The sequence below is a fragment of the Phacochoerus africanus genome, chromosome 2, assembly GCF_016906955.1.
Source record: "Phacochoerus africanus isolate WHEZ1 chromosome 2, ROS_Pafr_v1, whole genome shotgun sequence".
In the NCBI taxonomy this organism is placed as follows: domain Eukaryota; kingdom Metazoa; phylum Chordata; class Mammalia; order Artiodactyla; family Suidae; genus Phacochoerus; species Phacochoerus africanus.
Genome location: NC_062545.1, coordinates 221,585,282 through 221,657,370, shown reverse-complemented (window position 1 = coordinate 221,657,370; position 72,089 = coordinate 221,585,282). Strand labels below are relative to the sequence as shown.

General features: G+C 41.1%; 1 long non-coding RNA gene across 1 annotated transcript; it reads left to right on the top strand.

Annotated features, from left to right (window-relative positions):
* The first annotated feature begins 41,748 nt into the window (after positions 1-41,748).
* LOC125121283 (uncharacterized) lies at positions 41,749-61,288 on the top strand. The gene is made up of 3 exons (XR_007133425.1): positions 41,749-41,885; positions 55,069-55,289; positions 60,957-61,288. It is a non-coding gene; the product is annotated as an uncharacterized LOC125121283 (long non-coding RNA).
* Positions 61,289-72,089: the final 10,801 nt, after the last annotated feature.

Sequence of the window (72,089 nt, the reverse complement as noted above, 5' to 3'; positions counted from 1 at the left end):
CCTCCTTGGTCTGGGTTGGTACCAAGCTCAGTGATGCCCTGAACATCATAGGCATCCTCTTGCAGAGCAGAGCAGCCTCTCTAAGCAGCTCTATGCTGTGCTTGGTTGCTCACAGTTCAGACGCCTCTCCACCAGAGAGTGTGCTCCCATAGCTGCTGCACGAACTTATGCCTCAGCCTGAGCATCCACTGGTTAGGCTTCCCTTTTATTTATGTAAAACTGTTGATGATACAAATAACACATGGCTACCTTTTGGTTGTAAAATTTTAAATCCAAGCATAAAGCTAAAGTCTGCCTTGGCCATATGCTCCACCCTCTTCCTCACAAGTCGTATCCCCCTCCCCAGAGGTAACTTGTTAACTTTTCTTATTCATTTAGGCTCATACATAAAAATACAGAAAAAGAGGTTGTGTTTCACATTTTAAAGATGTAAACATTATCATATTATGTATAGCACTGAGTAAAGTTCTTTTTTTCTCTCCCCCTAATATTTCTGTCTGGGTTATTATATACAAATTACTTCATTCTTTCTAATTGCTGCATATAGAATGGCTATGGGTGTCATAGTGTTTATTTAATCCATCACTTATTAGTGTTTGGGCTGTTTGTAATTTTTGCCACTAGAGATGACACATCTATGAACTTCCTTGTGTCCTGTAGTTTGTGCCCGAGTGTGAGTGCTTCTCTGATGCAGGCAGATGAAGAGAGACCCACACTGGTAGGCATGTATTAAAATGTGTCCACACCAGCAAAGTGTCTTTTAAAACAGCCAAAGCAATTTGGAGTCCCCTGGTGGCACACTGGGTTAAGGATCTGGCAATGTCACTGCTATGGCTCAGGTCACTGCTGTGGTATGGGTTTGATCCCCAGCTGGGGAACTTCTGCGTGCTGTGGGCGGGGCAAAAAAAAAAAGAGCTAACACAATTTACATCCCATTAGCAAGATCTTTGAATACCACTTACTATATCCAAAACAATACTTGATGATTTCATATATTAAAATGTTTATATTTGATGTAACTTTGTTATTGTTATACACTTATTCATTCCTATCGGAAAAATGTATACTGTCTCAGCCATCATCACCTACCAGGCAATAGGATCCACAGGCAGAAAAATGTGTAAGGCTGGCAACTTTGCAGGCAGCAACTCATATGGGTGATGTTGGTGTCAGGAACAGCTCCTGACACCACAGCATCTTCTGTCTGCCCACCAGGGACTCCAGGAATACCTTTAATGGGGACTTCAGCCCCCAGTGTCTAGGGGGCTGTCAGGCTGTCAGTGCAAAACTGCTCAGGGAAGGGTCATAGTCACTGGAGTGACTCATGCAACCCAAGTTTCCCATGGCATCATTCCCAAGATAGGGCTTGGCTGGAGGACCTGGGGAGAGAGAACAGCAGTGGGGAAGAGACAGAGCTATCATTTGTAGGCAAGGATGAGAATGGGGAGGTTTTATCTACTTTAAGATCTCCCCTAGAATCAGCCAGATGCTACTAGGTTTGGAGAGACTTTGGTGTGTTTTCCCTCATATATTTTGAAAATCATATACATGGACTGTTACAAAGGACCTAGTATAACAAGACTGCTGCTTCTGCTAATAAAATATTAATAGTAATAATAATAATAATATTAATAATAAATGTTTCATTGACTCTTTACCCTCCATTGATGGTTACATGAACTATTATTTTCTGAGCTCCTATGGAAATATACAGCCAAATATAATTGTAAGATGCTACTGATTGTAAGTCACATCCTGGTTTCACAAATGTAAAAATGTAAACCAAAACCTATGAAATCTGGTTAAAATCCACAATTCTTAAGCACCTACTATGTGCAAGACACTGTGGAGCCCTTTAACATGAATTATTTATTCCTCACAAAATGTTTTATAGCTGACCCTCCAAAAAGAACACTCTTTTTGTAGACTTTGCCATTTTCCATGGTGTAAATATTCCCACCAGTCAATCTCAACTTAGCAATATGAAGTCACTGAACTTGGACTTGGGAAGAGAAGCATAAAATCAACCCTTGCAGTCTAGTGAATGCTGACCCCAACCCATCACTGGAGAGATACTATGACTTTTTCCATTTTACAGATGAGGTAACTGAGGCTTAGAGGTGTTAGACTGTTTGCTTGGGGCTGTGCAGCCAGCAGATTGTCAAGCTAGCCACTTCACCACCACATCCTTACAACTACTCCTCACTAAGAAAGGTTTGAGCCTTGTGGGTAAAGGACCTGGAATCATTCTTATAACAATCACTCAGAGGAGCAGGCAGCTTTCGCTGACACCTTATTCCCGCCGGGTGGGGCTGATGGGAACTGAGTCCTGTTCCTACACAATCCCTGCCTTATTCCCTCTTGAATATGTCTGCACTTTTGTTTAGATCCAATTCAGCAAGTGCTTATCGAGCGTTAACATAAGCAGGGCATTGACCAAGATGCCATCTCCTTGGCACCGAAAGGGAACAGGAAGGGACCTGACTCCCCTTTCCCCTCAGCTTCCCAGTAGGGCAAGGGACACACCGCCTGATAAATATTGGAACAGTCAAAAGTATAGGAAATCACCTACGAGAAACATGAAGCATAAATCAGGGCTCTGTTTGTGTTGAGACAGAATAATGTCATTTTTAGCCACAAAATAAAATAAAAACCTACTTTCATCACATGCCCTCCTTTCTCCCAACCATTTTAATTAAGCTATCTGGTAGAGGTCACCAGATATATATATATTGACTTTTCTCATTATTCATCTTCCAGAGACTAACATGTGATTAGATTGGTTGGCTTTTTCGAGCCCAGGAAAACGTAGTGGTGTTCTTGGATATTGAAGAGATATTTTTATTAGCCAGGTGAATATCCTAAATGTGGACCTCTACAGAGAAACCAAATTTTGCACTTTCATGGACATGGGATAAAAATTTCTACATCTGTGCATCTGCCGCTTCTTGGATCTCTGACTCTGCTTCCAAGGAATAGATTACATCCAGATGGGCTTCTGTCACCTGGCTATGCCAACAGGATGCAACATATTTTTTCTTTGCAGTCCTGCCATGTGACCTTTTGCTTTGCCTGGCTATGCGCCGCACAGCCCACAGGCAGGTGTCATGTTCTCAGTGGCCTGATCCCCTTGTAAGGACACCACCAAGCACACCAGGGCATGACTGCTTGGGCAGCTGCCAGATGGAGAAATCTTCAATGTAAATATTCACATGCTGAAGCAGTGCCAAGTGGCAGGCAGTCTTGTGAAACCAGCATGGCTTTGGAGACACAATGCCACTGATGGGTAAGAGGGACCTGGTATTTATGGAAACCCAGCTGTTGCAGATGGTGGCATTATCTTGCCTGGCTCCAGCGACAGTTGTCTGAGATTGGAATCACTGAACCTTAATACTGTATAGGATTTTTTTTGGGGGGGGGGTCCTTACTATTCTCTGCTGATAAACCACTAGTCTTGAGTTACAGTTGTGTATTTCTAAAGAAAGACTTTCCCAGTTCTACTACGAAGAATGTATCAAATCACGTAGCCCTGGGTTCACTTCCAAACTGGAAATTCAACTTTACTTGGGAACTGGCCAAGCCAGGAAACAAAGGCCATATAAAAGTTTCAAGGAAGAGGAAATGGTTCTCTTACATAGCTATGAGGGATGGTAAAACCATTCAGTAATGAAAGGGATTCAGCAGGGAGGTTGAATGAAAACAGAAACCTCAGGCTGCACTTGTGGTCACCTGGAACAGGGAGCCAGAAACCATGGATAGGAGGAAGGACTGTAGGTCAAGTTTTGATCTTTCAGAACACTGTGATACCTACTCTTACACCCATACACCCAAATCAGCTAAGGCTGTTCATGTTAGCTCTCTCCCCTTCCCATCCTCCATCCACCTTCTTCCTGGAGAAGAAGCTATATGCCTTTACAAATGATTTATTGAATGCCTCTACTTATGCCCAGCAATGTGCCAGGGATCCTGAGTGATAGATCTGCAGGATGTCATTTAGAGGAGAACTGAAACAATGAAAAATGCAGGTAATCCCAGGACCTGTAAGAAAGGAGAGGGGGAGGGGAACATATTTGAGGTGGAGTTTTCACCCTAAAAGAGGTGGCCTGCATCCTTTTCTTCTTTTGCCTGTCTTCCTCTGCTCCTTCTCTCTTCAGGAGAGGAGCAACAACTGGATGGGTGACAGTAGGTAGGATCTCCAGGAAACTGAATTCTCTGAGCTGTAATTGTTTGACTGGCTGTGGTCATTCGCCTTCCAAACTGGCCCTGGGATCATAAACCAGGCATTGGAGACTATGCCAATCAGCTTGAAGTTTTCACTGGCTTCTCAGTTCATTCAGAGGGTCCACCTACCTCCCAATTCCCAGTGTTTTCTCCCCAGCATTCCCCAGTGTCCACATATTGCTCCCCAGCTCTCTAACATTGCTGCTTGGTGGCTGTTTTCTGAGTTCCAGGATGCCTAGGTGCTGTATGGGTGCTCTGTGATTTTCCAGAGAGACAGTGTCATACCCCCTTTCAAAAGAGGGGGTAATTCTCTGTCTGAGAATAGGTAGAAGGATCTCAATGCAAATTTGAGGTTGTCTGTTCTCAAAACATGTCCTCTTCTTCCTCTGGAGTTCATACAATGGGGGTTTTGTGATAGTCGTGAGGAATGATGGATGTTAAAATGTCCACATGGCACATCTGGATCTTTGTCTGGTAATTGATTAGAATCATAAGGACTTATTAGGATGCATTTGTCTCTATAGATCTCAGATTCCCAGTTTATGAAACAAGCGGGTTTGGTCTGGATGATCCCACTCCTGCCCCCCCATTTTTCTTTCTTTTTTTTTTTTTGCTCTTTTTGCCTTTTCTAGGGCTGCTTCCCGCAGCATATGAAGGTTCCCAGGCTAGGGGTCTAATCGGAGCTGTAGCTGCGGGTTTACGCCACAGCCACAGCAACGCGGGATCTGAGCCGCCTCTGCGACCTACACCACAACTCACGGCAATGCCGGATCCTTAACCCACTGAGTGAGGCCAGGGGTCAAACCCGAAACCTCACGGTTCCTAGTCGGATTTGTTAACCACTGAGCCACGACGGGCGGGAACTCCCACCACTCCTGCCTCTTTTGGGTCTGCAAGGAGTCAGGCCGTAGCAGCCTTATCTCCAGCTATCCTGGGAACTCTGCCTGGGGATTTAACCACTGGGGAGTAACCCAGGCCAGACGATGAGTCCTATAAATGAGATCTTCTAGCCTAGATCACGGTATTTCTGCCCTTTGTCCACATGAGTATATACATTCTTGGAGGTCCAGAGCACCTGATCTTTGCCTCAGAAAAATATAATATCCCTTACTCATGTAAGCAATTCTGGCATTTGGAAAGATAAAAAGACCAAATTTAGGGTATATCCCCAGGGAAAATGTATTCGCAGAGGTGAGTTTATCATAAAGCTTTATGGAGAGAATGAAATGTAAGCAGGACATGTAGATGAGTTCTTAGATATTGCTGGAATATAAGCCTAGGAAAGAAAAAGCGATTTTTATCTGATCATATGGAACAGAGGTAAAAGCAGCAGCACTTTTACTACCAAGATAGATGACGGGGATGATGAGAAAAAAGCCGAGGGCATATTATAGCAGGCTGGATGAATGTCATCCTGAAATCTAACTCAATATTTGAATGCTATAAATTGTGTTAAGAAATATAAGGCCAAATAAACCTTTGGGACTGTTTGTGACTGATTCAAGGCGACTGAGCTTAAACTGCTGATGATGAAATGGATGGGATAGAGTAATGGTATTAGCAATTTGAGAAAACTCCTAATAAATCAGAGATGAAACCTGACTTAAGTTGCAGGGAAGGTCTGGCCAGACAACATGGGCTCAGTTTGCCTGAAGTCTGTGGTTAAGGATGGCGCTGAAGTTGGGGATAGGATCCCTGCTGTTCCAGACTCATTTCCAAGACCCAAGAAGGTTCTGTCAAGTGATATGGGAAGGGAATCCACGCTGATTATGCACCCCTCATTGGCAAGGCTTGAATCTGCACAGCAAGTTCATCTCACCTGTGTATGCCATTCTATCAAACCTCTTGGTTTAGCATAATCTCATCCATCTCTCAGTCACTACCTCAGGTTCAGGATTTCACTCCAAATTCAGAAGAAACAAGGACATCTGTGTACATTCAGTCTTCAGAACACTCATGGAATTAAACGGTTTTTAGAAATTTAATCCCAAGGCATATACCCAATAAAGAAGCATAGACACAGCCACCAAAGGTACATACAAAAATAGCAACATAAAGAGCATTACCTCAAGTTGCCAAAAATGGAAACAAATAACTTATCATCCACAATAGAATGGATCAGTTCTAAATTTCAAATGAATGGTGACCTATTCATATGATGGAATGCTATGCAGCAATGAAAATGAGAAAACTATAGTTTTTCAGGGTGAAAAAATGGATGATTCTTATAAGACTAATTTTGACCAAAAAAGTAAGACACAAGCAAAAACATATCATAAAATCCCATTTTTTTTATAAAATCAGGAAAAATGAATCTATTGTGCTATAAACAGGAGAGTAGGAAATTTTAGGGGGCTGGGAAGGATAGCATTGGGAGGAACACAAAGGGGTCTTCTGGAAACAGGGTGCTGTTCTATTTCTTAACCTGGAAGTAGCCACAAAAGTGTGCTCATTGTGAGACAGTTCACTGAATGATACAATTATGATACAATTATGCACTTTTCTGTCTATACCTTTTATTCACATTAAAAGTTTAAAAATAATGTCAAAGGCATCATGCCTCCATGTCATGTGGGTCCTATCTAGGCATGTCTAGTTTTATGAGGGAACCAACCAGTATCTCCCCAGCTTTCAGGACCCAGCTTAGACGCCACCTCATCTCTAAGCTTTCCTTGTTGAAACAAAATTCTCTCAATTTCTCTCTCTTCTGTGCTCCTGTCACCCTTTGCTTATATTCCCACTTTCGAATCTGTCATAATTTGTTTGGACTAGCTAACTTTGCAAATTGGCCTTTCCCCCCCACTGAATTTAACTTTCTGATACAGAAATCATGATTTATTTATCTGTATATCTCTTAGAACCCTTGAAACACTGACTAGTACAAGTTCAGTAAGCATTTGTGGACTCAGATCGACTCCTCTGCCACAATATGTTAAAGCCAGACATTATCCTAATTAAGACAGCTGAAATTCTATTAATATGGCCTGTGACCTTAAAAGGAGAGATCATTAAGAGGCACAGAAAACCTGTCATGCTTCTGTGTTGTTACTAAGATGATCTCTTAGAAAATCCTTTATTCCCACAAATAAAGCATGTGCTACATACCAGGCCCCATTTCAATCCCACAGCTGCTTAGATGTCACCTCCAGAAAACATATATCCTCAAGAAGCCCCCAGTTAGGAGACTGAAAAATAGTGTAAAAAAAAAAAAAAGATAGTGTGCTTCAAATTTTCTTAGAAAAAAAAAACACAAAAAGGAGGGATTGCAAGAAAAAAGAATGAAGGATAAGAGTCTAGCTCAGTACAAAAAAAGCACCAAATCCCTGGAGTCAAGGTCTTATGTGGAGCCAGAAGCAGCTGCCAAAGAGGTTGAGTGTGGAGGTGGGAGCTACAGGGCTGAGGCAGGACCTCTCTTTGTCTTTTAGACCACTCCCAGCCCCCCCACCCCCAGGACATTGGCGCCTGCATCCTTCTCCCTTACTCACTCCCTACCCTGGGACTTGGGTGCTATCCACCCAACACCCCTGCTTCACATGCTCTGTGGTGTGTGCTCATCCTACTTGGCTTCAGCGTGGGCCCATGGCATTGACACTCTTGCTGGAAACCAGCTGCCTCCACATTGGCTAGGCCATTTCCTTTCTGAGAATAAGGAACACTTTTTCCTCTTGTTCAAGAAACAAATATAAAATCGGGGGTGGCCTCAATATCATTTGGCCCTGGAGGCAAATAAACCAGGTGATTCGTCCATCTGAAGGTGTCAGGAATGATCTCACAACTAGTATAGAAAGCAACAACCTCTGTGCTTTGATATGAGCAGGCTTACACAACCTCAGTGAATTGACATTTGGGGCCAGGTAATTCCTCACAGTGGGAGGCTCTCTCATGCATTGCGGGTAATGAGCAGCAACCTTGAATTCTACACATTAGATGCCAGTAGCAGGCCCTCAAAATGTGACAGCTGAAAGTGTCTCCAAATAGTGCCAAATGTACCCTTAGTTTGGTATGTGGCCACTTAATTGTTGAGAAGAGGGAATGCTATAACAAAGCAGTTAGGGAAGAAGACTAAGAATTAGAAAGACCTGGATTCAAATCTTAGCTCTGCCTCTTATTAAATGTGTGCATTTGGTGAGTTATTTCATTCTTCTGCATAATAAACTTTAATGTTTTACATGAAGGGAATTATGGGGTCTAAAATAAGGTCCATTAACCAAGTCTGGGAGCCAAGGAAGGTGTTGGGGAGGAAAAATTCTTAAGATTTCCAGGTGACCAGGAGTTGCATTTGAAAGAACAACTAGATGCTAGATGGTCAAGGGGTCAAGGCAGGGACTGTATGAGTCAAGTGTAACCATGAACAGTTCATGTCAGTTAGTAGGCAGATGTCTGCTGAGACCACCAACTCCCTCACTTTATAGATGAAGAAACTGAAGTCCAGAAAGGTGAACTGGACACTCTTAACCCAAGAGCTGATTATTTGCATATCTAGGACTGGAATGTAGACATTTTCTACTGAACTATGCTGTCCTGAAAGGAAGAAAATAGGTGCTTAGTATTTCAGTTACTTCACCTAGAAATACACAGTAAAGCACCTCGAAACAATGCAGCAAGCCCACAATAAAAATAATCATTTGTATGATGACAATATACTCTTTCTTTACAAGAGTGTTAAAAATTCCACATGTTGGGAAGATGGACCTGGAAGAAGGTTATAGGAAGTAAATCTTTAAAAGCATCAGAAAGAGAAGCTTTAACCCCATTTCTTAACTCCTGTGAGCCCTGTAATGCCAGTCTTTGTAAAAATGTGAAAACTGTGTTTACAACATATATATTTATGGGGGAATAATAATTTAAAATATATTTTCTATAGTATTTCCATCTTCTAGAATGATTCTTGCTCTGGGCCTCTCCACTCATTGAAGCAAAGGATTTAGGAGCTTTTAGGAAAAGGTGGAGACCAACTATAACAATAAAGTTAATTCTCATCTCTGACTAGCAAATAGGATTTTTGAGTCACTAGCAAGGTAATAGTCTTTGAAGTCAGGCTTTGGGGAAGAGAAATGAATTTCTAAATTCCTTGAATTTCCATCAACATATCAGGAGCTACAGCTGGTGGGCTATCCTCTAATAAGTTCCTATAAACCTTGAGGAGAAAAAACTCAAAATATAATGTAAAGCAAATCTTGGTTGCAAGGGATGAGTAGAGAGAATGTGGCCTCTAGGCTTGGGGGTTTAGGGTAAAGAGGACAGTAGGGGCAGAAGAAAAGACAAAGGCTCAAATGAATGTGTTTACAGTTTCCCTCTCTTGGGGGAATCTTGAGTGACTTCACTATGGAAGTTGGTGGCTTGCTTCCTGTGGTAGAACTTCTGTGCTTTACAACATCAGGGGCACCCATTACATTATATTCTTTGGGAGTGGCCCTTCCTGATGTTGTGCAATGTTGTGGCCCTGTTCCTAGGTATGGTGAACATTTCAGAATTCCATGTAGAAGGAGACAGTTTAGTATTAGGAGAGGAAGGTAGGTAGAGACATGAGCCTGAGGAAGCTCTCTTGGCTCTGCTGAACCTTGGTGTGTTGGGTGGAGGGTCTGAAACCTGCCACACGACCTGGTCAGAGGCAATAGAGGTACAAAGAGAGGTGATAAGCAGCAGCCTGGGGGCAAAATTAGGCAATGGCCAGTGGCCTGCAATTCAATGACCAGTGCAGGTCATGAACATGGAGGGGGCAGTATTTCATACCATAAGGCCAGAGAGTACCATTCTTAGTGGATGGCAATTCTGAGATTCAGTCAACACAGCCACCCTGTGCCAGGTCTGCAGAGAGCAACAATATTGACAGTACCAAGGGCAGTTGCCTTTCACTACCTTGGCCCCACTTCTGCATCCCTATTCTCCAGTGACCCAAAACACTCTCTCCAGCTTCTACTTTCACTCAGAAACTATCCTGAAAAAGTGGAAGGAGAGAACAGCAATGGCTATCTTTGAAGAACAATTTAAATTAAATTTTGTCCAAAAGAGTTATTTCAGTATATCTTCTCTTGGATTGGAAGAATCAATAGTTAAAATGACTATACTACCAAAGGCAATCTACAGATTCATTGCAATCCCTATAAAGCTACCAAGGACATTCGTCACTGAACTAGAACAGAATATTTTAAATTTGTGAGGAAACACAGAAGACCCTGAATAGCCAAAGCGATACGGAAAAAGAAACACAGAAATGGAAGAATCAGGCTCCCTGACTTCAGGTGATACTACAAAGCTACAGTTATCAAAACAATATTGTACTGGCACAAAAGCAGAAATATAGATCAATGGCACATGATAGAAAGGCAATAAATAAACCCAAGCGCCTATGGTCAACAAAGGATGCAAGAACATAGAGTGGAAGAAAGATAGTCTCTTTAATAAATGGTTCTGGGAAAACAGGACAGCTGCATGTAAAAGAATGAAATTAGAACACTCTCCAACATCATACACAAAAATAAACTCAAAATGGATTAAAGACCTAAATATAAGGCCAGATACTATAAATCTCCTAGAGTAAAACACAGGCAGAACACTCTTTGACATTAATCACAGCAACATCATGTTTGATCCACCTCGTAGAATAAGGTCAGTAAAAACAAAAATAAACCAGTGGAACCTAATTAAACTCAAAAACTTTTGCACAGCAGAGGAAACCATTAAAAAAATAAAAAGATAACCCACAGAATGGGAGAAAATCTTTGCAAACAATGCAACAGAGAAGGGCCTAATCTCCAAAATATATAAACAACTCAGGCAACTCAACAGAAAAACCAAACCAAACCAAACTAAATCAAATCAAACAACCCAGTTGAAAAATAGGCAGAAGACTTAAATAGATATTTCTCCAAAGAAGACGTATGGATGGCCAACAAGAACATGAAAAAATGCTCAACATCACTAATTATTAGAGAATTGCAAGTCAAAACTGCAATGAGGTACAACCTCATACCAATCAGAATGTCTATCATTAACAAGTCAACAAATAACAAATGCTGGAGAGAGTGTGGAGAAAAGGGTACCTTCCTTCACTGTTGGTGGGAATGTAAATTCATACAACCACTATGGAAAACAGTATGGAGGTACCTCAGAAAACTAAATATAGAACTACCATATGACCCAGCAATCCCACACCTGGGCGTATACCTAGACAAAACACTCATTTAAGAATATACATGCACCCTATGTTCATTGTAGCACTATTCACAATAGCCAAGACACAGAAACAACATAAATGTCCATGGACAGAAGAATAGATTAAGAAGATGTGGTACATATATACAATGGAATACTACTCCGCCATAAAAAAGATAAAATAATACCATTTGTGCAACATAGGCAGAAGTAGAGATTCTCACATTAAATGAAGTATATCAGAAAGAGAAAGACAAATATAAGGATATCACATATGTGGAATCTAAAATATGGCAGAAATGATCCTATTTACAAAAGAGAAACAGATCACAGACCTGCAGAGCAGACTTATGGTTGCCAGTGGGGGAGGGGGGAAGATGTGGGTTGGACAGGAAGTTTGGGGTTGGTGGATGCAAACTGTTAAATCTGGAATAGATAGGCAATGGGGACATACTGGGAACTGTGTGTGATTGGGCCACTTTGCTTGCTGTATAACAGAAATTGAAGAAACATTGTAAATCAACTATATTTAATTTTTAAAAAGTTATTTTAAAATAAAGACTATGATTAAGTTAATTTCTGCCCCATATTCCCACTATTTAGCAGGATTTGAAGAGAAGCTGTGGTGAGGATAAGTGAAAAAATGTAAAGGGGCTTCTCTTATTTTTGTTCTTCACCAGCAGAGTGAAGTATGTATGCACTTATAATCCTGTTCTACCAGGATGGCTCATCACTCTAAGCCCTTCTGACAAACTCTTAAAATATTCTACTGTGTCATGTCTGGTGTTCTGAGACGTCCTCTATTTTCTGAGTAAAGAAGGCATTCATTGCTGAGGACATGAGCTTTGAGACAGAGTCAAGTGTGAGACTTGGGGTTGGAAGCAATCTAGGAGACCTTCTCATCAATGCAAATGCAGCCCCTAAAGCTTTCACTTTGTGTTTCCCAGAACACTCTTCTGGGAGCTTTGAGTTGCTACCCAATGAGTCCCCCTATCCACCTGCACCTGCTGGAAGCCATATGTGTGGTCTAGAGACAGCTCCCACTAAGTGCGACCTTCTACCAGTCCCACAAAGGTGGTAAACATTGAGGGAGCCCTCTCTTACCAGACTGACTCATCCACTAGATGAATTCACCTAATGACTTTTTTGTGTGTCAAGTGGAGCAGAAAAACCACCAAGCTGAGCCTTGTCAGATTTCTGATCCACAAAATCACAAGGTAAAATAAAATGTTGGTGGCTTCAGGATGACTATTTCAGGGTGGTCTGTTACATAGCAACAGGCAATAGGTAAAGTAGAAAGTATGACAGGATGTCAGGGAATAAGAGGATCTCTGGTATGGGGGTGGTGGGATTTAGTATGACCTTGGGAAAGGGCAGGCCACTGGCGAATGGAGATGAGGACCTTGGGAAGGGCATTCCTGGTTCAGGGAGGGATGTAATGACATAGTGCAGTGGCATTAGGTGGAGAATAAGCTGAGCTTGTCCAGAGTAGCTGGAGAGGCTGGTGTGCATGGAAAGAGCAGCAGGAAGAGATGTTTGAAAAACAAATCATTACATAATGTCAGGGCAAGGCCTGAAATTGGAAATTCTTGTTGCTACCGAAAAGGAAGTTTTAAGGTGAAGAAGGCTGCACCTGTGGTTATTGCTTTGGTGTCAGATGCTGTTTATTGAACTATGTCACGATGATAAATAAAAAGTTCACTGGTCTGGGCTCAACCCTAAGGTGTGTTTTCTTTCTCCAGGGAGAATATGAAAGGTGTTACTTGCATCAAATCCATCTCAGCTTTGGGTGGTTTCCTGGTCCTAGATTAAACCTGAAACCTACCTCCCAAGGCTTTCAGAGGGAGAATGTGATTGACCCTGGGGCTGGGCTCCCACATGGCTGTGTATGCAGTTCTGAAATTCCTCTATTAAAGGGGATTACTTTTCAGCTTTCAGATTTTCCCAATTAAGGCATAATCATTCTGTTCATTTATTTGTACAACAAATAATTCTTGGGAGCCTGGTCCATGCCAGGCGCTATTCTAAACACTTTTCATCACTAAATAGTACAAAAAAAGTTTTGGTCCGGGGCAGCATACACTCTAATGGGGGAACTCAAGAGTAAACAGGAAAACCAACACAATGATGCAAGAGTTATTTTCTAAAAAAGAAAAAAAAAAACACAAGCATGTAACTAACAGTGACTGAAGGTGAGGGACAATATTTGATAAGTGGTCACAGAAGGCCTCTCTGGGGAGACAATGTTTGAGGTGAGCTTCACAAGCTAAGAAAGGCCCAGCGATGTAAGATCCAAGAGAAGTTGCTCCCAGGAAGAGAGAAGAGCAAGTGTAAAGGCCCTGTGGTTGAAGCACAGAAAGAAAGTGAGGGTGGCACAGTGAGGAAAGGCTGAGGGCAAGGGAAGACATCAGGGAGTCAGGTTTCCGTGTTGATGGTCTAAAACCTCGTAGGGCCTCACAAGATTGGATTTCACTTTAAGTTTCATGGGGAGGAAGAGGGGAGAGTGTGAGTTGGTCTATTTATTTATTCATTTTGTTCTTTCCTTTTTTTTAGGTTTTTATTTTTTCTGTTATAGTTGATTTACAGTGTTCTGTCAGTTTCTGCTACATAGCAAAGTAATCCAGTCTCACACACACACACACGTATACATACATTCTTTTTCTCACATCAGTGCTTTGGCTAATGAAATGAATTCTCAGGATCAGTTATGAAGTTAACTGGGATGAGTTAGGCATTGCCAAACTTTTTCTCCAAAGGGCCAGAAAAGTCAATATTTTAGGCTTTGGGGAGATTTGATCTCTGTTGCAATTACTCAATTCTACCTCACACCATAAACAACACATGAATGCAATATGTGTTACTGTATTCTACCAGAAAGAATTTTACGGAAATGGGAGGCAGGCTGGATTGGACCTCCAGGCAGTAGTTTGCAGATGGCTGGATTAGACAATGGGGACAGAGGCAGCTGAAGGCACCCAGGAGGAAAGTGGCACAGGTTTAGTGGGGGCACTGAGGATTCTAAGGTTCAAGGCTACAGGATCTGAAACCAGAGGGGTGGAAGCATGTCAGCCACAGAGCTCTCCCTTTTCCTCATTTTACAAGGGCTGGTCCTCTGAGAGCACATCTGTATTCAGGCAATGTATTGGGGTTGTTGGTTTTGTGGGACAAGAAACTTAACAACTGTGGAGACTTTGGTAAGGAAATGGATATAAAATTACAAATGCAAAATTAGGGACAAGGCCCTAGAAAGAAACCTGCACGAGTGACAGACCCTGAAGCCTGAGCTTTATTAGCTTCAGGCTAAATCCGCCTGGGTTGTGTTTATGTTTTTTCCCCCCTGAGCTCATAGCAACAATCTGAGCCTCATTATTTTCAGTCAGATTATTTCAAAAAAGCCTCCTTTAGTGACATCTGGTGCATGACTGATAATTTGAAACACTCAGGATCCTAAAAAATGGAAAAGGCGCCTGCTCTGGGTGTCTGTTCAGGACCGTGGCTTCCAGCTGTGACCGATTTGTCATCACAGGATGCAGGCGCCCAGACCCACCCCACCGCACCTCACCATCTTAACACAAATAGCCCTGCTGGCTCGTGTCCTCAGGCCTGTCTTACCCAGAATGACATCCAGGAAGCATGGATGCTAAGGTTTCAGGTAATGAATAGAAGCATTTGTACGGGCTGGATCCATTATGTTGGATCCTGAAAGATTCTGCTTGTGAAGCTCAGCCCCATCTCTCGATTCCACAAATCTTTATTGAGAAAATACTCGGCTAAGCACCTGTACTAAGAGATAACTCTCCAAAGCATCTGGGTAGAAATCAGAGGGGGAAGGTTGGCTTGATGGCTTTTAGGAGAGAGAGAGGAGGGAGAGCAGGGAGGAGGGGAGAGAGGGGGTTGGAAGGACAGCCCTCTGCAACGTGCTCTCTCTTTGAATCCACTCTCTGTCCTTTGCATGCCCTACGGATTGTCAGTTCTATCAACCTAAGGAAGGAATGAATGGGGGGGGAGGGAGGGAGGGAAGGAGGAAAGGAAGAAAAAAGGAAGGAAGGACGCAAAATGCTTGATGTGCATGGATTTCTTAGGAAACAGTGGAAGGAGCTGAGTTCTGCAGTAGGAATGTGGAGAAGGGTGTTGCAGGTGGGTGACTGATAAACAAGGCAGGTGAGGAAGATGGAAACCATGGAAATGGACAGAAATTATGGGAAAGGTGTAGGTAGCCACAGCCCTGGAATGAAAGTCGGCCTGACGTTTAACCACATCCAGGACACACAAAAGAGCCTGCCTGTTGGCTGTGATGCCAGCAGGTACAGAGCCTGCTTGGTGGCATCCCTGTAGGGAGTGGCAGCAGCCAGGGGTCCTAGAATGGTGGTGAGCACTGGTGCGATAAACCCCAGAAGCCTTAGAAATATTGCACGATTTAGCAAAGGGCTGAATTTCATCGTGAGTAGGTGCACCCCTGGAAATCAAGGAGATGTCATGTGACTTCACCCCAGGAGGGGTTAGCGAGAGGTATCTGGGCTGCTGTGGGTTGCATGTTTGTCTCCCGTATTTGATTGTATAGCTGTGGAGGTCATTAGCTTGTCTTATTCATTTTCATAACTCTCCCCTGTCCCTCGATTACTCTTATCCCATCCTACTTGGGGCCTAGCATAGCCCTTGGCATATATTATATTCATGCAGTGATTAGGTGTGTAATAAATAAATGAATAAAGAATTCATGTATAAAACACTCTTACTCAGAAGTCTGTACACTGGCCCACACCATCCTTCATTCTTGATCAACTCTAGCTTCTTCCTTGGGCTTTTGGTCCTATCTATCTGCCAGGAAAGAATTAATGGTGCTATCACAGTCATTCAGGCTGACATTTAGAATTATAGAGTGACAGAGCAGGAAGGGGCCTTACAGATGGAGTCTAAAGCTTTCAATGAAATCTGAGCTCCTTAAAAAGAATACCTCTGACAGATTCAGTTAACTCCTATTTATCTGAAATGCAAACAAACAGGATATGCAAATAATTGGAATCTTTCATATGTCCTATGCTATATATATGTGTGTGTGTATATATATATATATATATATATATATATATATATATTTTTTTTTTTTTTACAAGCACCTGTGGCATGTAGAAGTTCCCAGGCTAGATGTTGAATCAGAGCTACATCTGCCTGCCTACAGCACAGCCACAGCAATGCAGGATCCGAGCCACATCTACAACCTATACCACAGCTCAGGGCAATGATAGATCTTTAATCCACTGAGTGTGGCCAGGGATGGAACACATAACATCATGGATACTAGCCAGGTTTGTTTCTTCTGAGCAACAGTGGTAATCCATATATATATTTTGATTGTACCTGTGCATACAGAAGCTTCTAGACCAGGGATTGAATCCAAGTCACATCTGAGACCTATACCACAGCTATGGCAATACCAGATGCTTAATCCCCTGCACCACACTGGGAACTCCCTAAGCCATATTTTTATCTGTGGGAGTATCGTATACCCTTTGTAAAGGTATTTGTGGGATATCAAATCCTTTCACTTCATCATCAATCACACTGAATTCCCATAATATATTTTTTGATAGCTAATGGGCTCCCCCATTTTACACAGGTTAAATTCCTTGCCCTGAATCATTCAGCTAGAAAATGGCAACCAGGGTTGGAAATGATTTACCAACTTTCAGTTCAGTGTGTCCCTCAAGCGGTGGGAGACTTACCACTCCACATATGACCAATAGGCAGGCAGATTCCAAGCATCTTGATATGACACACCAGTTCCAGGTTTTCTCAGTTGACTACCACTTCTACAGCTCCAGGGTTATGAAGAAAATTTCAGATACAAATTAATGCTACTTTTGCATTTGTTCTCCAGAATCGTGACAGGGTCTGAATTTGATGTTACCTCATGTAAGGAGGCTATAATAGTTAGGCATTTATGCTAGAACCAACTCCCACACACTTAGTATTTTGGAAGTCTTACAGTTCTAGAAGTCAGAAGTCAGAAATGAGTCTTACAGAGCCAAAATCAAGGTATCAGCAAGGCTGATTTCTTCTGGAGGCTCCAAGGGGAACCCCTGCCTTTCTCTTCCAGCTTCTGGAAGCTATTGACATTCCTTGACTTATGGCTCCATCACATTCCTCTGCTGCCATCCTCATGTGGCTTTGTTCTCTGACGCTGAGTCTTCTTGTGTCCTTTTATAGTCTTGTGATTCTATCAGACCCACCTAATAACCCAGGATCAGCCCCTAACTTCAGAGTCTTAATTTATTCACACGTGCAAAGTCTCTTTTGTCACATTCACAGGTTCCAGGAATTAGGGTATGGCCATGTTGGGGGACCATTCAGCCTACCAATGAGGACATTTTTTATTTTCCTAATATATCATGATAAGTAGCTTTTAAAGACATTTATAATGTTTTACTTGCCCAGGGATTCATCTGTGGAGCGAATGGGCGGGTACAGCACAAAAAGCCATTGCACCTCCGTGAAGAGGGGAGAACTATTCAACTTTTTGTGAGGCCTGCTCTGTCCTCACAGGTGTGCCCCTTAGTCTCTGAGATCAGAGCAGAGGGAGAGGCAACTAGACTGGTGTCCATGAACAGAGACACACCTTAGTCCCGGCAATCCAGTCTGTAAGTGGAAAGGATGCCAAACGCCAGTATGTGTAGGTACGTCGACCAGTCTGGTATCAATTTGTGTTGATGGGGGAGGTGTGGGGCCCAGCTCGAGAACCTTGGCTGTTTCTGTCCTAGGGTTTAAATCTATCTGGGCAGGTCCAGGGTACCTGGGGAGCTGACCACTCAAAGGCCTCTTTGCCTGCAGGATCCAAGAGCCTACTAGACAGGACTCCCCTGTGCCAAAGGAAAATGTGGAGGCTTCATGTTCTCATGCTGGTGGAAGCTTCATGCTCGGAGCACAAGCCATGTCTGTCACTCAGATTACCCCCTACCCCAGCCCTGTGGGCTCACGGCCAAGGAAGTTAAACAGTGAGTGGAAGCTAAAAGAGCTGGTTTTCTAAAGTCCCTGAGAGCACAGAAAAGCCTTCACTGACTTGGCAGGCTGAGGCCTCGGGTTTGGGCAGGAAGTGGCACCATCTCGGGGTGGTGGTGGGGGGCTTTTCTAGTGGCCTCCAGGGCATCCTGAAACAGCAGTTAGCAGAGGAATGGAACCCTGTGAAAACACATTTTAGGATCCCCTCTAGGAATATTGAAGAGTTGAAGAATTTTGTAGGTGGGTTGAAGCTCTTGAAATTGCAGCTTGCAACAAAATCAGAGAATACTTGTGGTAAAATAATATTTTAAAATATTAAGAGCAGCCTTAATTTCCTGTTATTTTCTGCTAGTCTCTACAACCCTCTGACCCTCTGTCTTTCAAGCCCAGACTTTGAGGTGTTCATGGCCTTGGAGAATTGATGTTATTGCACAAACAGAAAAAAAGACTTTGCATTTCAAAAGCCTAGCCTTGAGGGTACTTAAGGCATAAACAATAATTTTGGACCAATACCTGGTGAGTAAGCAGAAGGCATCTTATCTCTAGACTAACTCTGGATTCCCAGAATTTGCGTAAGGGCTGGAGAAAAAAATAGAAGGGAGGCCAAGAATGGATGTATGTGGTGGGTTGGTGGGGGGATGGGGCATTTTCTCAACCTGTCACTCATCTGAGGGTGAAAGCACTTCCCGCTGTTTCAACTGGGGAAATCTGAGAGCAAAGATGCCCTGAGTCTTCTGCCCTAAAGAGCATCCTAGTAAAGAGGCTAATGAGCAGGGAAATGGCTACTTGTACAGTAAGTTGAGGCACATGGGGTCCTAGGCAGCCAGATCTTAGCATGGTTCAGTGGTGCTGAAACTCCAGAATTACCCTTTAGTCCTCAGTAGAGCTTGGACACAGCTGAGAGAGCAGCACCTGGAGGCCTTCAGTGGGGATGTGGGACCACCCATGTGGGAAGTGAGATGTCTCAGCAGATGACGGCCTGAAGAAAGGATGATACCAAGAGCCAATTTCTCCTGTTTTACAATGATAGCACGTGGGCCCTCCACTCAAATTTACGCACAATCCCAGAGAAGGGAGGGGGGTCCCCATATACGCTGTGATTCAGTTTATGCTATTTCTGGAATAAAGGGGATTTGAAATAGAAATCAAATTAAATTGTAGAAAAATAAAGAGAATCCCATTCTGGGTACCATCTGAGTTAGGGGACTTCACTTTGCATTTTCTACCTATTATAGAGGCATTTGCAGGTGGCCTGATGTCTCAGCCTTCTAGCCAGGTGTCATTTTGATAAGGCAAACATTTACATCTTCCATGTAAGTAGATGGTGGTGGCCTGCATTGTGATCTACCTGATCACATGTTTCTCCTATGTATGAAATTACTCTCACTGAGGGTCTGGAAAAAAAACAGATAACTTTATATGTACCCACTGTTTTGTTCAGGATGTGAGGGTGTAGGGGTGTTCAGAGAAAATTGTATGTTACTGTGATTTCTGTGATTCTGAAGAACTGGAACTGCCTTGGAGTATGTAGATCATTAGTGATCATCAGTGCTGTATTTGACATCCTAGAAAACTAGTTTAAGCAGAAGAGGATATTTAAAGAAAGCACTGATTTTTTTTTTTTGAACCACAGGTAAAATTTTGAACCTAAACCAAATAAGAGAATAGGATAGCATGCCCCTGTGTTCCCATCCCTTAGCTTTAATTATTAATATTCTGCTAGTCTCAAACTATCGAATTTTGCAACAGGCAAGCCTTCATTTTAAAAGTAAGGAAGTGCAGGGCTGGGGGATAGAGAGATCTCCTCACTCACATAGCAGTGATCTGCCCAGTTCTCCAAAGTATTTGGTGCACCAATCAATAATCAGTATTGGAGAGCCATAACATTCCATATCCCAGCCTTTTCTGGATAAGGGAGAGGTCACCCAACAATGGTGACTTAGTCTGATTCCTCTGAGAACTCCCAGGGTGAGGAGGGGCTGCCTGGGGCTGCCCTGGATAGGCCCTATGCTGAGACAGTGAGGCGTGTAGGATGCAGAATTTGAGGGACACTCAACCTCAGGGTCAACCTGCATGGGTCAGCACTTGACTGGATTCACCCTGTCCCATCCTGGAGGCCACCATTTGTTTGTTTGGTTTCTGACTCATGTAAGAACCAGAAGCCCCAGACTTGCTCTGCATCTCCCTTCTGGGATCACATCCTTTCCTGGGTGAAGAGGTGATGGTGGTGGCCTGCCTTTCAGATTCCTTCGTGGCCTGCCTTTCAGATTCCTTCCATGCTCTTGTCCACTTAATATAAAAGGTCACCTGTATGCCAGAAACAGCACTAGGATGCTGAGATATGAAGTAAGTCAAGGGCCTTGACCTTAAGAGCACTTCCGTCAGGCTGGGATTTTCTCTGAATGATTCATCTCTCTATTTACATGTGAAGTAGTGTCCTTCAAACCAGAATTAGTTAATTCCAGGGAGCACCTGGGCTATGGCTAAACGACTAAGGCCCTCTTTACTCTGCAATATTGGAAGATGCTGGAGAGGGCAGTAGGAGTTTTATAATTAACAAGTTTGTCACATAGGTGTTTTCATTTTCACTTGATTCTCACAGCTGTTCTATGAGACAGGTATTACCCTTTTAGAATTGAAGTAGTGCCTGCATGGTACTAAGGAGTTTGCAAGATAGGCAGTAAAATAGGTACCTTGTCATGTGATTTGAACCCTAGTTAAATATAGTAAAATGAAGAAATGTCAAAAGAAGGTAATAAAACTGCAGTAGGGAGTTCCAGTCGTGGCTCAGTGGTGACAAACCAGACTGGTATCCATTAGAATGCGGGTTCAATTCCTGGCCTCGCTCAGTGGGTTAAGTATCCAGCACTGCTGTGGGTTACAGATGCGGCTTGGATCCTGTGTTGCTATGGCTGTGGTGTAGGGCAGCCTCTATGGCTTCGACTGGACCCTTAGCCTGGGAAAGTCCATTTGCCACAGGTGTGTGCCATCCCCCCTAAAAAATAAAAAAAAATTAAAAATTGCAATAAATATTGCCGTTTAAAAACAATAAATCGACTTCACATGTGTGTGCTATTTTTTAGATAAGTGCAGAATGCCTGTGTGTTTTCAATTCAGAGGGCACCAAGGGCAAGCGTGGTCAGAACAGGATGCAGGTTAGCTCTGTGTAGTGATCATCCTCCAGGCAAGCCAGCTGCCCCTGTGACTTTAGACCTAAAGTCTCATTTTGCTTTTATGTTCTGAAGCATCAACATCTGAAGTTGGCCTTTTGCACCTTCGGAAGTTCTTGCCTAACCTTTCTTTGTAGGAAACCTAGTCCTAAGAATAAGACATTGTTTCATTAGCCATGAATTTCTTCAGGTTCTATATTTTATTTTACTTCTCCAAGCCAAATCAAGAAATTAGTGAATAGGTAAATAGTCATGTAGCGATATATTCAAGGTCCCCATACCTAGGTAAGTGTGGTGGTCCTTGGTGCCATTCCAGCCCCCCGCTTCTGTCACTTCCTATCTTTCTGTGATGGGAAGGTTCATATGACTCACTCTGGCCAGGGAGGGAAAAACAGAAGCAGGCACTTTTGGGCCAGAGCATTTCACTCCCGAAGCAAGGTTCTGGGTCTTTCTCTCCCTTTACCAGGGCAACCAGGAAGATTTCGGATTATGGCTGCTCCAACATCATGGATCCTGAAGTCTGGAAGACCCAGAGCTGTGATGGATATAAAAGAGAGAAATGAACCTCCACTGGAGTCTCCCCCACCCCGCTATGGTATAGTTGAGTCAGTCTTGACCAATAGATTATACCGTATTTCTTAAGGAAATCATATTCAATTAATTAGGGTGCTTTCCAGTCTGATGTGGTTATGCTATATTGTGTTTTTCACATATTTTGATCTCTCTTGCAATCAAGAGGCCATATAAAATCATACTGATGCTAACAGGAGGCTTTTGCTCATGGGTAAAAATAATCATATTTCTTTTTTTTATGATTTTTTTTCCATTATAGTTGATTTACAGTATTCTGTCAATTTCTACTGTACAGCAAAGTGACCCAGTCATACATATATATGTGTGTATGTATGTGTGTGTGTGTTTGTGTATATATATATATATATACACACATATATATACATACATATATATACATATATATATATACATATATATATACATATATATACATATATATTCTTTTTCTCACTTTATCCTCCATCATGTTCCTTCACAAGTGACTGGATATAGTTCCTTCTACATTTGAATGCATCTCATCAATAGTTACACGGTGCCCGTGTTTTATTAGCATTCCACTTGTTTTAAACTGCATGTGACTAGGATCCATGAGGATGCAGGTTTGATCCCTGGCCTTGCTCAGTGGGTTAAGGATCCGGCATTGCCATGAGCTGTGGTGTAGTTCGCAGATGCAGCTGAGATCTGGCATTGCTGTGGCTGTGGTGTAGGTCGTCAGCTGTAGCTCTGGTTAGATCCCTAGCCTGGGAACTTCTATATATCCTGGGTGTGGCCTTAAAAAGCATAAAAAGAAAAAAGAAAAACAAAATAAAACCCTGCATGTCCCATCAGAGGTAAGGAGAAGACGAGGTTGGATAGGAGAAAGTAGGTCATTTTGAATCTGAGTCCTTCCACGTAACCAGAGAACCAAGTCAACCATCTCTGTATCAACTTTGAAGAGAAGATTTTAATGTGTGAACTATCTCCTAGTCTGAAATGAAGTTGAAGTCTTTCTTGCTATTAACCTCAATAGTCATAATTCCTAATCTTTTGCTTATGGAATATTCTAAAATGCACATCACCAAAGGGGAAGAGAGTATACGGAATTATACAAACCTGGGATCAAATTCCAGCTGCTGAACCTCTTGGCTGCATGATCCTGAGCAAGGGGCTTAATTTTGTATCCTTATTCTGACAGCTGTAAAAATGGTGATAATAAGATGCTGTTATGGTGATTAAATGAGGTAATGCGTGTAAAGTGCTTAGCACACAGAGTGGTGGTGGCAGTTGTTTTTGTTATTACTATTATTTGGTAGATTTGTGAAATGAAGGCAACTCTAAGGTAGACAAATCCTTTTAAGAGAAGAAAGAAATTGAACCTGGGTTGAATCTAAGCTTTCTTGCTATGGAGTGATTGAGATCTCCAATATCCGCACTGGGGTGGGTAACAATATCCACTGGGGTGGGTAATACAATTTTACACGATGAAATTGCTTTTTCAGTTAGAGAGAGGGGGAAAAAAATAGAATGAACCTGTGTTTGCTCTTTTACTGCCTCCAGTGCAACATGTCTTTGTTGAGCACTAAGGAGGAAGGGGCTGTGCATTTGAGAGAGGAAAGTGTGCAGAATTCAGAAACAGGGGAGGGTCAGTTTGAGTTCTATCCCTCCCCCTCCTGACTCTAGAAAGGGGAAGAAGAGAGTTGTTCTCTCTTTACCTCAATAGCCATCATCTGTTGGAGGTATTGGCCATCAGATTGAATATGCATCCTCTCAGTATAACTAACATGGGGCCATTGTGAGTGACAAGAATAATCAACACAGGGAAAGTACTTAGGAATGACTTATGTGTATTGATGGATGTCACTGTGGAATCACATGGGTGGTTACTATGATGCCTCAATTAGATGAGATGATGGAGGCACATGAGGGTTGAAGTCCCATATCTAGTTAGTGGTGGAACTACAATTTGAAACTGGGGTATTTCCAGAAGCTGCACTCTTAGCCATGTCACGATAGAGGATAGAGAATGGCTGGGCCAAGCATCATGTACACAGAAGCTCTTCCAAAATTATTACATCTCATCTCTCTCATGGGAGATGCACTTTGCCTCCTCTGGACAAATTCTACACATCAACATTAAAGGCTGTTTTCTTTAAGAGGTCATTTCATATCACCTCATTCTACTCAATTCTCTTTTTTTCTTGAACCCCTGAGGTACTATCTAAAGCGCTAAAGAGAACTATGAGTCAGATTTATTTCCTGTTGCAAGAAGGCCTCAGGGTCTTAGAGTCAGAACCATTCTAAATGTTCAATACAGAACACAAGTTTGGTTTATGTTATAAATTACCCCACCCCATCACATATGAAGAAAGATAATCTTATCCCAACAATTGAGGGTGCACTTCCAGTTCGACAGGACACCTGTTGGAAAGTTCTGTGACCTCTCAAATAAATGCCTGTTCATGAAGGCTGTAATGAGGTATTTTTTTTTGTATTGAGTTATTTTTTAACATTTTTATACATTTTGAAGGAGCTCTAAGGTATTAGTGTCTATGGGATACATCAATTCCTTTTGCTTTTGTTGGGAATTATAGCCAGTTACTGTCCTGCATCAGGATCTCTGATGGACTCTTGACAACTGGATTTGTGAAACACAAATGATTAGTCGTGTTGACAGAGTTCTCTGAGCCAGGATTAAGGAGTGACCGTGTCTGAGCCATATACTCCCAGGACAGAACAAACTTGCACTATGGTTCCAATGAAGGGAAAGGGCAGTGGCTACTGTCCAGAGCTTGTTTGCTAACTTGACTCACTGCTTGTCAGCCTCATAGCCTGGGCAGGGTTTGACTGATTTCATCGCTTCCTTGGTATCTTAGTTGGCTGAAGCTGCTATAAGAAAATGTCATTGACTGAGAGCTTAAACAACAGAAATTTATTTCTCATAGTTCTGGAGGCTGAGAAGTCCTGAACCAATGTGCTGGCAAATCCAGCTTCTGGTAAGAGCTCTGCTCCTGGCTTGCACTCTAGCAATCTTCTTGCAACATCCTCACTTGGGAGAGTTAGAAAGAGGGAAATATGAGAGGGGCCGTGGGGGTGACAGGGGGCAGGTAGGAATCTTGTCTCTTCCTCTTCTTAGGCAATAATCCCACTATGGTGCTCAATCCTCACGACCTCATCAAAACCTAATTACTGGGCAAAGTCCCATCTCCTCATAGCATCATACTGGGAGGGGGGTTTCAACATATGAATCGTGGGGGATCACAAACCCTCAGTGCCTAACACTTAGTAATTGTGGATTCTTATAGAAACTTGGAATCATGAATTGCATCTTGCTGGTTTTCTCTGTCTGCTCCCATTTCCCAACCCCTGAGTTCCAGTCCTCTCCCTTTTCTGCCTTGCTCTTGCCCTGAAAGACCAATCCCTGCAGACTGCTTCCTCTCTGGCTTCTGCTTGATTTGGTAAATGAGGCAAACCAGAAGAAGACTGGTGCACTGGAGGGGAAAAACAGTTTTATTTGTTCCTTCTCACTCCCTGCCTACCTGGTGCTGTCCTGGAGATGGCTGCTTCCCTCTTGACCACAACGTTTATTAGACAGCTGCCTATTCCATGGCCTCAGATCTCATGTGGGCTCCTGCACCACTTATCTGTCCTCTCTGCCTGGCCCAAGAGTGTTAATGCCTTCCTGCTGTGGTCAAGCCCTGGGCATTTCACTATCCCTTGTGTCCTACCTCAAACCAGGATTTTTCAACCTCGACAGTGTTGATATTTTGAGCAGGAGGATTCTTTGTTGTCAAGGAGCTTGCCTGACTGTTGTAGGATGTTTAGCAGCATTCCTGGCCTCAACCCATAAGATACCAGTAGCAAGTATCCTAGTGGTAACAACCAAAATTGTCTCCAGATATTTCCAAAAATTTCCTGGGATGCAGAGTCATCCCAAAATTGAGAATCACTGACCAGACCAATCCACATTTCAGAAAATGGTCCTCTCATTAAAAACATGTCTTTAAATATTACAGTTGTGTTTCTATTTCCTGCCAGAATGCTGATAAAAACATGGATAAATAATTGTGGAATAATGGAATTTATTTCTCATTTATTACATATGGATTGGAGGAAGAATCTTTTAAAACATGGGATTTAAAGAAAATAACAAATGAGTAAAAGGTCTTGGTGGTGGAAAGCTTAGAAATCTTCATCTCAATAGCACAAAAGCCATTGACAGGTCCACATGGTTGCCACATTGGAGCTGTGGTTTCAAACTGGGGCTGTAGTGCAGGGAAGAAGCCCTTGGTGTAAACTCCTTGTCATTCTTCTAGGCTTAGACTGCTCAGGTTCAAATCCCAGATCCATTGCATGCTAGTGACACCAGGCATATTCATCTCTAAAACGGAACCCTGACAGAGTCATTTATATCAGAAACTTCTTTCTTTATCTGGAAAATAGCTCTAGTACCTTTTCAGATTATTGTGAAGATTAAGTGATATAATGCAGGTAAAGTTCTTAGGACAGTCCTGGCACAATGTAATCTTTGCAATAGTGATCATGATAGAATTATTTCTGAACTACACACACACACACACACACACACACACATATATCAGGGCCACACATACTAATCATGTAGACATATCACAAGGTGCATGCTTCTCAATCATAGCAGGTATGTTAAACCTGTCTTTCATTTTAAAAATTAAAAATGTTAATTAACAATATACAAATGCATACTCACTGTAAAGATTTAAATAACATTAGAATTCCTCCCCTTAAATATACTTTCCATATCCTACTTCACTCCTCAGACATAATCATTATTAATAGTAGCTTGAACCATATAATATTGTCATTGTTGTAGGTCAAAAATGATAAAATATCGTAATGTTATGCCATTCCATCTAATAGTCATGCATGTTCTTCTTATTTTGTTCTGTACATTTATGCACAATTACATACACATGTGCTATGTATCATTTTAAAACATAAATGGGCACAACGACTACTTTTTTTTTTTTCTAACCAGCAATGTACCCTGAAGGTCTTTCCATGTCCATCTCATTCTTTTTAAGCTCAGCATAGTATTCTGTTTCATGAGTGGACCACAATTATTTTAGAGTCAGCTTTGTCAATATGAATTTTCCAGTTTTATTGCTGTACACAAACTATGGTGCAATCATTTCCTGTTACATAAATATTTGCACATATGGGTGGATATTTCTCTAGAACAGAATCCTAAAGAAGAATTGCAGGGTCAAGGGGTAGATCCATTTAAAACATGACAGATTTACAGATCTTTACCTTGACAGTGTACAAGAGCTTCCCCAGTCAGTACTATATATTGCCAAGCTTTTAAAGTTTTGCAAATTTGATAGATATAGAAAAGATAGCTCATTGTGGTTTTAATTTGCATCTCTCTCATTGCTGGGAAGGTTGAACATCTCTTCATCTGTTTATTGGATTTTTGTTTTTCTTCTATGATTGCTTATTCATATCCTGAGCTCATTTCTCTACATTTATCTTTCATATCAATTTGTAGGAGCTCTTTATACATTCTGGATATAAATCCTTTGTTATACATGCTAGAAATATCCCTGTTTGCCACTGGTCTTTTTAAGTTAGTTTATGATGTCTTCTGTCACTCAGAAGTCATGATTTTGTACATGATCAAATCTGTCAGCTCTTTGTTGTTGTTATTCTTGCTGGGGTTTTGTTTTATTTTTATTTTTTGGTCTTCTTAGGGCCACAACTGAGGCATATGGGGGTTCCCAGGCCAGGGGTTGAATTGGAGCTGTAGTTGCTGGCCTACACTGCAGCCACAGCAATGTGGAATCTGAGCTGCATCTGTGACCACAGCTCACAGCAACACTGGATCCTTAACCCACTTAGTGAGGCCAGGGATCAAACCTGCGTCTTCATGGATGCTAGTCAGATTGGTTTCCTATGAGCCATGATAGGAAATCCCTATAGTTTATTTTTTACCTTTCTATCAAAGGTGGTTTATTTTTGCCTGGGGGAAAAATTTTTTTTACACACATACAAACCTAAACCTGGGTCACTAATACTTGCTAATGACAACTCAAAAATAGAAAAAACAAAAGTAGGCAGTTCCTGTTGTAGCACAGTGGAAATGAATCTGACTAGGAACCATGAGTTTGTAGGTTTGATCCCTAGCCTTGCTCAGTGGGTTAAGGATCTGTGTTGCCATGAGATGTGGTATAGACTGCAGACTTGGCTTGGATCCTGCATTACTGTGGCTGTGGTATAGGCTGGCAACTGTAGCTCTGATTTGACCCCTAACCTGGGAACCTCCTTATGCCGTGGGTGAGGCCCTAAAAAGAAAGAAAGAAAGAAAAAGTAGGATGTTATTTTTTATTGTACTTACTGTCATGAAACTGTAGATCAATAATAGATAGCTTCTTAAATGTCCTAGAGCTGGTAAGTGCCAAACCAGAATAGAAACACGGGTGTTGTGGCACCAAGCATAGAGTTCTCCTTATTATTCTGGAGACTGCTTTTCACACACAGAGTTAAGGGGGGTTGTCTATGTAGGTGCATTTTTTCCATTTCCTTGTTTGTCTGTACATGTGGTATGAGTATATGTGTTTCTCTGTGTTTGTCTAGATGCATGCATGTGTGTGTTTGTGTGGAGAGAGAAAGACATTTATTTTAAGGAATTGGCTTTTATGTTAATGAAGGCTGGCAAGTCTAAAATCTGCAGAGGAGGCTGGCAGTCTAGAGACCCCGGGAAGAGCTGCTGCTGCAGTTCAAGTACAAAGGCTGTTCGCTGCCAGAAGGCCCTCTTCCTTAGGGGAAGGCAGACTTTCTTCTCTTAAGGACAGCAACTGATTAGGTGATACACACTCACAGTGAGAACGGTCGTATGCATCACTCAAAGACTGAGTTAAATATCAATCTCATCTAAAAAAATACCTTCACACAACTTACAGAATGGGAGAAAACAGTTTCAAATGATGCAACTGACAAGGGCTTAATCTCTAGAATATATAAACAACTTATACAACCCAACAGCAAAAAAGCCAATCAATCAATGGAAAAATGGGCAAAAGACCTGAATAGACATTTCTCCAAAGAAGATATACAGATGGCCAGCAAACACATGAAAAAATGCTCAACATCGCTGGTTATAAGAGAAATGCAAATCAAAACTACCATGAGATATCACCTCACACCAGTCAGAATGGCCATCATTAATAAATCCACAACTAACAAGTGCTGGAGGGGCTGTGGAGAAAAGGGAACCCTCCTGCACTGCTGGTGGGAATGTAAACTGGTACAGCCACTATGGAGAACAGTTTGGAGATACCTTAGAAATCTATCCATAGAACTTCCATATGACCCCGCAATCCCACTCTTGGGCATCTATCCGGACAAAACTCTACTTAAAAGAGACACATGCACCCGCATGTTCATTGTAGCACTATTCACAATAGCCAGGACATGGAAACAACCCAAATGTCCATAGACAGATGATTGGATTTGGAAGATGTGGTGTATATATACACAATGGAATACTCCTCAGCCATAAAAAAGAATGACATAATGCCATTTGCTGCAACATGGATGGAACCAGAGAATCTCACACTGAGTGAAATGAGCCAGAAAGACAAAGACAAATACCATATGATATCACTTATAACTGGAATCTAATATCCAGCACAAATGAACATCTCCTTAGAAAAGAAAATCATGGACTTGGAGAAGAGACTTGTGGCTGCCTGATGGGAGGAGGAGGGAGTGGGAGGGATCGGGAGCTTGGGCTTATCAGACACAACTTAGAATAGATTTACAAGGAGATCCTGCTGAATAGCATTGAGATCTTTGTCTAAATACTCATGTTGCAACAGAACAAAGGGTGGGGGAAAAAATGTAATTGTAATGTATACATGTAAGGATAACCTGACCCCCTTCCTGTACAGTGGGGAAAAAAAAAATACCTTCACAGAAACATCTAGAATAATGTTTGACTAGATATCTGGTTACCATGGCCTAAAGTTGACACATGAACTTAACCATCACAGAGAAGGAACTGGATTTTATCAAATGCATTTTTAGCATATAATGTATGATTTTTCTATTGCTATAGGTAATTTTATTAATAGATTTTTGAATATTAGACTTTCCTTATATTCCAAATAGAACTCACACCAATTTTTACCCACTTGATTTCCAGTCTTTTAAAATATTCAAAATAAAAGTTTTGGCATGGATATTGGAACATGGATATATTGTGTTAAAGTCTTTTTGGAGAGCAATTTGATAGGATCTGTAATTTTTTTAAAATACGTCTCTTATGACCTATCAGTTCTATTTTTTTCCTTTGAAACTTTTGAAATACTTTTGTGTGATATACAAGGTTGTTTACTATCGCACTACATGTAGAGTCAAAAATTGGAAACAGGAGTTCCCGTCGTGGCGCAGTGGTTAACGAATCCGACTAGGAACCATGAGGTTGCGGGTTCGGTCCCTGCCCTTGCTCAGTGGGTTAACGATCCGACGTTGCCGTGAGCTGTGGTGTAGGTTGCAGACGCGGCTCGGATCCCGTGTTGCTGTGGCTCTGGGGTAGGCTGGTGGCTACATCTCCGATTCGACCCCTATCCTGGGAACCTCCATATGCCGCGGGAGCGGCCCAAGAAATAGCAACAACAACAACAAAAGACAAAAAAAAAAATTGGAAATAATCAAAATGTTATTAGGAAGGGGATAAATGAACCACAGAAATCTAAGAAATACTGGCAACAGTTAAGAAGAGTATGTTAGATCTATGTATATACATATATACTTGCTTGGAATTCTCTCACATAGGGAGTTCCCGTCGTGGCGCAGTGGTTAACGAATCCGACTAGGAACCATGAGGTTGTGGGTTCGGTCCCTGCCCTTGCTCAGTGGGTTAAGTATCCAGTGTTGCTGTGAGCTGCGGTGTAGGTTGCAGACGTGGCTCGGATCCCGTGTTGCTGTGGCTCTGGCGTAGGCCGGTGGCTACAGCTCCGATTCGACCCCTAGCCTGGGAACCTCCATATGCCGCGGGAGCGGCCCAAGAAATAGCAACAACAACAACAAAAGACAAAAAAAAAAATTGGAAATAATCAAAATGTTATTAGGAAGGGGATAAATGAACCACAGAAATCTAAGAAATACTGGCAACAGTTAAGAAGAGTATGTTAGATCTATGTATATACATATATACTTGCTTGGAATTCTCTCACATAGGGAGTTCCCGTCGTGGCGCAGTGGTTAACGAATCCGACTAGGAACCATGAGGTTGTGGGTTCGGTCCCTGCCCTTGCTCAGTGGGTTAAGTATCCAGTGTTGCTGTGAGCTGCGGTGTAGGTTGCAGACGTGGCTCGGATCCCGTGTTGCTGTGGCTCTGGCGTAGGCCGGTGGCTACAGCTCCGATTCGACCCCTAGCCTGGGAACCTCCATATGCCACGGGAGTGGCCCAAGAAATGGCAAAAAAAAAAAAAAAGAACTCTCTGACATTGATAGCTTAAAATTAAATCAAATTTCAGAACATTAAGAACACATATTAAAAATAGATTTCCACGTGCACATTATGATACAAATGCAAAGTAATAAATTATTCCTATAACACTGATAGTAACTGTCACCTCTGTAGGGGTACCATCAGGGAGGACCACTATTTATCTGCATTGTTTGCATTTTTTACAATGAGTAAGGACTAATAAATTCCTCGTATAAGGAATTTAATATTAAATTTAATATTAAAAGGTATAAATTTTAAAAATATGCTTTCATCTCAAGTATTAGAATTTGGCTTTGAACCCTAACATGTCAACTTTGTATATTAAAAGATACATTAGAAAGTAGTTGACATAACATGTTAAGTTTATATAGAAAAATTAAATACTGGAGTCTTAGTTTAATCTACAATGTCTTATCTCTAGACAAAAAGTGAATGTTGTATAAAGTCTGATAATGGCACTTAATTAGAATTTTCTCCTATTTTGGATAACACAAGTAGAAATGAGGCCTAATTTTAGCTCACATGGTAGTAATTTGAAAAGCAAAGATAGATTACTCTTTAACAAAATATTAGCTATGTTACAAAACTATCCCCAACACTCTGGGCATTGTGCCTCAGCATCTCACAGTAATAACCAAGGGTAGAGAGAGTAATAACAATATGGTTTAATAAACATGGCTTCATATGAAAACCCAACAAACAAATGGAAATATTTCTCCATAATTTCATTGAAGAAATTAAAATTCATCTAGACAATCAAAAGCTAAAAACTATCTTCTGATACTTTTACTACACTGATCAATAATATATACAGCTTTCATGAGAAGGGTTCTTGCTTTTGAGAGAAAATATAACATATAAAAAGAAGTCTCACACATATTATTCTTATTTATAAATTTAAGCTTAGTTTTCATAGAATAAAGAAAAAGGCAAACAACTGCCTTGCCTTTTTCAAGAGAGGTTATTTCCACATAGCTAGATCCCTGGGCCATGGGCAGTGACACCGTCCAACGGGAAGGAAGTCTCTCTTGAGGACTGTGGTCCCTTATATTTTTATGGTACGTGGTACTGAGTGTGTGAGCCTCCCCCTGCTTGGTCCATCCCACCTGAGTCTCTCAGACTGGAATTCCCTTCATGTTAGGACAGTGGAGTCAAGAGAAACCAAGCCTAGAGCAGTGAGTTTGCAAGCAGGTTTATCAACGGAGAGAGGGTTTGGGATCACTGAGTGGAGAGAACTTAGGCTCCCAGCTATTGGGGCAAGGTCTTTTTTATTGTTAGGGTTTCGTGTGATAGGTCATGTGGTCTCAAGGAGAAAGGGGAAGGGGGCTTGGGAAGCAGGGAAGGAGGATTTAGGTCATTAAGTGTGAATTTTAATGGCCTTTTGCCTCTGCTTATTTTGAGGTTTAACAGTTCCTTAAATTATCTTAGTCCTGAGTTCTTCATCAGTGTTGGGGGCTGTTTCCTGTCGGTTTGGTCAGCTGAAATTGCATCTGGAGCCTAGGTGGAATTTTGTTGATATGGCTGATTTTATATCTTCCATTTTGGACTTTCCGTATTACAGATACCACCTAACACTTCATATCTTCCCATTTTATGCCTCATCATTCAAATACCCAAATCAGAGCCGGCTTTGTAGTAACTTGGACAGTCACTCAGGTTACCATGCTCAGAAGAACCCCATGTTGGTTTGATGCTCTGCTGTTGCTGTCTTGAGTGAAATGATGCCATTTATAGCAACATGGATAAACCTAGAATTTATCACACTAGGTGAAATAAGCCAGAGAGAGAAAGACAAATATCACATGATATTGCTTATATGTGGAATCTAAAAAAAATGATAAAAATGAACTTATATACAAAACAGAAATAGACCCAGTGACATAGAAAACGTAGACATAGAAAACAAACCATAAGGTTACCAAAGGGTAAAGGGCAGGAGGGATAAATTAAGAGTTTGAGATTAATAGATATTCACATACTATATATAAAATAGAGAACCAACTAGGACCTACTGTATAGCACAGGAAACTATACTAAATATATATATATATATATATATATATATATATTTTTTTTTTTTGGCTTTTGGCTTTTTAGGGCTGCACCCGTGGCATATGGAGGTTCCCAGGCTAGGAGTCTAATTGGAGCTGTAGCCGCTGATCTGCACCAGAGCCACATCAACACCAGATCCCAGCTGCGTCTGTGACCTACACCATAGCTCATGGCAATGCTGGATCCTCAACCCACTGAGCAAGGCCAGGGATCGAACCCACAACCTCATGGTTCCTAGTCAGGTTTGTTTACACTGTGCCACGACGGGAACTCCCTCAATATTTTTTAATAACCTATAGGGGGAAAAACCTGAAAAAGAATATGTGTATATGTATCTGAATCACTTTCTGTATACCTGAAACTAACACAATGTTGTAAATCAACCATACTTCAATAAAGAAAATCTAGGTGTAGAACAACAACAAGAAATAGTTAATAATTGTATCTTTGGACTTGGGTTTTGCAAGTGAAGCCTGATAGAATTGTGGAATATGTACATAAGCAGAAGTATGAGTGTCTCTGTTTTCATCCCTCTGTCTCCTGCCCCCTCATTTGCACGTAGTGTTCAAGATGTCTTCTGAGCACAGAACTCTGGTGGGCTCACCATGCAGGAAAGTACCAGGTGAATGAGTACAAGGTAAGCATTTTACCTTGACAACTAAGTGGGATGTTGATAGCCTGGAGAAGCCAGGCTTTCTGCTATAACCAGAACTGCTTCCAACACAGAAAAAAGGCACAGGGGTTCTTAGAAACGAACAACAAAGGAATCCTACTACCCTTTCTTACCCATGTTATCTCCAAAACAAAACAAAACAAAAAAAGGCATAATAGGGCAATTTGTCATTCCTTTTCCTTTAGTTCTTTCTTCCTTGTTTGTCCGCTGAAACTATGTTGGTAAAATATGCTTATATCAAGAAGTAAAATTAAAAGAGTTTAGTTCATTTTGTGCAGTGTTTTCACTGTTCTGGTAAGAATGAAATACATATATATATATACAATAACCGAAATATGAACTGTATAAAGTTACTGATTCTGCATAGTGATTAAATGCTCTTAAATTATTTGCATCTAAAACTATCATTGCATAATATAAAGATGAATAGTAAAATGTATGTAAATAATTTAAATTTTTTTCTTTACTCCATTAAAGAGCAAAAAAATGCCTTGACAAGTAGAAACACTGAGAAAGGAAAAAGCTTTATTATCTTAGTAGCATTTATGACATGCTTTTCCCGCTCTTTGAACAAAGGGCCTCAGATTTCTTTTGTACTGGACCCTGTAAAAACATGCTGCTAGTTCTGGTTCAAATCCCTCCTTCCCACTAAAGTCATCTTGATTTCTATTGCCCATGAAAAATTTGTTGTTCCCTGCCTCTTGTGTCTATTTATTTATTTAGTCCTTTTGCCTTTTCTAGGTCCACTCCTGCGGCATATGGAAGTTCCCAGGCTAGGGGTCGAATCGGAGCTGCAGCTGCCAGCCTATGCCAGAGCCACAACAACGTGGGATCCAAGCTGTGTCTGCGACCTACACCAGAGCTCATGGCAACGCTGGATCCTTAACCCATTGAGCAAGGCCAGGGATCAAACCCACAACCTCATGGTTCCTAGTTGGATTCATTAACCACTGAGCCATGACGGGAACTCCGTGTCTAATTATTTTTAAACTTATGTTTAGCACTCCATTTTGCCCATGCTGTTTGGAATTTTAATTACTGTGGACTTTCCTATAGCCACTGCTAGCAAGATGTCATTTTCCCCATTGGTCAACTGTGGGTCATCTACACCAGAATAGCCCTGAAGTAGTGCTTGGGGCTTTCACCTTATGCTCTGCTTCAGGTTGGGGGACCACTGATAAAGGGCAGTGGGTCTCCAAGTGTGGGTCTGAGGACCAGCAGTACCAGCATCTCCTGGGAATCTTATTAGAAATGCAAATCTGTGGGCATCACTCCTGCCCTCTGCGGCTGGGGCACAGCCCTCTAGGGAATTCTGAAGGATCTGCAGTTCAGGAGCACTTAAGGCAGCGTGACTTTGATGGAATCCTGGCTGAATGGCTAACTTTGACTCTTGAGCAAGTTCTCTCTCCCCAAGGATAGGTTAGGACCCTGAAACCTGACAAGAAAACTTTACAATACCTGCAAATGGCCTATTAAAAAGTCTCTCTTCATTTAGAAATTGTACTTTTTTTTTTGTCTTTTTGTCCTTTTTTAGGGCCGCACCTGCAGCAGATGGAGTTTCCCAGGCTAGGGGTCCAATTGGAGCTGTAGCTGCCGGCCTACGACAGAGCCACAGCAATGCCAGATCTGAGCTGTGTCTGTGACCTACACCACAGCTCACGGCAATGCCAGATCCTTAACCCACCGAGCAAGGCCAGGGAACCAACCTGCAACCTCATTGTTCCTACTCGGATTCGTTTCTGCTGAGCCACAACAGGAACTCCACTTTTTTTGGCTTTTATGTTATGTTGAAGAATAGGGGGAAATAAAGTTGAAATGGGTTGAAAGAATTCTCAGTAGATATTCTTGGGCCCGTGAGGAGCCTCTGGGAAAGTCAGAGAAAAGATCAGAAGCTGTGCCTTTCTCAGAATGGGGACTGAATTGGCTGGAGGGAAACCTCTCAGAGGTCTGCACCAGTAAATCATCAAGGAATTTGGTCCAGCTCAAAGGCACTGCACTGATGATGGAAGGATCCCACTCAGCTGGAGATGGAGAGGAAAGCCATGCTGCCTGATTACTGCTTGTACTGCCTTTACTAAGAGACAAAACAAACAGGGCAACTCTATTGGCCAGCTTGGTGTCTGGCAAATTCCATGTCACTGTAACACAAGGGAAACTGAAATATAGGTTTACCCAGGTTGGAGCAATCGCTCTATTTTTTTTTTTTTTAGGGCCGCACCCACAGTTTATGGTTGGTTCTGAGGCTAGGGATTGAATTGGAGCGTGCTGCCGGCCTACACCACAAACACAGCAAGGGAGGATCCGAGTCACATCTTTGATCTACACCACAGCTCACGGCAATGCCAAATCCTTAACCCACTGATCTAGGCCAGGGATCAAACCCTCATCCTTATGGATGCTAGTCAGATTTGTTTCCATTGAACCACAATGGGAACTCCTTGCTTGCTCTAATTTGGGTAAGCTATAAGAACTTTTTTCAGCATGCAATGTAATCAAATGGTTGAAGCTGGAATATCAGGGACAGAGATACAGAAATCCTAAGCTCAAAGGGTTCCTCTATGATTGTTTATTTGTGTGTGTGTGTGATTATGAAGTTTTATTTTTTTATCGTTTGGTGCTTACCATACCAAAGCCAAATGCCAGTATCAGTAATGTGGTATTTATTATGTATGACATTGAAATACTAATACTGATCCTAGCATTTTATGTTTTTTAATGTATTTAGAATTCATGAAATAGAAAATTAAACTAAATATCTCATATGTAATAACTGAAAAATTAATTATATTTTAAAGCAACTATAAATGGACATTTTAAAAAGTATGCCTATTAAATATACATGGTTATTCTAAAATCACCTATTAACAATTAATGGTATAAAGTGATACTTGAAAACACTGTATTAAAGGAAAGAATTTATCAACCACGGGAAATTGAAGATTAAATATTATTCAAAAGTTAAGTTTGCATTAAAAAAACTATGGTGTCAGGATGAGAGTCTGCTTTGGTGCAGTTTTCCAGCTATAGATAAATCTTTGAGTCTTTATAGGAGGGACAATGGTGAAATTATAAACTGATGCCAAACATTTTTCTTTAACTTAACAATTTCAAATAATTTCATCTCTTGTTTGACAATTCTGAGGAGGTGTTTTTTCTCCTGCATGAATCACCATCTCCTCCTGGACAGTAAACTATGGCTTTGTTTCAAAGAGCACCGCCAGCTTGCATGTGACTCTTTCAATTTTATCCCGTATAGATGGAGTATGTGAGGCAGAGTCCCGTGCATCAATTTCAATTCCGTCATGTTTATATTCCATGCTTTCAAAAAGTCTTTGAATGAGAATAAGAAATATTCCTTGTACTAGAAGCTTGACTTCATTGAATGTCACTTTTCTTCTCCTCTTGAAGATTACTGAGGCATAGATGAATGCTTTCTAAATGAGTGCATTTTTGCTGGATTTGAAATTTTAGTGCAGCATATAACTCTCTGGGTATATCTCAAGGTGTGAAAAAGTCAGACTTCAGAATTTTAAAGTATGATACTGGAGTTCCCGTTGTGGTTCAGCAGGTTAAGAACCCGACTAGTTGGAGTTTCTGTCATGGCTCAGTGACTAGTATCCATGAGGACATGATATTGATCCCTGGCCTGCCTCAGTGGATTAAGGATCCCGAGTTGCTGTGGCTCTGGTGTAGGCCGGAAGCGACAGCTCTGATTTGACCCCTTGCCTGGGAACTTCCACATGCTGCAGGTAAGGCCCTAAAAAGACAAAAAACAAAACAAAAGCCCAACTAGTATCCATGAGGATGCAGGTTCAATACCTGGCCTCACTCAGTGGGTTAAATATCTAGTGTTGCCTCAAGCTTTGGTGTAGGTCACAGATGAGGCTTGGATCTGGCGTTGCTGTGGCTGTGGCATAGGCTGGCAGCTACAGCTCTAATTAGACCCCTAAGGAAGGAACTTCCTTATGCTGCAGGTGTAAAAAGGAAAAAAAAAAAAAAAGTATGGGGACTTATATAAAGAATTGCTCTAGAAAAAAATACAAGCACTTACATATTTATTTATTTATTTATTTAGTCTTTTTGCCATTTCTTTAGCTTCCCCCATGGCATATGGAGGTTCCCAGGCTAGGGGTCAAATAGGAGCTGTAGCCACTGGCCTATGCCAGAGCCACAGCAACGCCAGATTTGAGCCGCGTCTGCGACCTACACCACAGCTCATGGCAATGCCAGATCCTTAACCCACTGAGGGAGGCCAGGGATAGAACCCGCAACCTCATGGTTCCTAGTTGGATTCGTTAACCACTGAGCCACGACGGGAACTCCAAGTACTTACATATTTAAAAAGCATGCATTGAAATTTTTTACATAAAGGACATAAAAATCATAACATTCTTGCTCAAACACAAACACATGCAACTAAGTTTTAGCAGAAATCTTGTCCATCTCATGGAATCATATTATGATGATGCGAGCTCAGCATGAGGTACGGGGAGAAGGTGAGTCTTCTTCTGAGAGTAGAACAATCCCTATGATGTCTCACCACAAGGCAGAGCTGATTAGAGCATCAGAAAGTTTGAAAACTCCCAGAGTTCCCGTTGTTGCTCAGGAGTGATGAACCTGACTAATATCTGTGAGGAAGCCGGTTCGATCCTTGAACTTGCTTGGTGGGTTAAGGATCCGGTGTTGCCATGAGCTGTGGTATAGGTCACAGATGCAGCTCAGATCCCATGTTGCTGTGGCTGTCGCAAAGGCTGGCAGCTGCAGCTCTGATTCTATCCCTATCCTGGGAACTTCCATATGGCAAAAAGAAAAAAGAAAAGAGAAAGAAAGTTTGAAAACTTCAAAGTACCCAAATTTGAACTCAGGCACATGCGGAAACTCCTAGATGCCTGCCCTGGCCTTGGGGGCAGCTGTGGGGTGTATAGAAGACCCCTTGTGAGTGAAACACTGGGCCATCCCCACACCCACTGGCCCACCTGGGGACCCTGAGCCAGCTCCCCCCACAGTCAGCAGGTTTAAAGTCAGGTCTGAGTTCTCAGGATACTCAGTTCTGCTCACAGCATGGCTCTGAACAGTTGCACTCCATGCATTAAGGAACAAGATACCCCCGTGCAGTGGGCAATGGAGATGGAACAAACCAAAGTGGGTATTTTTCAAGTGCTCCCAACAGAGCATGCATCAGTTGCTCTGCTCCATAAAGCAAACGTGAAGTTTTAAATGAAAACCATCCAGTTTTCCAGGCTCCTTTCCCTTTATTCAAATCTCCCAGGTGCAGAGGCCTCATGGCTACCCATTCCAGCTTGGCCTCATCTTCAGTGGCTATGTGGCCAGCAGGGGACAGGTCCAGCATTTCCTCCTTCCAGATAGTCAAATCATCTGTACTGATCTCTGGCAGCTGAAGAGGCTAGAGAAGTTGATTTATTGGCAGATCAAGTCAAAAGCAGATGGAAAGAGGAAGGCCATGGCTAAGAAGTGTGGTGATTCTCCATGACCCATTTCCCCTGGAAGATTGGAGCGTGTCCAGGAGTGTATACTGCCCCCCACCCCCCAGGGCCAGGGCCTACCTCCTGGAGGTCATGTCTCTGCCCATGACTCTGGATTGAATTATTAACATCTTATGAATCTCAACCCGCAGTAGGTAATAAACTGAGTTTAAACATTGGAGCCCATTTGAAATGGAATTTAGTAAACATTTGTGTACCTTTGTATGTCAGACATTAGCAGCTGATATATAAAGACAAAATAAAAATCCAAGCATTCAAGAAGCTCACACTGCAGAGCATAAGTGATTCACATGGCAGCGAATGGACAGAGCCATGGCCAAGACACTTCAGAACATAGAGGAATTGAGGCTAGGCTTTAGGCTTCACTGGGGAGGTAATGTGAGCTGGGTTTTGAGAGGCAGGCAGACTTCATCAGGGATTAATGGAGAAAAGCCATCTACATAGAGGAATTGATATGAACACAGGCAGGGAGCCAGAAAAACCATGACTGTGTTTAGAAATCATCAGGAAGCATCATGTGCTTTGTTGGGTGTGTGATTTGAACAGGTATGGAATGGCTTGAAATAAGGTTGGTATGTGGGGCAGAGACTCAGCTACAAAGGACAACATCTGTCTCAATTTCTGCCTAGAATTAATGGAAGAAGACCTAGATTTCAAGCAGGGAAGTGAAGTCATAGTGTATGTTTTAGAAAGTCCACGTAGGTGGCAGTGCAAAAGAAAGAGAGAAATGGAGGCAGAGAATAAAGTGAGGGGCACCAAAAGAAAGAAAGAAGATGGGGTGATATGCTTCAGGAAGAATAGTATAGAAGGAAGTTGGGCTTTTTTTAAGATGGAGGAGATTTGAACATGCTTTAGGCTGAAGGTCAGATGCCACTGGAGATGGAGAGGTTGACAATGCAGGAGAGTGCAGAAATAATTGATGAAACAAGATTCTTACCCCTGTGCCTTGCCTTGCTTGTGGAATTGTTTTCAAGTAACTCTAGGCAGTGTGTCACAGCAGTTCCTTTGCAAAAGAACACACTAAATATGCAAGGCTGTTGTATACAGTAACATCATATAAAGGAAAGAGCAGAAGCCAGTAGGGAAATGCCTTCATCTCAAGGTAGATGGGATGACATGGACTAAAACTGTCTACTGGAAAAGGGAAAATGATAAATTAAACAAGATCATATCAAAGGATAGTCAAATTACCCATCAGCCAAAGCGAGGTGAAGCGTGGTGACGCAAGAGGGACAGCAGGGAGGACAGGAGAGATGGATCGTGACCATTGGACAGATGGCACTCAGAAAAGAACAATGGTCTGATGAGAAGACAAACAATGGGCAGGAGAATGATGACCTGGGAGGCTTTAACCAGCTCATGAATCCTCTCTCATCCTCCTCCTCAGCTCAGGTGAAGGCTATGAATGAGATGCTGGCTGTATCTTGTAGTAGAAGAGGCTAAAAGCCTCTGGAGCCTTTGGAAATGGCTCTGCAGCAGCTCTGGGTTTCTTGGGTCACTCCTTGGTCTGTTATCTGTCCACCTTCTCAAACAAGTGACTCCACCATGACTTTCTCCCTCTCAGCCCCTCCTGCCTCCTACACAGTGAATAACGGCAGTGCTGAGCTTCATGGCTCAGAGAGTGTTTACCTCTCCCAGGAGACAGATCTAGGTGTGATGGGCACTGCTGTTCCCATATCTATCAGGATCCTCCAGAAAGTGTGTTTACAGCCTGGCCCAGTGCTTCTCCAATGTTAAAGTACATGAGAGTCACCTGGGAATCTTGCTGCAAAGGCAGGTTCTGATTCAGCAGCTGTGCTGAGATTAGCTGAGATTCAGAATTGTTAATGAGGCCCCAGGTGTTACGGGTGCTATGGCCTATGAACCATACCTTATAAAAAGGGCCTCAGCCCACTGCCTTGGGTGTCACAGAGTTTGCATAGAGCTGTGAGGGGGAGGAGGTCATTTCTGCTCCACTGCTAGCCACCTGTCCCCACAGAGCTGCCCTTGGCTCTGTTCAGACCCACAGTGGACTTGGCCTATGTTTCTGGGACCACCAACAAATGAACCCGGGCTTGAGGAAATTTGTAAGTGCAATTTCTCCTTTTTTCTTATTGGCACGGAGAAGACAGGGAGAGTGCTCGTGGGATTCACCCACTTAGCAGAGTAGAGTAGATGAACCCACAGAGAAATCAGATTTCCAAATGACTTTTGCTTATGACCTGATTCTTGTCTTTGCAAAAAGTGAGGGAAGTGAAATCCTTTCCCCATCCAGGCACTACCTCCTTGCTGAACTCTGCTTATGAAAAGAAAAAAGAAAACAAAAAACAAAAAACAAAAATAACCCTCAAACTTGAGGATTTGGACAAGGTACATTTGACTAGCAAAAGAAATGATAACAAAGGTTTTCTAGGAGGTTTACATTTAGGTTCTGCCCGAGGGGAGTTCTTTTTTATCACCTGAATGTATCACTTTAATTTGATAAACAGCAGGAGAGGAGAGACTGATATGGAAAAATACTTAAAACTCTGTGCAATGCTTTACTTAGTTCTGGCACAGTGGTTTCTTTCAAGAAGGAGTTTTTATTTTCAGTTCTGTCGTGTCAAGTTTGTTCAGTGCAGCAAATGTATTGAGTGTCTGTTATACTTAGTAGGCATTCTGCTGGGTGCTGGGCACACAGAGGTAAGTGTCCTTGGGGGGAACCTGGCACCATGTGTGGGACAGACAAGCAGAGAGAGGTTCTTTGCGGTGCTGTCGGTGTAATGAGGTAAGTGCATAGAGTCTGAAGCACAGGTGAGATCTCCTTAAGTAGCCTGGAGGTAGGGAAGATGGAGCAGGCAGGCCTCTGAATGAATGACACCTGCTGAATCTAGAGGCTTGGGTATGAATTCGGCTGGTGAAGAAGTTTTAGTAATCTGAGTCCTGAATACTAGTCCCTAGAACAGCACGTCCTCATTCTCTTGAACTTGGGTGTGGCCATCTGCTGTGCGTGAGCCGATGAGATGTGAGGGAAAGTGAGGTGTATCAGTTCTCGATAGAAGATCTAAATGCCAGGTGCTACAGAAACTGCGGAAACATCTTTAAGATAAAGTTGCCATCAGTCTAAGTTCTTGAGTGATGACAGTGAACACAAGCAAATCTTTGTTGTTGAAAGCCATGAAATTTCAGTGGTTGGTATGGTAGCACAAGGTAGCCTGTCCTGACCAACCCAGAAGGGCATTCTGGGCAAGGGATTTTATTTGCAAAGGCTAAGAGAAGGGCAGTGTCTTTGATCTGGGAAGAGCAAATGGTTGATAACATCAGAATATGTCGTGCAAACTGGTAGATGGGGGTGGAGGTGCTGCTTAACTTGGGTCTCAGGATAAAGAAGACTTGGGTGATGCAAGTAAATGGTTGGTCAGATGAGCTTATTCCTTTTCCCTTCTAACCAAAGGCTTTGATTTTTACCTAATGGAATGCAGTTAATGAATTTCTCTAGGAACAACTTTCCCCAAATTTTTAGACATCGTTGAATATCCTCTAGAAAGCTATGTCATTTTTTAAAACCTGTTTTATAGTACTAAACAGCATTCAAGGTGTTTATCTTCACTAGACAAAGTTTTTTTGGCAGTAAACATTTGTTTTCCTAAGATCCTTTACAGTGCCTAGGAGTGGAATAATGTTTCTCGAATAAGTGAAAAAAACAAAGCTGCTTTGAGGGTATTCACACCTCTTCTGATTCTTTGCCCTCACCTGTCTCCCTGTCCATAGGCTGCATTGCTTGTCCTAAGGCACCCCACGTGACTCCCTGTGACCCAGTTCACTCTGCTGCCAACCTTAGAACTTTAGGCTTTTACTGCTACTGGACTATATTCTGCAGTTCCCAAGTACCTACTGAAAAGGCTAAAAAGACAACCTAAGCAAATCTAATTGGCCTGTGGCTTACATGGTAGTTCAATTCTCAAAGCATATGCTTGTGGGACGTGTGCTTCAAGGTTACAACTTGAGTGAACCTGGGGTTTGTATCAATTCATATATGGAATTGGAAGGCCCCTTTCTTCCCCTTCTGTCCTCTTCAGTATTCTTAAATTCTTCGTTCCCTGAGTCCTCTTTTCTTACTCATCTACTTGGAAATACAGGGTTTCTCTTAGAGTTGTAGCCACCATCACTATTATACTTGGAGAGCACCGAAGAGGAAAACAGAAAAATAAGAATTATCTGCAAACTCTTTGCACAACAGGGACCTATTTTCCTAATTCCTCTGTTTAGAGAGATGGGCTTTACCTCAGGATTTTTAGCTGTTCCTGCTACAGTGGTGATTGTGTGATTGGCTTTGGGGAAGGCTGGTAGAGGAAAAAGAGGAAAACAGTAAATATTTTCACCACACTCTACAGCTTTTAATGAGCCCCTATTGCCAATATTTTCATCAGAAAGATATATCTATCTACACACATATATTTTTGCCTTTTTAGGGCCACAGTCACAGCATATGGAAGTTCTCAGGCTAGGAGTCAAATCAGACCTATAGCTGCCGGCTTACACCACAGTTACAGCAATGCAGGATCTGAGCCGTGTCTGCAGTCTACACCACAGCTCATGGCAATGCCGGATCCTTAACCCACTGAGCAAGGCCAGGGATCAAACCTGAGTCCTCATGGATGCTAGTCACATTCATTATCCACTGAGTCACTACGGGAACTCTCAAAGGTAGTTTGAGTTTTGCTGTTGATGTCCATTGTGCACTTTGCCTATTTGGTTTTCCTTTGGATCGAAGCCAGAAGACACAGAAAGGAAAAACAAAAACGTAAAGCCAGGAAACTCATTGTGCCATTTGTTCTTTCAGTTTTCACTGCCTCTCCAATTCACCTACCTGCCTCTGTTTAGAGAAGCTTTACTTCTATTTTTCTTGCCAGGTCCTCTTGTGGTTGTTTACTTTTGGTGGAGAGATCACACAGTTTATGGGAGGATGCATAGGAAGTCTGCAAAATGGAACATAGATGGGAATGGATGAAATGGTCTGGTTTTAAGGAGATCAACCTGGAAATTCCAAGCTGCCCTGGGATTTCTAAAATGATGAATATCTAAATGAGGGGAGGGAAGGGGAAGAGAGATTTTTGGGAGGGGAGCTCCAGAAGTACATGGTATGGATAGTGTCCAGAGGGAATGTGGAGGAGGAGGTCCTAAACTGTAAAAATACCCCATAGCTGAGTGCTCTCTTTCAAAAGCCTGAAATGTAGTTTTCTTCCCCTCAATCACCAGCATCTCAAAGGGCTTGGACTCAAAAGTCAAAGGCCTATTTTTTCAGTTCCCTGCACAAAGCAGGTCAAGGCAAGGAGCTGGGTAACTCTGGCCACTCGCCAATGTTCTGTGCCATGGTCATGGGCATGCCTAGCCTTGGCCTTCTATCTCCCAAAAGACTATAGAGCAAGGGGAACTAGACATTGGGGTGAAGAGGACAAAGGACACATATCCTGAAGCCAGCAGATGTGAGGTGCGGCTGTTTACTGTCTAGGGAGGCTTGGCCTGGCCTCTCTCTAGCCAAGCCTCTGCTGCACTCTCTGCAAAGTGGGAACAGTGATGCCCACATTGAAGGGCTGTGGGAGTAAATGAGATTGTGTGGAATTACTCCTGACTGCTGACTCCCCTCTACCCTCTGGCTCCAAATGAGACTTACCTTAGAGATGACATTATTGGAAAGAGATTTTTATCTTCAAGTGTTAAACCCTGCCTATAAAGTATTGCGTAGTAAACACCTAAACGCGCTCTTATGGAATAGTAAAGAATGATTCAAAATCAACACGTATCATTTACATAAAACTGGTGTTTGAAAAATGTTGAAGCTACCTAAGGTAGAAGAAGCGAAGGCATTCCCTGTCTCTATTTTATATACGTTGTTAATACAATTTCTCCTCTTTAAAAAATTGAAGTGAATAGGACTGAAATTACTGATAGTTTATTTTCCTATTATAAAGGACTGACTGACTTTGTGTTATTCAACATTTAAAACAAAGTCATAACTCTTTGCTTTATTTATTCAGCAGGTACTGAATAAATATTTGTTAATTAGTGACCAGTATCTCAGTTTTGATTGCTTTGTAAATGAAATTCAGAGGATCCATTCGACTCAAAACATTAACATGAAGACAACAAAAGAGGCTAACAGGCATGAGTTCATTAAATTTTCTATTTCTTCTCAGTTTTGGTCACTTGACAATTCAAAATTTCTCAGCATAATTTTTAATTTGCATCATGATTAAATCCCTGATATTTAATCCCTCAGTTGTTTTTATAATTCCACTTCCAGCCAAGCAGTCAAGACCAGGTCTGGCAGTTTACAAATTTTAGACAAGTTCACTATAAGAAGGGTGGATGGCCTCCAAAACAAGTAATTTATCCCTATTTCCAGTCTTTACCTTTTTTTCTTTTTTGATGACATGTCGTCTAGAAAGATGACACTAGAACTTTGAGCAGACAGGAAGCATGGGCCAGCAGTGAAGCCTAACAGGAGGTGGGCTACAGGGGAATTGGAAGAGAGAAGGAAGGGCATGAATTGTCACTGAGTTCCTGCACCTGTAGCTTTTGGTACTTTATCTCCTGGACTTTTCTCCACAACAACCTTGTGAGGAAACAATTGGTATTTCTTGAGGGCTTACTCTGCGCCCAATCCCTTACAGTCTTTATGACGAATCCTCGAAACAACCTATTCTGTGGTATTACATGCATGTTAGAAGAAAACCTTGGGGGGTGACTATCATCACACAGCTGCTTAGAAGTGGAATCAGAATTTAGAGGCACTTAATCTAACTTCAAAATTTGAACTTAATTTTTTCCTCAAAATAAAAATACATTTTTCTTAATGTCTGCTGATGACAAAAAATCAACCCAGGAAAACTCTCAAATATAGGTTTGAATAGGTAATGACGTCACATGCTAAGAAAAGCAAAAACTCTTTAAAAGAGAAGCCCTGTCAATCTACCCACTATTTCTGGTGGCTGTTACAGGTGCATGATGTATTTATCCCTTTGAGTACTCACAGCTGCAGAGACACACTATCCCATATTATGATTCTCTCCCATCACCTCACTTAACTACATCTTAGTGATGTTTACAAATCAGAGCATGTGGAGTTTTAAGTTCTTTTAAAATAGTGGCGTTATGCTCCACCTTACTAATTTAGAAAAATTATTTCCATAATTGAACAAGTTCTTGCCAGGCACTAAGGTGGTTCTCAAATGTTTTTGGCCCCTACAGACAATTGTGAAGTAAATAACCCATCACATGGGTCATGTGTCCTTCCCTACAGGTGCTGGTGTCTCTTTAAAATACATTGCTGAATCAAAGGTGAAGGGGAGCGCTCCCATTCTGGCTCAGCTGTTAACGAAACTGACTAGCATCCATGAGGATGCAGGTTCGATCCTGGGACTTGCTCACTGGGTTAAGGATCCAGCATTGCAGTGACCTGTGTTGTAGGTCACAGATGAGGCTCGGACCCTGTGTGGCTGTGGTGTAGGCCAGCAGCTGTAGCTCTGATTGGACCCCTAGCCTGGAATGTCCCTATACTGCAGGTGCAGCACTAAAACAAAACAAAACAACAACAACAACAACAAAACGGAGGAAGTTAATTCTGGTACATACTGACCACTTTTCCTCTCACCCACAAAGTTTAAGATGCCTGCTTCCCTATAGCCTTGCCAATAGCTTTCATCAAAACTGTTGGAATTTTGCCAGTCTGATAAGTAAAAACTGTTAAGTCAGGGTAGTTCAGACGACTTCTCTTTGAAGAGGAAAAGTTGATCATCTGGACATTTGAAAGACATTTGTATTTCCTTTTCCATGCATTACTTATTTATACTCTTTATCCATTTTTCTACTGGGCATTCTTTACATATTAGGGAGTTAGCCTTCTTTGATAAAAGACTTCTTAGTTTCTCTTGTTTGTCCCTATGGAGAAATAACTACTTTGAGTCAAGTTTACCAGTCTTCTTTTTTATGACTTCTAAATTTGAGTCCTAACTAGAGAGATCATCTTCACTCCAAGGTTACAACACTTGCATGTTTTTGGCTTTTGTGGTTTCAGGGTCTTTAAATCTTTCATCCATTTGGCAACCATGCCACTGCTTCTGTTGATGCATGCATCCAATTTTACATATTTCTGGATAGTTCTCCAGTTATCCCCATACCATTTATTGGATCATATCATGACTAATTTGAGATGTTGTCTTCAACATACCGACTTCAATTCTCTCTATAGCTATGTCTGTATATATCTTCTACTTCCTCTTCCCTTCCATCAGTCTATTTATTACTACCATATTGTTCTAATATTTGAAGGTTTTAAGCATGTTTTAACATCTAGTATGACTACTTGTACCTCCTCTGCTCACCACAACTTTTCTTTTTCAGAGTTTTCATGGTTATTCCAACTGATGTTTTCATATGAGCTTTAGAATAACTTTATCTGGGTGACTTTTTCTCTAACCTTTGGGGTGTTTTAGTTGGGTTATATTAAACTTAAAAATTAGGTTATGGAAAATTCATGTCATTATCAGGGTGCATGTTTCCATTTTCTTGAAGTCGTCTTCGGTCTTCAGGAGGATTGTAAATGTTATGATCCCTAAAAATTCTCATTAATTCCTGTCTTGGTGGCTATATTCATGTAATCTTTTTCTTAAATTATACCATCTATATAGTTGGTATGTGTGAGTGAAAACTAATGTTTTTATTTTTTATTTCATTTTATTTTTGCCTTTTTGCCTTTTCTTGAGCCACTTCTGCAGCATATGGAGGTTCCAAGGCTACGGGTCTAATCGGAGCTGTAGCCACCGGCCTACACCAGAGCCACAGCAACTCAGGATCCAAGCCGCATCTGTGACCTACACCACAGCTCATGGCAACGCCAGATCCTTAACCCAGTGAGCGAGGCCAGGGATCGAACCTGCAACCTCATGGTGCCCAGTCAGATTCGTTAACCACTGCGCCACAACAGGAACTCCAAATGTTTTTACCTCTGATACCTTTCTGAATTCTCTTACTGATTATGGTAGCTTTTAGTTGGATTTTCTTGTTTTCCAAATATATTGTCATAGCACCTGCAAAAATAATTTTTTATGCTCATTTCCAGCTTAATTATGATTTTCCTCTTATCCAGTTGCAATGCCTATACTTCTGACATGACCTCAAGTTTTATTTTTGACTTTGGTGGGAATATTTCTAGTGCTTTCCATTAGGCACAATGCTTTTTTGGGGGTTACAATAAAAGTATTTTATCTTGCAACAGACTCATGTATCTAACATTATTTCATTGCAACTTATAAAAATCAAGAATGAATACCAAATTTTGTCTGTAATGCATTAAATATATATTTTCCTTATATAATCTAAAATATAAGAAATTTTTTCATAGATTTATAAAACTGGGATTATGTGTATATATGTGTGTATTTATATATACACACAAATGTGTGTATATGTATGTATAAAATATGCACATACATTTACCTGTATCTTGTATTTCTCACCATAAAGTATTTCATGGACTTCTCCAGTTACCTCACATAGATTTAGCTCATTTTCCCAATGGCCGCATAATCTATGGTTTGGATACAATCCATTAATTCAGCCATTCCTGTGTAATAGGTATTCATTTTTCCTTTTGCCCCCTACTATAAACAAATCTGCAATAATCATCCTTGTGTGTATAGTGCTACGTAATTGGTCCTTTTATACCTAAAGATAATATTCCTAGGGATGAGGATGCCGAGTTGAAGGTTGTCTATGATTTCAGTAGGCACTTTGCTATACTATTCAAGATCTTAGAGCTAGAGCTGAGATTCAATGAGAGCTCTGATAAAGCTCTCTAAAACAAACTGCTGCCCAGATGAGTGCCAAATAGAAGGGAAATCATAAAAATGACTGTGTTCATAGTGAGATCCCTGCTGTGCATCATCTAGTGGACAGAATCCAAACATCAGGATATTCACTAAAGAGAACCCTTACCCCACAAGCATTTGTCTTTGTGAATCTTTGTAATTAGATGGGCTTTGGTTTCTGTGACCTTAGATGAGAAACCTTGTTTCTGTTTTCTTGGCTGGTAAATGGGAATAACAGGGCATCCCTTATAAAAAAAAATTATTGGGGTATAGTTGACTTACAATGTTGTATTAGTTTCAGGTGTACAGGAAAGTGAATCAGTTATACATAGACATGTACCCATTCTTTTTTTCCCATATAGGTTATTAGAGAATATTGAGCACATTTCCCTGTGTTACACAGTAGGTCCTTGTTATCTATTTTACATACAATAATGTATATATCCATGGGGAAGGATAAACTCCCCTTTGGTAACCCTAAGTTTGATTTCAAAATCTGTGAGTTTGTTTCTGTTTTATAAATACGTTCTTTGTGTAAATTTTATTAGATTCAAAATGTAAGTAATACGTATCTGTCTTTCTCTTTCTGACTTCACTCAGTATGATCATCTCTAGGTCCAAAATCAGCCTTACTGAGGGGAATGGAGGTGAAGCAGTGCTTGTCCTTTGGGGAGGTTCTGGAGAACAATCTGTTTCCTTTTCTTTTTTCCCTTATAAAAGCTGCCTGCCTTCCTCTGCTCATGACCCCTGCCAGCAAAGTATATCAACTCCAACCTTGGGTTCTATTGTCACATCACCTTTTCCTTCCCATGATGCTAATACTCCTCTCTTGTAAGGATCTTTATGATTCCACTGGGTCTTTGTGGATAATCTAGGGCAGTCTCCCCAACTCAAGACTCTTCCCCTTAATCACATCTGTGAAGTCCCTTTTGCCATAGAAGTGACTGAGTCATAGCTTCTGAGGTTGGGATGTGGGGCATCTTTACAGGGGTGAATTACTCTGGCCGACCACAGGCAAACATGCATAATCTGAGATACCCATATGTCCGTTTTCTGCTCTTTGGAGGTTCTTACATAGAAGAGCATGTGGTTTCTTCATGTGCCTTCTCTCTGCATCCGTAATAATGTTTTGGCTTAGCTAAATCCTCCTCTCCTGCCTGCAGAGAAAAGAAAGGATCTGTTTTGTTGCCTCCTTTTTTTATTTCAGAGAGACAGCAGCAGGTGATGGCTTGAAGCGAGGTCTTGATTTTCTGCTCAGGAATTGAACCTGGGCAGCCTGGATGAAAAACCAGGAATCCTAGCCACTAGACTAGCTAGAGGCTGAAAGCAGAATTGCCCTCAATCTTACCCCCTCTTGAAATCAAGAACGTTTCAAGGAGGCAAAGACTGCAAAAATAGGTATAAGGTTTATTATTAGATACACAGTACAACATGTGGGAGAGCACACAGAGGTCTATTTATCTAAGGCAGAAGCAAAGCAGTAATACACACCTAAAGGAGGGAGGGTGCAGGCATCCCCCTCAGTGACAAGCACACCAGAGAGGTGACTTAAACCACTTATTACAGGATAGTTCTTCTGGTTCTTTGTCTTCCTTTAGCCAATTATCTTGTTTTATCTTTCACACCTGACGAGACCTGGGGCGCTCACCTGATCTGCATGCACATCTTTTGGCCAAGATGGATTCCAGAGCAAAGCCTGGCAGGAAGGTTATCTAGACTTAATTATGGCCTGGCACCTCCTCCCTTTTCTGACCCAGAGAGGTCTCTCTGCGCATGTGTAGTTGGGGTCTCCCTAACCCTGATGATAGGGAGTAAGTGACCTCTTTGTTCTTTTGTCCAAGCAGGGCTCAGCCCCTCTTTTGATCCTGTCATAACCATTGTTTAACAGTTTACAGAAGATAAGTACCAGTTATTTGCCTTGTGCCTATTGTTATATTGATCCTAAAGTATAGATAGGTGACTGGTTGTAAATGTCTGTCCCCGAGCTCACCTATCCCCTTCATCGGGAAGTGTAAATTTGAGGCTAGTTGTACCTATCACCTGCCTCAAGAGGTGTAAATAAGAGGCTAGTTACAGATGTTTATCCTGGAGCCCTACCTTCTACCTCACTTACTGGAAGAGGGAAGGTCTGGGAAGAAGATGGTCCCTCTTCTTAACCCTTGATGCCAGAAGTGGCCACATTTAAGTCCTGGGTAGCAGAAATATTTTCACTGTCAACTCCCTAAAATAGAAAGACAAAGGAGCAAAAGGAAAATGAGAGACAGGAAAAAAAAAAGGCTTTTTAAATTATAGATGAAAAAGAACCTGGATTTCAAGAGGGTTTCTAGGAAAAAAAAAAAATAAGGCGTAGATTCATTGATTCTGCCTCAGGGATTTTTTTGTTATGCAATTCAACCCCAGGTGTCTCTCAAATGCAGTTACCTCTCGGCTAGAAAGCTCACAGGCAGGGTAGGGAGGGTATATGTCTCCAGAGCACCTCTGCTGATTGAGGCAGGGTTTAAAAATAGCACCCTGTCCCTGCCTTCACCTCTAGGGAAGATGACTTCTCTGTTTCTCTCCTTGCCTCAGCTTGCTGGAATAGACCCTGATCAGTTGGGGGGCCTAATGAGTAAAATTCTGGGAGAGAGAAGTTTAAGGAGTGGGAAAGGAAAAGGAGTATAAGAGAAAGAGAAATCTCTGGGCCCTAGCCCTCCCGCACATGTTGAAAACATCGTATAGACGGACCTTAATTACAACTTTGTATCTTGAGGAAGAAATTAAATAGAATTGCTGAAACCATAACCTTCCTGAGAAAATATTTGTTCTGTAGCCTTTCCCGAACAAGTTTCCCTGCATTTACTAGCAAAATAAAGAAACATCTTATTCCCCCCACCCCCAGTGTAACGTTTCCACATTTTCTTGAATTTTTTTTTCACACATTCAAAGTCCTGTTTCCCATGGCCCTTTACCCTGCAAAAGGGTGTGGACCTGTGCCTGTGTGTAAGAAATGAAGACAAATTAATAAACTAGCAAGAGGATTGGAGGGCAAGTTGTAAAAGGAGGGTGAAGAGCTAAATTTATATAACCTAGAAAAAGAAGGCTCTGGAGGAACATGATAAAGTTATACTTCACAGAAACAATATAAATGAAGGGAGGGAATTATTCAGAATCTCAGAAGATGGCAGGACAGAAGGGCTGGCCCCAAGCCAAGGCTGGGGAGCTGGGAAAGGGAGTCATAATGGATGATCAAGGCAGGAGACCCGAGGGAGCTTGAGATGTAGGGACAATGGCTTGCTGCCCCTTTGCCTGGCTTCCAGTTCATGTCTGATGGACTGAGGGATCCAGGAAGGTCACATGATCGTCTGAGCAATTCCACGTGGAGCTTTGCCACCCACAGCTCCTTTCTGGGCTGGGAAAGACTCTGGCTCAAGTAGGGACAGTGGGGTCAGGAAGAGGGCTTTTGTCTCCACTGTGGACAAAGGTGCTCCCAAAGTAAGTTGTCAGACTTCCCTCCCTAAACAAAGAAATAATTGCCAGTGTAACACTCTAGTGACTTGAGTTCATTTTTATCTTCTATCTTGCTGTTTAATTTTTGATCAATTGCAGCTATTTTAATGCTTGTGAAGTTTTCTGTCTAGCCAAAAAAGGAGGACAACCCTTGTTTTACTCAGAGCTTGATAGCACGGATGTCTGCTGGCTGATTAAAGGGGCTCAGTGCTGCCAATGCCTGAGGGGCATTGAGTGGTGAATGGAAGGCAGGAAGTTGGGGCTCTACTTCTTATTCTGCCATCCCAGTTATCTGTAGAGGCTGTGATACTCTGATTTATATTAAGATGAATATTGATTTGTGGCACAGAGCTCCAAAAACCTTTGGAATTTCCTAAAGGAAGAAAGCCATAAATGTGTTTTTGTTATGTTAATGAGATGGCTTTTGGACTCCAATTTAGGATAGGGGCTGGTTGTCAGGAGACACAATCTTGTAATTAGAGGGTTGGAAGTTGCAGTCCTACCCCTCATTTCCAGAGAGGGACTAGAGGTTGAATCAATTGCTAATGGCCAATGATCTAATCAATCATGATGATGTAATGACACTTCTATAAAAACCCCAATACCCAAAATGGCAGGGCTTGGAGAGTTTCCAAGTTGGTGGACACATGAGTGCCCTTGGCGAGGACATGGAAGGTCAGAGCTGTTTGTCCATAGCTTGCCCTCGCATCTCTTTTGCCTGGCTGCTCCTCTTATAATATAAACAGTTTTGAACTGCTGTTCCTCTTACAATATAAACAGGTATTTTTGGTTTGTTTTTGTTTTTATGTGTTTTCTTTTTGTCTTTTTGCCTTTTCTAGGGCTGCACCCATGGCATGTGGAGGTTCCCAAGCTAGGGGTCGAATTGGAGCTGTAGCCACCGGCCTATGCCAGAACCACAGCAATGCAGGATCTGAGCCACGTCTGCAACCTACCCCACAGCTCACAGCAACGCCAGATCCTTAACCCACTGAGCAAGGCCAGGGGTAGAACCTGAAACCTCATGGTTCCCAGTCAGATTTGTTAACCACTGCGCCACAATGGGAACTCCAGTATAAACAGTTTTGAACTGGTTGTTCCTCTTACAATAAAAAAGTGACCCTGTTAAAGTAAAAATGTTTCTTTGAGTTCTGTGAGCTTCTCTAGCAAGATAATCAGATAGCAAGGAGAAAGTTTGGAAACCTCTGACTTAGAACCAGTCATTCAGAAGCACAGATAATCTGAGCTAATAACGGGCTTCTGAAGTGGTAGGGGGAGGGGCAGTCAGCTTGTGAGATCTGATGCTTTCTCTGGATAGATAGTGTCTGAACTGAGTTGGGTTGTAGGACACCCAGTCTGTGACCTAGAGAATTACTTGGTGCTCTGTTAGGGAAACCCTCAGAATTGCTGTTGGCCTTGAGAATCCCACCCCTCACTCCTCTATTGGAACTGGTAATAGAACACTTTTAACTGTGTAACAAAGTACCACCAATTAACTGGATGAAAGCAACAGCCTTCATCTCAGTTTCTGTGGGTCAGGAACCTGGATGTGGCTTAGCTGGGTCTTCTGCCTCTGGGTTTCTCCATAGCTACCATCAGGGGGTTAGCCCAGAATCTCTAGATGACTATCACCAAGGTTGGGTGAGGGCAGGATCTACTTTCAAGCTCATTCATCAGTTGGGGGCAGGATCCAGTTCCTCATGAGCTGTTGGCCCAAGACTACAGTTCCTTCCTTGGTATTGACCAGGTACCACCCTCAGTTCCTTGCTACATAGACGTCTCCAATTTGGGAACTTTGTTCATGAAAGTGAACAAGGCAAGATGGCAAAAGAATGAGTGAGGGTACAGCAAGAGAGAGTGCAAGAAAGACAGAAGTCAGTTTCATTTAACCTGTCCTGGGAAGTGACTTCCTCCCCTTTTTCCTATGTTTCTTTGATAGAAGCAAGTCACTGGATCCAGCCCTCACACAAGAAGCATATATTACCTAGGGAGTGGACAGGAAGAGCTAACGACCATTGGAAGCATTTTGGAAGGCTGGTGATTACAACCTGCTCCAGATGAAGTAGTTTTGGGTCTGGGTTTAATACCATAATACAAGGAAAACTTGAAAGGTGGCTGAACTATATCAGGGTGGCAAATCCAATGGCCTGAGGGAGTCTGGTAGGTCACATCAATCCATATGATGGGTCACATATGAGATGCTGGGCATGAATGGGAGGACTCCTGACCTTGCTCTCCTAGGCCGTGATGATACTCAAAATCAAACCTCTGAAAAGGGTAGTGCCAACCAGAAAGGATATCTCAGCCCAGGTTGTATCTGCAGGTCACCAGTCTGACACAATTCCAGCTATAGCATATTGTTCTGAATGGATGGCACAGAGTAGGGATGCTGTATATTTTTTTCCCTCATGCTCTTATCAGTTGGAGCATCTTCTCTCTGGCCAAAGTTAATGGTACAGACTTTTGTGTAGGTCATAATTCCTAGCGGTTGTTGGGGCTGAACAGCAATAATGACTCTAAAGAGGATGTTTTTATCAAAACACAAGAGTGGTTCTTGCTGAAACAAGTGAACATTGGTTATCCAAGGGAAGGGAAGATGGCTTCCTGGTTCTCCTGGTCCATATCCAGACCTAGTCATACTATTCACTTCAAACTAACCAGCAGGGGCATTGTCTAAAGTAAGGTCAAGTTGAGGAAATACTTCTGGATGATAGAATGCCGAAGGAATGATAATATATCAAACAAATATTGGGTACATTCTCTCCCTGGAGCGACATTAGCTCTGAGAATTTCAAGATGAGTAACACCTGCTTCCTCAAGTTCTCCTAGTGTGTGGAGGACACACTAACAGTACAGAGTAACTCTTGCTATGGTGATGGGTAGATGGGGGAGAGGACAACTAGGTCTACGTGGGGTAGTTAGTGAAGACCTCAGAGGGGACACGGATGGGTTTCTCTCTCCAAAAGGCATAATCCACAGCTCCCACTTTTGCTTCTGATGTCACAATGTTTTACACGGGGGTTTATATCTCATTAATCCTAACACAGGATTACAGAAAGACACAGGTATTATTCTGCCTGATAGGGCTGAGCAGGGACCTTACAATATAAAGTGAAAGACCCCTAAATCCCATTCGAGCATTTAACAAGATCCCAAGGTAGGGGTATAATCCATTTTCTGGCAGGAGTTGGTTTGTTTAGCCCTGCTGTCTTCAAGTAAAGAGCTGGTTTGAAATCATATTCCTCATGGTATTTATACATTGCTGCTTTGGGATGAACTATCACTGGAGTGACTAGTAAGAAAAACAATTAATATGGCACTGTCCTTTTCCAGATAATATTTTAAAAATTTCTTAAGCGATAGCAACATAGAAGTCTGAGTTTAGAAAGAGGATACATTATATTATTTCATCAAGTCTTAAATGGTCCAAATTCAAAGTTCTTACAGGGAACATCTAAATATTACTGAAGCACTAAATCCAGGATAAAGAAAAGTTGCTTATATGGACTATATAATTACTCAATCTTAGATCTGAGTCACTTTCTCTTCTTTGACTCTGCTATTTGAAAAATGTAAAAAAAAAAACAAACAAAAAAAACCCAACAACAACAAAAAGGAGGCGGTATTCTTTCTCCCCGTCCCCCTCTCCTCAATTCTTCTTAACCCAGGTGTTATTTGTAAAGCTACTGTTTGTTGTTAGCTATCTGATTATTTCCAAAAGAAAATTCATACTAAAATTATATAGGAAATGGCTTCAATTCCCTGCCTTGCTTTTTTTTAATCAATGAATGCAATGAGCTGCTTTTCTGTGATCAGAGGGAAGGAAAAAAGTTCTGTGTTTTTATTCATCTGGGAGCTGTATAATCAGTCACTCTTTCTATCAGCCCTGAAAAGCAGTTCAAACAGCATCTATTTAGATTGGAGACCAATTAAATAATTATCAAAAGAGTCAGGAAGACAGCAAGGATAAGACTCAGAGGAGCACATGGAATCTAAAAGGAAAACATAATTGCTGTCTTGAATTTTTCCTTCTGTCTGCTTATTAAACCATGAGCTTCTATTGACCTCTGCACATCAAATGGGGCCTTGGGCAGCTCCTCTTGAATGCACCAGCTTCCCTGAGTACAAAGGGATTTTCCTGAAGTTTTGCAGGCTTAGGAGATGTTTTTTTTTTTCCTCCAGTTAAGCTGCCAGGCCACTTCTGAATGATGTACAGAAGTGAGTCCTTGGTTCAGATTCTGGCTGCCTATATATACAGAGCTTGCTCTTTTGAACTCTGCTGACCACACCCACTGGTCTAGCTTGATGGAGCTGTCACCTCCAGGATGCTTGGGTAGAAATGGTAAATTTGGTCCTTATTTGTTTCTTCTCTTGGAATCCTTTTCATTCTATTTCTGCCTGACCAAAGAAGCAGATCCCGGAAAATCTCAGCCAGTACCTTCTGAAAATGAACTAAAAACAGCCTCTTCCATCCTGTTCACCTGGATGGTGATTCTCAGGGGCTGCCCCCAAGAGCTGGCCATTATCTTGCCGCCTCCCCATTAAGGAGGCAGAAGGAATGCAGTGTGCAGCCATCCTGCTGTAAACAAGCCCCCCACATTCACCCTCGCTAGCGAAACAAATAGTCAGCAATGGGCCTATTCATTGTGGGTTTGGAACTCATCATCTGTCTGTGAGAGTGGGAAATCTCTGAGGTGGCCCCACACAAAAGGATGCAAATGGCAACAGGTCAACTGCAGATGCTGAATAATGGAGTGGGAACAAATAGTATTCAGAGCTTTGTGTTTTTGTGTCTACCACAAATGGTGCCTCATTCTTCCCACATCATTGTCAATTTCGACCATTTCTATTTTCATGTCCAAGGGAGGCCTGAGAGGGGCATCTGGATTGATTCTCACTTGGAGTTTTTGGCCCTTGGATAGCAGTGGGCCTCTTCTATTTCTTTGTAGAATAGTGACATGTGTCTGTAAAGCTTGGTAACAGTCACCCCACCCTGCCCTATGTCACAGAGACAGCTATATTTTCATGCTGAGTAGAAGTGATGGGATTGATGGAAGAGTTTGCAGAAGAACTTGAGATCCTAAACAGAGAAAGTGTGGGCTTTCCAGAGTTGTCACTGACCTTGAGCTTGAAGACAAAAATACTAAATCTCTGATTTTTATTAAAATGAGACAATTCTCTGATGTCAGAAACCAAGGGAAAATGTATATACTAATACATACCTCCACCTCTCACATCTATACATGTGAGGAGGAAGCAAAGACTACCAGTTTGGAGGTCCTGCCACCTCTGAAATGTAAGAGGAGAAGAGTGCAGATAGAATAGCACTGAACTTCACAAACTCCATCAGTGTAGGGACTGGATTTCTTTGACATGTAGTAATAACATGGGGACTGTGATCCAAGGAGTCATCTAAGAGCTCATTGCATTATCTTATTTGACCCTCTTAATACTGAGAGAAACATGCTCTAATTATCCCATTTTTCACATGAGAAAATCAGGTACAGGGTGCTCAAATAAATTGTTCGAAGACAGAGATAAGCATGGAAGAGCTAGCCAAGGGCCCCAGGAAAGTTGCTCCAAGCCTAGCTCCCAACCACGGAATCTTATCAGTTATAACTAGAAAGAGGCGAATATTGATGGAAAATGAAAAGCAGCAGGAGCCCTGTTTTCTATTTCTCCCTGGTAATAAAAATCTGGAAGTAGGTTTATTTTATGTTTCTCCCTGGTAATAAAAATCTGGAAGTAGCCAATTCAGGGTTGGTACAGCTACTCTCTGTCATAGGGGATCTGGTTCCTTCTGACAGGGTCACTGTTCTCACTTCCTGCCTACCTTTGATCCTTCAGTTTACTTTATGACACAAGAATGTTTTTAGGTCCTCAGCCATTGCATCAAATTTCAGGAAGCAGAGAGGAAAGGAGAAAGGCCAAAATATGCTTGAGCAGCTAGCTGTCTGGTCCTCCCTTAAGGAGCATTTCTGGAATCCCCACCTACCGACTTCCACTTAGGCTTCATTGCTTAGAACATAGGTGGTGACATGACACTCTGCAAGGGAGTGGGGCATTCGACTTTTGGAGAACATTCTGACCTTAAAGTTCAAACTTCATTTGCAAAGAAGGGGAGAATGGATATCGTTAACCAGGAGGATATGCCAAAGGTTCCATTGGGCTTAACTTGAGATTTACATACACCAGCCATGTAGACTGGAGCTCCTCTCTGCTGCCTTCTTGTTTCCTTAATCCTCTGATTATCATGGGAGCCAAGGAGCCTCTGGGGAATACTTCATAGCATGGCCCAAACTGAGCTTCAGACATAGGTCAACTATCATGGCCAGTGCTTTGGCTGGGAGTAGGTCTGAAGGACCTCTGCAGCTTCTCAGGAAATGAGGACTCACGAAGAGGAGGAAGGCCTCTGTGAGCCTGTGTGTGAGGATAGCATGACTCTGAGGAAAGCTTGGCAGCTGGTATGAGGGCCTCTTGCAGTCACCTACTCTGTGGCTTTGTTCATCCTGGGAGTCTTAAGAGGTTTTTGTGCATAAAGTCAAGTGTGAATATATTATTACACTCCAGAACATATCTGAACATGAACAGCTTTACTGTGTAGCTGAGTGTAGGGCAGAGGGAAGGAGCTATTTCCTATTTCCCAAGTTGCTAAATTCTTTTTTTTTTTTTTCTGTTTAGGGTCATACCCGCAGCATATGGAGGTTCCCAGGCTAGGGGTAGAATCAGCTACAGCTGCTGGCTGATACCACAGCCAAGGAAATGCATGATCTGAGCCATGTCTGCAACCTATACCACAGCTCATGGCAATGCTGGCTCCCAGGCCCACTGAGCAGGGCTGTGGATCAAACTTGCATCCTCATGGATACTAGTGAGATTCGTTTCTCCTGGGGCACAACAGGATCTCCTCAAGTAACTGAATTCTTGAGATGACTTGAGGATTAAGCACACAGCAGCCAGGGTTATCTACAGGGATGAGCACCCATGGTGGCAGACCCAGAAGGTAACATGGTAGGGATCAGAGGGACAGGGATGATGTCCACTGAGGGATGTAGGATGATCCTGGGTCCCTTCCAAGTTCTTGGCAGGGGGTTCTTTTTATAGAGCTGGAGATGATGTCTTGGTTGGGATATTAGAGTTAGTAACATTAAGATTTAACTACTCATGTCACTTATGCATAAACATACTGGGGTCTAGTGATATTGGAATTACACTAAGTTCATACAGGCTTCAGCTGAGTTATGTTTTCTTCAAACACCAAAGCCTGAGGCTGGAACACAACTCAGGTGGAATTAAGTTAACCTCTGCTCTTTTTCCTCCTGAACTCCCCTGCTCAGTTGTATCCAAATTTAAATGGAAAGCTATCCATAGAGGAAAAAATGGGAGAAGAGAGAAAAGCAAGACAGCAAGAATGAAAGGCAAGAAATATGAAGGAAGAAAGGGAGAAAGAAAAAAAAAGGCGAAAAGTGATGAGAAAAGATCCAAACTCTGAAAATCGAAATCATCAGAACTAGTGGTTATGGAAATAATAAAAGCACTGAAAGTCTTTTATTTTCTGGATGGCACTTACCTAACTTGTGAGAAAATGGACTGTAGTCAAGCATACTCACATTCTCACAGGTCAATTAGTGACATTGAAATACTAGGCAGTACAGAGTTGAAACCTCACTCCTTCTCAGGCGGGGCTCAAACTCAACTAAAATTCAGACTGGGACTTAAACCTACAATCCCATCCCTGGCTTAGGAGAGGACTCAAACCAATTGTCTTAAAACTGCTCGCTAGCCGTTAGGACTTACTGAAGCTCAGGTTCTTTCATCTCATTGCAGAAAGAATTCAGCATGAGGCAAACCGGCAAGGAGTGAGTTTATTAGTATGGGATACACTTGAGAAGTACAAGTGGGCTGGCAAAGGAATACAGCAGCCCCAAGAACAAAGAGAGCTCCATTTTTATCATCAAAGAAAAAGTGGGAAGAGAAGACGACAATCTCCTCATTTTGTGTAGACATCAAGGCTTTCATCATTTGTTGTCCCTTTGGCCCTATGTGGTCTAACCAGGACTGTTAGGGCGCTATTTAAATCATCTGTGTATTAGCAAAAAGGTGGTAACATACACTAAAACATGATAATTCATCTCAGATTTCGGTATAAATGTCCCCTTTCACCTAGTTTTTTTTTTTCCCCCTTTTATATATATGCCTGTCTTGGCTACATGCAGAGAAACTACTCTTCAGGGATCATGGACTTCCTGACTTCATGTAACAAGATTCAGACCCCAAGTATATTGTCTTGTGTTCTAACTAACAGGATTTGTGGCTTGAATGTGTCTGACACTTGAATACGCCTAGTCATTATTCAAGATTGCGTAGATTGTTGATCAGTTACTGGATTCTTTTCTTGAGTGGTCATTAATTTAGAACAGTCTCCCAAACTCCCTTAAAATTCCCATTCTGGAATTCCTGTTGTGATACAGTGGAAATGAATCCAACTAGTATCCAGGAGAATGTGGATTTGATCCCTGGCCTCTTCAGTGGGTCAGGGATCCAGCGATGCCCTGAGCTGTGGTATAGGTCGCAGGTGCAGCTTAGATCCTGCATTGCTGTGGCTGTGTGGTAGGCCAGCAGCTCTGATTCGACTCCTAGCCTGGGAACTCCCATATGCCATGGATGCAGCACTAAAAAGCCAAAAAAATAAAATCCCGTGGAAATTCTAAACTGACTATTTAATTATCCTACTCGATCCTTATCAATTTGATGCCTGTTGGATGTTGGAGTTGCATGACACTGGGGCTGTAGTTGAAGAGTATTAAATGAGTTCTGGCTCTTAGATTCCACCCCAATATCTTAGGGTCCCAACTTACTCCCCTGAAAGAGCTATAACTACTCTTGCCATGTTGAGCTCACAAGGATATTGTGAGTCCAATTAGGAAGTGGTGGTTAAAGCACTTTATAAACTTAAAAGTTTCATAAAGATAACAGTTGTTTAGCAGAGATTTGCAGCCACAAACTAAGTGCAATGAGGCCCAGTTCCTTAGCCTTTGAGGTCAACTGATAAACATTTTCACATAAGGATTTTATAGGCTCTACCAAAATAAAGGAACAAAGTATGATTCCTGACAGTGCCACATTCTGAGGGAAAGGTAGTATTGGGGACAAAGAAAGTGGCCATATGTATTTCAAGCCTAACACACGTTCCCACAGTAATATCCTCTGGCCATTTTAGAGTTCCTCATTTTAGAGACTCTCAACAATATTGTATGGGATATCTCTAAAACATGCATACATACGCACAGATTTCTGATTCCAAGAATACTCCTTTAGAGAGTTCCTGTTGTGGCTTAGTGGGTTAAGACCCTGACTAGTATCCATGAGCATGCGGGTTTGATCCCTGGCCTCACTCACTGGGTTGAGGATCCAGCATTGCCATAAGCTGAGGCATAGGTTGCAGATGCAGCTCAGACCTTGAGTTACTGTGGCAGCTCCAATTAGACCCCTAGCCTGGCAACTTCCACATGCCACAGGTGGGACCCTAAAAATAATAATAATAAAAAGAATGATAAATTATTTGGACCAAGAATTTAGGTGAAAACAACTTAAAAATTTTTTAAATTCTTTAAAATATCAAATGGCTCATATGATATAAAGGAACTACCAGGGTACAGTTTAAGTGAAAAGTGAATCTTAAAAAAAATAGCCTGAGCATCAAAACATCAAAGTCACTTTTCTAGGCAGTAAAAAATTCTGGCCAATTAAAAAAAAAAAAAAAAGTTCTGAATTGAGAGGGATAAAAGGTAAGTTGGCCACATCCCTTTTGGACCCCAAGTAAGTATGAACTGGAAGTAAACTCTAATCACCACCACCATGACTACCTCCTCCTGCTGGAGTACTGCAGGAGAGAAAGCCTGATGTTAGGGCAGGAGGAAAAAAAGGGAAAAAATGTCCATAACAAGTTGTGCCCACACCCCATCCATGCACAGATTTGCAACAAGTTGATCCATGGAACCTCAAGTCATAACATTTTAAAAGGACTGATGACTGATAGCACTTCCAAGAAGAAGCAAATAAAATTTTAAAAGACACTCATTCTAGGCTTGGAAAAAAAAATCCCCATAGGAAAAAAAATTCAATTGTTTTTGGAGTGGACAAGCAATGGGATCCTGCTATATAGCATGGAGAACTATATCTAGTCACTAGTGATAGAATATGATGGAGGATAATGTGAGAAAAAGAATGTGTGTGTGTGTGTGTATATATATATATATATACACACATATGTGTATGACTGGGTCACTTTGCTCTACAGCAGAAATGACAGAACATGGTAAATCACCTATAATGGAAAAAATAAAAATCATAAAAATTAAAAATTTGGGGCACAGTCAAAAATAACTAGGCACCAAGGAAATAAAGAATAATAAGTGAGAATCAGAAATACAGCAAATGAGAGAAATAGCCCCCAAAAGACTTCATATATTGCACCTATAAATCATTTTAAGCATAATTACTTTATAATCAATGTATAAATAAAGATAAAGGATTTTTTAATAGAAATTTCTAAATTTATTATAAAAAGCAACCTACCATGTCAGGAAAAAAAAGCACAAATAAACCTTCCACACAGAAAAGACAAAATTTAAACCCTTAAATAATGGGTGAAAAATCACAACTGAAATAAAACTGTGAAGAAATGTTCCAGAGAGCAGTGCAGAAAAGAAAAAAAAATAGGGAAGAGAGTTAAGGAGAAATAAGAAGGATAGAGTGAGAAAGTGTAACCCACGCTTCACCAGTTCTTAAAGGAGAAGAGGGAGATAATGGAGACAGGGCAATACTAAGACCTAATTTTAAAGAAATTTCTCAAACAATGCTGCCAACCCAAATTTTCAAAAAGCCCAGAAAAATCCATTGAAGAATTGATAAATTTAAGAATCTCTGTATTTAGGTTTACCGTGGAGAAACTGCAGAAGACCCAAGATGAAAAGACGCTCTTAAGCCAGCTGCTGCACTGAAGGGTGGGATAAGGGAGGGCAGCATCTTCAAATGAACAACAGTTAATGGCCACAAGAGAAGTCAAAAAGTCAGTGCAAAAGTATCTCCAATGAACAGAAAGAAAATACCTCCAGCCTGGAACAGTAAATAGTATATAAGAATCTCTGAAGACTGAGTAAGGGTAATAAACATTTTAGACAGACAAAAATCACCATTCAAAATTCTGAGTAAAGGAATTTTGCTTTTCACTGAGAGATGGTTGACACATAATATTGTGTTAAAGATGTAAAATGTCAGAGTTCCTGTTGTGGCGCAGTGGTTAACAAATCCGACTAGGAACCATGAGGTTGTGGGTTCAATCCCTGGCCTTGCTCAGTGGGTTAAAGAATCTGGCATTGCTGTGAGCTGTGGTGTAGGTTGCAGACGCAGCTCAGATCCTGTGTGGCTGTGGCTCTGATTCGACCCCTAGCCTGGGACCCTCCATATGCTGCGGGAGCGGCTCAAGAAAAAGACAAAAAGACAAAAAAAAAGATGTAAAATGTGTTGCTTTGTTACATTTATATATTGCCATATTATTATTGCCATAGCATTAGCTAACACCTCTATCATGTTATATAATCAGTGTTTCTTTTTTTGTGGTGTGAACAAATTAAGATCTACTCTGTTAGGAACTGTAAAGTTTATAATATATTAGTATTGACACTAATTACTTTGCTGTGCATTTGATCTCCAGAATCTATTTATCTGCTAGCTATAAGTCTGAACAAACACACCACCAATTCCTCAATCCCGTCCAGCCCATGGTAACCACCATTCTACTACCGTTTATGAATGTGACTTGAGTTACCACTTGTATGTGAAATCATACAGTATTTGTCTTTCTCTGGCTTATTTCATTTGACATAGTACACTTAAGGTCCAACCATGTTGTAGCAAATGGCAAAATTTCCTTCTTTCTCATAGCTAAATAATATTCCATTGTGTATATGTGTGAATATGTATACATACATATATACATATATAACTACTTTATCCATTTGTTCATTCATTGACTAGATGTTTCCATATCTTGATTCTTGTGACTAATGCTGAAATGAACATGGATGTGCTAATATCTCTTCAAGGTAGTGACTTCATTTTCTGTGGAGATACACCCAGGAGTGGGATTGCTGGATCGTATGGCAGTTGAGTTTTGAATTTTTGAAGTAAGTACCATACTCTTGTCTATATGTTTGTACCACCTTACATTCCCACCAACAGTGTATAAGGGCTTCCTTTTCAGCACATCTTTGCCAACATTTGTTATCTCTGGTCTTTTAGATGATAACCATCCTAACAGATGTGAAGTGATATCCCATTGTGGCTTTGATTTACATTTTCTTGGTGACTAATGCTGTTCAGCATCTTATGTAACTTTTGGCCACTTGTATGTCTTCTTTGGAAAAATGTCTATTCAGATCCTATGCTCTTTTTTAAATGGGACAATTTGCCTTTTGGCTACTGTATGAATTTTTTATATATTGTAAATATTAACCTGCTAGCCTGCATATGGTTTGCATATATTTTCTCCCATTCTGTAGATTACCTTTGTGACTTATTTTTTCCTTTGCTATACAGAAATTTCTTAATGTAGACCCACTTATTTACTTTCACATATATTGCCTATGTCTCATCTAAGAAATCATTGCCAAGACCATCAGCAAGACCATAAAACTGTTTGGGGTCTTATATTTAGATCTTTGATCCATTTCAAATTAATTTTGTGAGAGGTATAAGAAATGGGTCCAATTTTATTCTTTTGCATGTGGATAACCAGTTTTCCCAAAACTATTGATTGAAAAGATACTCCTTTACCTATTGTGTGTTCTAACATTCCTGTCAAAACTTGGCTGAACATATATGCATGGATTTAGGTGTAGGATGTCTATTCTGTTTTACAGGTCTATTGTCCAGCTTTTTTTATGCCAATGTCATACTGTCTTGATTACTACAGTTTTAAAATACGGTTTTATAATATAGCTTTAAATCAGATGACGTGATATTACCTGTCTTCTTGTTCTTTCTCATAATTGCTTCGGCTATTTGGTGGTCTCAAGTGGTTCCAAACTTTTTTTTTCTCCATTGGAGAATAGTTGACTTACAAAATTGTATTAGCTTCAAACATATAGCAAAGTAATTCAGTTAATCATACATCCATTCCTTTTCAGGTTATTTTCCCATATAGTTTTTACACAGTATTCAGTAAATCTCCTTGTGTCATTCAGTAGGTCCTTGTTACTCACCTATTTTATATGTAGTAGCGAGTATATGTCAATCCCAACCCCCTAATTTATCCCTTCCCCACGTTACCCTTTTGGTAACCATAAGTTTGGTTTCAAAATTTTGGGTCTGTTTCTGCTTTGTAAGTTCTTTTGTATCATTTTTATTCCACATATTTATGATGTCATGATATTTGTCTTTATCTGGCTTCACTTAGTATGACAATTTCTAGGTCCATCCGTATTGCTACAAATAGCATTATTTCATCCTTTTTTGGTGTTTTCTATTTCAGTAAAAAGTGTCATTGGAGTTTTGATTAGGAATGCATTAAGTCTATAGATCACTTTGGGTAATACAAATTTACAATATTAATTAGTTCAGTTCAAGACCATGGACTACTCTTCCATTTTTTTGTCTTCTTCAATCTCTTTAAATAATGTCTTACAGTTTTCAGTAGACAGGTTCTTCACCGCCTTAGTTAAATTTATTGATTTTGTTGTTATTACAAATGGGATTGTTTCTTTCATTTCTCTTTCAGATAGTTAATTGTTAATATATAAAAATGCAACTGATTTCTATATGTTGAATACTGTAATTTTACTGCATTCATTTATTAAGGGTGTCTTGGTGGAGTCTTTAGGGTTTTCTATGATAAGATCATGCCATTTGCAAAGAAATGTAATTTTACTTATTTCTTCCTGATATGGATGCATTTTATTTCTTTTTTGTTGCTAATTCCTCTGGATAGGACTTTATTTAGTGTGTTGAACAGAAATACTGATATTAGGCATTCTTGTTTGGTTCCTGATGTTAGAAAAAAAATAATTTTTCACCATTGAATATGATATTAACTGTGGGCTTATCATTTATGGCCTTTAGTATGCTGAGGAATATTTTTTCTCTTTCTTTTCTTTGGGGGGGGGATAGGGGGCTGCATCTGCCACATGGAAGTTCCCAGACTAGGGGTCAAATCAGAGCTGCAGCTGCTGGCCTACCTTACAGCCACAGCAACACCGGATCCTAGCTGTGTCTGCAACCTACACCACAGCTCATGGCAACAACAGACCCTTAACCCACTAAGTGAGGTGAGGGATTGAACTTGCATCCTCATGGATACTGATTGGGTTTATAACCCTCTGAGCCACAATGGGAACTCCTCAGGAACATTTTTTTCCTAAACCCAACTTATTGAGCATTTTTACCATGAAAGGATGTTTTTTGTTTATTTGTTTGTTTTTTGTCTTTTCACCATTTCTAGGGCCACTCCCACGGCATATGGAGGTTCCCAGGCCTAGGGGTCTAATCGGAGCTGTAGCCGCCACCCTACCCAGAGCCAAGCAACACAGGATCAGAGCCGCGTCTGTGACCTACACCACAGTTCATGGCAACACCGGATCCTTAACCCACTGAGCAAGGGCAGGGATCGAACCTGCAAACTCATGGTTCCTAGTCGTATTTGTTAACCACTGAGCCACGAGAGTAACTCCCGGATGTTGTGTTTTGACAAGTGCTTTTTTCTGTATCTATTTAGATGATAATGATTTTTATTAATATGGTGTATCACATTTATTGATGTACATATGTTGAACCATCTTTAAATCCCAAAGATAAACCCAATTTGATCATGGTGAATGATCCTTTTAATGTACTTTGAAGTGTACTAATATATTGTTGAAAAGTTTTGCATTTATATTCATCAAGAATATTTGTCTATAATTTTCTATTTTTGTAGTGTCCTTATCTCACTGACTTCAGAGTGATGTTGGCTTTATAAAAGGAATTAGGTAGTGTTCCATCTTTTCCTTTTGTAGGAAAAGGACTGGTATTCTTCTTTAAGCATTTGGTAGAATTCATCAGTGAGGCCATCTGGTTCTGGACCTGGGTTTTTGGGAAGTTTTTTTGACTACCGATTCAGTCTTTTTGCTTGATATTGGTCTGTTGATATTTCTATTTCCCTTAGCAGTGATGGTCAGTGCCACAACCTGGGACCTGGGGGGCAGTGCTCAAGGCAATGGAGGCTGAGTAATGGTATACCACTTAGTAATGGTGATTCAAAACTCTGACTTAAGGCAACAGGTGGGACATAGAGCAAAAGCAACTCTTATTCTTATTCTATAAATGATAAGGTGCTATGGTATCCTGAACCTGGAAAGCAGGGTTACAGCATCAACTGGGGCCTTGGGTGCAATGGCATCACAACTACAGTTCTAGTCTGTGAAACTCCAGGGACACTCCATCAGCTGAGATCAGCATTGGTGAAGACTGTGATAGATTTCTGGAGCAGAGTTTGCAAACATTCACAGTGGTAAGGTTTGCTGGCGTTCTCTTGCTTTTTTCCCTGTGCAGTGAAATTGCTCTGAGGGAATCCCTCCTGGTGCAGGGCTGCTTTTGACTGGGGGATGGAATGATAACAGGTACTATGCCTCCTGTACTTTTCTGTGTGACCATCCTCCATTTTTGAGCTTGGTAGAGTTTTTGCTGCTGTTTTTTTATAGTCTGGAGCTCTCCCTGAGATAATTTATTTTGTTTGTATTTTTTTTTCCCTGTTGCGGGGAGACAAGTGTTGGGACCTCCTACTCTTGCCTCTTTCTTAAAGATAAACTTCTGACAGAAGAAAAATGATCTAAGATGGGAAGTCTGAAATGAAAAAAAGGAACAACAAGAAATACATAGAAAAAATGGTAAATACCTGATTTTACCTAAAAGAGCTCAGATTGAATACAATAGTAAGATATTGACATATAAATTTTAAAAGAAACAAGGTACTAGTAAAATGTAGATCACAGTAACATAGAAGTAAGGATGGAAGAGAAATCTTCATAAATTTTGGTAATGGTATGGTAATAATGGTATTGATCAATTTCAAATGTTAATGTTAAAATAATCACAAAAATTGAAAAATAAAAGATGAGTACAAGCAGAAAAACAAGGGAAATGAGAAAAAAATTAAAAAAATTGAAATCACAAAATGAGACATTTAAAATATGTACATAGCTACATAAGTGTATCAATTCCTCCATTAATAGACAAAGATTGTAGGCTGGGTGGAAAATGAAAATGACAGTAGAGAAAATATAACTATGTGTCATTCTCAAGATGCATACCTAAAATATCAGAACCAGGAAAGTTATATAATGAAAGAATATGCAAATACTAATGGATAGTTGATTTTGCCTCTTCTATATTAAATAAATTTTAAGGCAAAATATATTGTTAGAGATGAATAGAATCCTTCATAAAGATAAATGGTTTAATGAGAAACTTTTTCTATACAGTTTTAAATGTATACTTATGTGATTATCTTGGAAAAATCAAGTTGACAGAGTAATGGGGAGAAATAATTATAGTAGGGTATTATTCTTTTATGTGTTTTTAAAAATTGTATTGGAGCGTAGTTGACTTACAAAGTTGTGTTATTTTTATGCGTATAGCAAAGTAAATCAGTTGGACATATACATATATCTGTTTCTTTTCAGATTATTTTCCCGTATAGGCTATTATATACTCTTGAGTAGATTTCCCTGTGCTATACAGTAGGTCCTTGTTACTTATCATGTATATGTTAATACCAACCTCCTAATTTCTACCCCCCCCAAATGTTTCCCCTTCAGTAACTGTAAGTTTGGTTTGGAATTTCTTTGAGTCTCTTTCTGTTTGGTGAATAAGTTCTTTGGTATCATTTTTTATTAGATTCCTCATATAAAGGATATCATATATTTATCTTTGATTTACTTCACTTAGAGAATTTCTAGGTCCATCTACGTTGCTGCAAATGGTATTATTTCATGCTTTTTATGGCTGCGTGGTATTCCATTGCATAGATGTACCACATCTTCTTTATCTAGTCCTCTGCCAATGGACATTTAGGTTGCTTCCCTATCTTGGCTATTGTAAATAAGTGCTTCAGGGAACATCAGGGTGTATATATCACTTCAAATTACTGTTTTCTCCAGTAGATGCCCAGGAGTGGGATTGCTGGATCATATGGTAGTTCTATTTTTAGTTTGTTAAGGAACTTTCATAATGTTCTCCATAGCAGTCATACCAGCTTACATTCCCCCAACAGTATATGAGGGTTCTAGTTTTCTATACATCCTCACCAGCATTTATTGTTTGTAAACTTTTTGAGGATGGCCATTCTGACTGGTGCGAGGTGATACCTCACACTGTAGTTTTGATTTGTGTCTCTCTAATAATAAGTGATACTGAGCATCTTTTCAGGTTTTTTTTTTTTTTTTTGGTTGTCTGTCTTCTTTGGAGAGATATCTATTTAGATCTTCTCTTTTTTAATTGGGTTCTTTTTTGTTTGTTTTTTAACGTAAAACGGTATGAGATGTTTGTATACTTGGGGGATCAATCCTTTGTTGGTAAATTCATTTGCAGAGTTTCCCTCATCCTGTGAGTTGTCTTCTCATTTTGTTTATGGCTTCCTTTGCTGTGCAAAATCTTTTAAGTTTAATTAGGTCCCACTTGTTTATTTTCGTTTTTATTTCAATTACTCTAGGAAATGGATCCCAAAAGATACCCCTGTGGTTTATGTCAAAGAGTGTTCTGCCTATGTTTTTCTCTTAAGAGTTTTTATAGTATCTGGCCTAATGTTTAGGCTTGAATCCATCTGGGTTTATTTTTGTGGATGGTGTTAGAGAGGATTCTAATTTCATTCTTTAACATGAAGCTGTCCAATTTTCCCGGCACATAGTAGGAGGTTTTTAAAACATTTTCTAAGTATCCAATAGAAAAAGCAGACCAAAAAACTCTGATTATATGAAAGGTTTAAACAAAATAATTAATAAATTTGACCTATTGAACTTATATGGAACACTATAACCAATAAGTGCAAAATATTCTTTCTTTCCTAATTAGACTCTTTTTTTTTTTGTCTTTAGGGCCACACCCATGGCATATGGAGGTTCCAGGCTAAGGGTCCAATCAGAGCTATAGCCGCCAGCCTATGCCAGAGGCACAATAATGCCAAATCCGAGCTGTGTCTGTGACCTACATCACTATTCACGGCAACGCTGGATCCTTAACCCACTGAGCCAGGCTAGGGATCAAGCCAGAGTCCTCATGGTTGCTAGTTGGGTTTGCTAACTGCTGAGTCATGATAGGAACTCCTCTTTTTTTTTTTTTTAAAATGAGAACTTATCATATTCTGGACAAGAAGTCAAGCCTCAATAAATTTTTAAAGATGAAGTGATATACACTATATTTCCTGACATATGGTGATTAATACAGAAATCCATAGCAAGAAGATAATTAGAAAATCTTTACTGATTTGGAAATTAAAAAACTCTACTTCCAAATAATTTATAGGTGAGAGAATAAATCCTAAACAAAAAATAAGAATTTTAACTGAACAATGAGAATGACTTAATTTCCTCTCTTAAAGGACAGACATAGAAGTATTTTGAAATATATAACTCTAAATGCTTATATTAGAAAAAATAAAAGCTTCAAATTAGTAAAGGTATGTACATAAAGAAGTCAAAATAAAAGACAAAAATTCTAAAAAAGGAAAAAGAAAAATCAGAAAGTGACTCAACAGGAGACATACCAAAAACAGACAATAATGTCAAAAGCTGGCTTTTTTGAAAAGACTGATAAAATTGAGAAACTTGACAGGACAAGATGGCGGAGGAGTAGGGGGACATGCTCACCCTCTCCCACAAACACAACAAAAAAAAGCACATCTACAGAATAAATGACTCGCACAGAACA